This window comes from Tauraco erythrolophus, chromosome 10 (assembly GCF_009769465.1).
Source record: "Tauraco erythrolophus isolate bTauEry1 chromosome 10, bTauEry1.pri, whole genome shotgun sequence".
In the NCBI taxonomy this organism is placed as follows: Eukaryota; Metazoa; Chordata; class Aves; order Musophagiformes; family Musophagidae; genus Tauraco; species Tauraco erythrolophus.
The window spans coordinates 26,883,518-26,941,857 of record NC_141474.1 but is presented as its reverse complement, the minus strand read 5'-3'; the positions used below and the strand labels follow the sequence as shown (position 1 = coordinate 26,941,857).

Genomic DNA, 58,340 nt, shown 5'->3' with positions numbered 1-58,340 from the left:
GTTAGTCCATAAAGGAATAGTTTCTTTCTCTTTGCTGCTCAGGAAAGTAGGTGTATTCAAACGGATCCTAAATAGGCAGGGAACATTCTGAGAGATACTTTACAAGCTTTTGGTTTAAAATCAATATAGTGAAATATGAAGGTTGCTGCAGTTTCCTGTATGTGTTCGAGCCATAAGATTCAGTGTTCTTCTCATGGTAGCCCATGGTTTTGATTCAATAGTCTCTGTGTTTTCCCTCCCCAGTGTCATAGTTTAGTAAAAGTTATAGTCTTAAGGTTGGCTGCTCCCCTTTGGCCTAATGTGGTTCTGTGACATACAAGCACTGTTTGATTTTTTTCCCTCTCAGGCAATCCAGTGTTGCAGATCTTAATCCCTGTTTGTTCAGTGTGTAAGAAGGCCTGGATGCTGAGGCTTTGGGTATTTTGTATGGATGAGTAAGGACCCAAGTTGCTGTGAATTCAAGACACAAGGAGGGGATGAGGAAGGTTGGAGAACACTGTAGAAAAACAGGGTAAAGTTTTCTAGGAGTCCGGAGGAACGGCTGGGGCATATCTGTTTAATCCTCAAGCTAAAGAAAGGAAGCACATGGTCATATGGCAACCTTCAGTTTTTCATCAAAGGTGAAAACTGGATAGGAGGAAAAGAAAAAAGTGTCATATATTGAATTTTGACCATCACGAATGTTCTCACTGCAGCCTTCGTATGCGGCATAACAACAAATGAAGCAGGCAGACTATGAGTGTCTTTGGCCGTGCTCCAGCTGCAGGGGGAGATGGTGTGTATGATGTCTTTCTGAATCAGCTGCTGCAGGATATGTGTTTCTCTCTTGGGTCAGAGTCGTTCCACAGCTTATATGCTGCAATATAGCAAAGAGTGTTCTCTTCTAAGCACTATGCTGGAAATACGTTTTGGTAAATGGAAAACTTTTATCTGAAATGTGATTTAAGACCCAAATTACTCCGATCTGTCCATAAAATCTGTAAGCCACTTCGTTTTCAGAAGCTTTTGGCCCCTTCCCTGTTTGCTCAGCTAACCCTCCTATTAGTATGCATCCAGCTCAAGTGCACTGAGCACTGCTGCTCCTTTGCTACTGCAGTATGTGATAAGTATAGGTTCAGGCAGTGAACCAACGTAGTAATAAACTGTAATTGTTTAGTGCACCTTGCCTTCTAATACAATTTAAATCCCTTCTATCAAATGCAAATTTCTAGGTTCCTGAGTGGAGCTTTAAATAGCGTTTTCTATGCTCGTTCCTTATCTTTTGCCATCCACAAAGTGGTCTGTTAGTGACAGTGGAATGGCATAATTCCACCTCCGTCATTTTTACCTCCTAAAGGAAAGCTGCCTACTCAAATCTAGAAATAATGGGCTAGATTAAGAGTGAATTAGTGTTTTTCTGTAGAGTCTGTCTCTTTCTCTTGCCCTCCCCACGTTATTATAACCCATGAGTATTCTCACCAAATGCTATTCAGCATCCAGTGTTGCTTGCAGTATGCAATCAGTGCAATATTTTAATCACTTTCATATTAATAAGTCAGACCCTGCTTCCCACTTGCTCCCTTTCCTCTTTCCGACAAATAACTTGGTATAGTTTAGGATCTTGGGGTGGCTTTGGAGAAACTACTTGCCTGTATTCAGTAGAAATGCAAATCCTTTGCTGAGTAGTAGTTGCTTTGGAAATCACAAAGTCATTGACCTGTTGTGGATTAAAAGCAAAAATGTCCAAGTCTTTAATGATTTACCTTCTCTAAGTTTACAACTAGAAAAAAGAGAAGCTTAAACTGGTCCACTGAGGACAAGAGGCATAGGGATGGCTAAAGTAATGGGAACAGGTGGGAGCAACTTTGTAAGGTAGATGGGCAGCAGTGTTTATACCTCAAATCAGAGCAGCTTGGAAGATGATGAGGGCTGTTCTTTAGATTGTGCATCACATGTTTAAATTTTACTGCTACTTAGGAGGCTGCCAAAACAGTGAGGGGAGAAAGAGATCTACTTATAGATGCTGGGAATCTATTTTTTGGGTAAAAGAACATTTAGCTCTGCTCTGTGTTGAATAGCCTGTTCCATACTCCCTCTCATTATTACCTCAGCTGTAAAATGGGGAGTTTGTGCTCTGTTGAAGCTTAATTAAATGACTGTGAAGCGCTTTGGGATCCTGAGATGAATGTTACAGAAATTATTTTGTGGAAGCCTGGCTGAAAAGTCCCATCTCATCCCCAGGTTACTAAAAAGGCTTTATTTTAATTTTCCCAGATTTATTATGTTTTAATCAGACAATTATTAAGCAAGTCTTAATCTTATCAAGGTAGAAACCTATTAAATCTAAGAGACGGCTGAAAAAGATAATGAACTGCTTTACTACATGTGCTTTTAGGAGCTAATCTTTACAGTGGGTATCCTACTCAGTTGCTGTCTCCTGCATGATCCAAGTTCATCATACTCACACTGATTGCTCTCATGATAGCTTTTTTTTTAATGTAAATTGTTTTTTTGTCATCCTCATGTCTTAGTGCTTTCTGCTATGTGTACTAATCAGCACTATTAACATCTGTCACATGATTTGTTCTCATCCTCTTCCCCAGGAGCAAGGGGTGCAACTTCACAGTGGAAGGGTTTGTGTGGTGTGCCGTAGGTTTGTCAGAGAAAGTAAGTTGGAAGGAATCTCTGCCTTTTCAGTCCGTGTGCAAGGAATAGCTTATTAAGGAATTCTGATCGTCCTAATATTTAAGCTTGAAAGTGTTTTCTAAAACACTGAACTACACAACAAAATTCTTAGTCTTTCAGCAGAGGTCACTTAACTGTATAAGTCTTGTAATGTGGCATCTGTGAGTCATAGGAAAGTCTGCCATGATGTTAATTACGTCAGTGGTTATTGAGTGATTATTATCAGGATGCTGAGAGTATCTCGAGATTTGTTCTGTAGTCAAGGAATTCAGGGGAACTTACAACGATGAAACAGCTGCTTAGTTCCAGTGAAAACAATTGAAGCCAAGAGAGAAGAGCACTTCTTTGGATGATCTTAATGAGCTACCTCACTGGCAGAAATGATGTCTGGTTTCAGTGATGCTCTCTGGTAGCAGCAGAGAACTGGTCTTTGCCCAGTTCCTTTTGAGTTTCAACAAAGAAACCAGTATTTTGGGAAGTGATCAAGAACACCTAATATTCCTGTTTCTATTACACAGTGAACTAATAAGCACAAGCCCCATTGATTGCTTTGGTTTCTACTGCTTTGTCTATGGAATTCAAAGCACTATCAACCAAAACACTTAAAAGATGAGGCTGTAGCCCTTTTGTTAACAATGTTGGCTTGCCAAAGACATGCAGTTTGTTCCCTTTTTGTCTTCAGTGAGAAATTCTCTGAAATGCAGTGCTAATTTGTCTGGATGACAACGTGGAGAAACTGGAATCTTTCCCTTTTGCTTGATCAATGTGGAGATTGTACTTTTCCTTCTTGTGTATTTCCGTTCAGTTCTGGGTGATTGCTTCTGACCTAGCAGAGAACTCTCTGCAGTCTGAGAAGCAGTGATCTGAGACTTCTCACCTCTTCGGGGAAAAGAGTTTGCTGTTGCAAAACAACATTCCTCTTGGTTCATAAGAATTCACTGATCCTGAGGAAACAGGACAAAAATTTTGTTCTATGGTCAGACGTTTGTGTAAGCCTGCAGAGCTGATACCGCGAATGAAGAGGGCTTCACACGAAGTGGAGGTGGGAGGCTGAAAGCAGAGGTGGACTTTGAGAGTGGTTTGATGCATGGCATGCCATGAATTATGCATTTCCATACCATGAATTACCAGTGTATAAAATAACCTGTGAAACTTACCAGTAACAAAAGCACCGTTTACATCGCTGAACGGTGGTGAATTCTGATGCTTATATTCGTGTTGTTAGACTGACTTGAATTTTTGATTGTTTAGCTGATTATGTTGTTACTAAGTTGTATGACCTGTTTCACTCAGTACTCCCATAGTAAACATTTGCTAAGAGGTTGCTTTCCCCGCCTGCCTTATTTCCACCACAATCATCTAGTGTTTACATACATTTTAGCCTCTGTGCCATTTTTGAAGGCTTTATTTGTCTCATTTATGTTTTTGGTTTGGATAATACTTAAATATGAAATCCATCTGGGAAACATATTGTATATTCACGTTGAGGGGTAAAACCAGTTTTTAATTAAAATTTTATACAGCGCTTGTATTTCACTTTGTCCTGTTTTATTATGAAACACTTCAATCTTCTTCCTAAAACACATATGTCTTGTGCGTTTCAAGATGTTCCTTGTTGCTCATGCAGAACCAGTTTCTGAGCTCTGTCAGCAGAGTGCCATATGTTCTGGGGTTCATTTAGCTTCTCTGGCGGTTGTGTAGGCAGCATATTGGATGTAATGCAGCTAAGCTCTGCTCCATTCTTTTCTTTGTAAACTTGTCAAGATAAAAAAAGCAGGGAGAAGGAAACACCGAATAATACTCGAGTGATTTGAATTATCAATAAGTTACGGTAACTCAGCCAATCAAAACTGAGGTTTCTCGTGTACTTGAGGATTTTCCTTAATTGCAGCTTATGTATAGCCTGTAAAGTGATGCATCCCTCAGTGCTACCCGCTATTACACTCAATTGAGAAGACTGAGATATAAGTAAAGTGATTTGGAAATGACAAGCATTAAGTGCTCTTAATTTTGCATTGATCTGCTATTTTAATTTTTTTTTTTAAAGAGTAATAGAAGATAGGCATGTGAAGGAATTGTTGTCTTCTTTGTTGTCTTCTAGTTTTGTGGAAAATAACTCTCCACTGTTTAAATGCCTGGTACTGGAAAGAGAAAACCCAAGACTGATGGTCCCCTCCTGTTTAAAAAAAAAAAAAATTAATTTTTCTTACCAATCCATTTCTGTTTCTTCCCTGCCCCCCGTAATCTTGACCATGAACCAGTAGGTACCATCAGTCTTTAATATGCTGCTGACATGTAGGAACACAGCCCCGATTGTTTATTGATAGTAGCCATATATTGTCAGATACTGATCTGATCTGCCAAAAGCTTTTCAGAACCGTCGCGGTGACTGACAGGACCAAAGTATTTCTGTGATTCTGTAACTAGAGCTTTAAAACAACAAAAAGGAAAAGGAGGTATAAGAAACTAGCAAAAAAAGGAATATATATGAAACTGTTTCCCCTTTGCTGAGGTATGAGGCCAGAGGGAAAGGGCTTGAGTGGCTGCTGGATAGGAGCGTGTGGAGGAGCGGGGAGGGAAACTTCTGCAGTCCTGACCTGAGGTCGGTCAGAAATAACCAGCTGGAATGACATGAGTGTAAACCTGGTTGAAGTGACAGGCAGCTCAGCTCCTGGGACTCTATTTACATATGTTTAAAACAAACAAAAAAAAAGCTGCCTTTGTTCCTCAGGAAAATCTATTTACTTGGCATTCAGCTCGTGTATAAGCTGGAACTTCTTTCATGGAAAATGTAGAAACAAAGCAACTGACATTTCTGCTTTGATGTGAGGCTGAAGCTAAGATTTGATTTTGAAATATGAAAGTAAACTGAAACTACCTCCAATTTAAAGGTGGGGTTTTTTTAATGACCTTAAAAGTTTCGAGAAGTTTGTGGGGGTTTTTTTTCCCTCCCCTTAGGGACCAGAAGAAATTATAACAGTAATCTTACTTATAGCTGTAAGTCTACAGAGACAGTGGCTGTAGGTTAATGAAAAATTGACACTGCTACTTGCCTGTGCTTCCAGCAGAATTTTTTTTTCTTCAAACCGATGTGAACTGTTGCACTGCATGAGTTGGTTATGAGTCTCACATATTAAATTGAATGCTTCTTTTGTGGAAGCTACAGGAGCGAGTCACAGCTGAATGTTCTGAACAACATTCCTGTTTTGAACAAATGCAGCAAAAATTATGGATTTCTGAAAACAGTTACTCTGGTCCTTCACTCCTCACACACACACTCAGAAATAAAGCCTGCTTTGTCAGTCTGAACTAGACAGTGGGCAGAGGAATTGTCCCAATGGTCTTCATCCCAGTATTGAATCCAGAGTGCTGTCACCCGAACCTGATAGTAGTCTAGTAGAGAAGCCAAACCATGGAGCAGCACCCGAGCGTTGCAAGTGCAGTTGCCCTGTTTTGCCCATGTGCACATGCTGTTCGGCACCATTCCGAGCACGCCCTCCGGTGTGGCACTGGGACTCCTCGGGGGACACCCTATGCCTCACAGAGCCCCCTTCAAGTGCCCTCTCCAGGGGCGTTTCTGCAGCATCTTTTGGGGCAGCTTGTTTCTCATTCCTGGGAATCGTGCTCAGAAATGCCATGAACTCAGCAGCTGAGGCTGACTTTGGTTCGTACTCTGACAACTTAATATCTCTGTTTGTTGTCCTGGGCATGGTGGTGCCATCTGGTCTTCCTTGGACAGCTTATCCATAATAGTGCACTGCATGATATTTCAGGTTTTGCTTATGAAATCTTGAGCTGTGCTCGAATGGCACACCGACACCTCGATGCCAGCCTTCGTCCAGATGGCACATGCTTAAATAACATCCCCCATGTGCTGTGGAGGGGATGGATACGCAGAGATACTGGAAACTGCATTGAAGATAAGGGGAGGGAAGGCATGAAGATGGCTTCAGGCATTATATGGGATCTCAGGTTAGGAATATACGAGATCTCAGGTTAGGAATGAAAGTGCCATTGGATGTCCACAGTCTTCCCTGCTCCCCTTGAAGGACTTGAAACCTATAACAGACTCTGAAGAGTGCACAGTTCTTGGGTTGAGGGGCTCTTCTGGGGCAGAAACATTCTCTGTCTCTCCTGTAGGAGTTCCAAGAATCATTGGGTCACAGAAAGGCGGAGAAAATGTATGGCTTTGAGGGTCAGGGTATGCTTGGGGAAAGGCAGCATTGCGTGCAGTGGAATTTGGGACAATTATGTGCAACATCAAGAAAGATGCCTCCTTGAGCATTTCTGCAACAATGCTATCTGTATTTTGGTGTTCCCAGTAGATTTTCCATCTCCACTAGGGAGAAGGTTACCTTTGGGTGATGAGGCAGTCGTCATCTTTCACTTCTCTGAAGACCAGGCAGTGACATTTCCTTGTGGTCAGCAGCAACGCTTTGTTGGAGCAGCAGCTCAGCAACTGGCTTTGTCGTTCACATTCACCTGCTTCAGAGGAGGTTGTACAAAAATCTCAAATTGTTGTGACACCAACATTTTACTTATGCTAAAAAAAATCACTTGCATTTACTGCTCCCTGTGGCACCTTCACAATACCCTGTACATCGCTCATGCTGCTCAAGGCAAACAAACGAAAACCCGTTCATCCCCGGCTTTGGGGAATCACTAAGGTTGGATGACACCTCTCACATTATGCTTGCATTAGTCTGAAATGGGGAAAATAAAGGTACCCCATTAAATACACATGGCTAAGCTGGCAGTTTGATAAAGAAACAGGCAGGGATGTTCTGCCAGGTGCGTTGTGGTTATTACTCAGTTAAAGATCCCAAATCCTGCCAGTAAATGCTAGGTCAAAGTAGAAAATTAGACCTTTTAGAAGCTCGGAGTATGGTCTTACTTCAGTATGCATGGTGTGGACATGTGCAGCCTGAGCTCTCGCTACTTCCTACAGCCATGTCCCCAGCGTAACCGGAGATACAGCTCCAGCTTAAACAGGGGCCCAGCTTGCTTCTGTTTTTAACTCATTACCTTTTAAGCTGCAGACAAGTTGAATCCTGCTTTGGGATGTATTCAGGCTTCCCTTATTTGTTGTAAATTTTTTAAGACCTTTGCTATATTGATAACTTTCCTTTTTAATTTTAAAAAAAGATAAATCCGGAAGACTTTGTTGTGTAGCAACAAAATGCATGGTTTAACACCAGCCAGTTCAGCGAGTATTCTTGTGCTGCTCCTCAGAGATACCCAGATGCACACTTGGAAATCCTCTTGCTGGTATGTCAGCATTTTGAACCTGCTACAGCTCGAGGTTAGCAGGGTTATTTTCTTTAGTTGGGGTTTAAGACATGGCTCCTAACCTGGTATCTGGGTAAGATAAGATGAATCCACTGAAGGTAAGACGTTGACTTTTACTATCCACAGGAGAAACACTTCTTGACTACATAATTCGAAGTTATTTGAAGCAACCTTCTCCTTTTTTCCCCAGCAAGGAAGAGGAGTAATTTGCTGGTGTTGGAAGCACTGGGCACTGAGAAACAGTTAAGTGATCTGCAGTATTGGGAGCTGCAGTTTTGGGAGGGGAACATCTTTCAGGTACAAGGCTGTGGAGAGGAGTGGTGGGGTTCCCATTGCCAGAGATGTCACAGCTCAGAGCCAGGCACGCGGGGAAAGTCCTGTGGAGACACAGCAGTGGGTACCTGCACCAAAACGGGGCTTGAAGGATAAGTTGATGGGTATGAGCAAAGCAATGCAAAGGCAAAGTCGATATTAAGTTTTTGCATTACTATTTGCAATAAAAGTAGGAGGAGGTTCTGATGTGGTTTTTGGTGTACGTTTATTATTATTTTCCTCAAGGGAAGGGAAAGTAAGAGATTGCAGAAGAAAGGAAGCTAGCCCATGTAAATTTACTGAATTTATTTCTTTTCCTCGTAGGGACCAAAAGTGCAGATGGGTGCTGGGATTCTGTCAGCCCACGTCCTCTCCTCTCCCTCAGATCCCCCCGGGCTTTACCTCGGTGACGTTTCCCTCTATAGGACTGCAGGGAGGGCAACGCTCCCTGCGGAGATGGGACCTTGTGGTCCCACGTAAGATCCACTTTAACTCAGCAGCTGTGACTTCCAGCTATGATTCACCTACACACATATTCATTTGCACACACCAAGGTGGCTGAGTGCGCTGCTCCCTCCTTCTCCCAGAAAACAAGTGCAAGGAACCAGAGAAAACACGGTGCCCTGTTTGCTGACTTACTCTCCACCCTGCTAAAACACATGCGGTTTCATTTCTTTCCTTCGTAAAAACTGTGCCCGCCATAGCGTATATTCTTTTAAACAACATTTTAAAATATTTTCCAGTAAATTAAAGTGATGACATGTTTGTAGGGTTCATTGTTAATTTCATTTCCTTTGGCTCAGCCAGCCAGATAAAATGCAGTGTTATTAATCTTTGTTTAAAAGAAGATCCTTTGCTGAACAGTAATAAATGATCTTGATAGATTTGTCAGGAAAATGAATGATAATCATTTGCAGATAGACACAAGCCTAGTATGGAAGATTAATACGAAAATATGTATTGGCATCATTAATAACATCTGCTGCCAATGGACTTGTATATTGGTTACAGCTCTGAAAGCGACGTGTGCTTGTGAGGATATTGCAATTCATCACGCGCTGTGAGGACCGAGGCTGTGCCGGGCTCCCGCGCCGATGACAAGCTGCTCCCCAGGAAAGGCTCGCGAGGAACCCAGCGCCAAGGCCGTGCTGCATCCGCCATTGGATGAGCCTGTCATCGCCGAAGCCCCGGTTCTGCTGGGCTCCGACTTTCCACGTGCATTTCCCCGTGTCACTGCCGAAAACTCTGCCGGACCCCATGAATTTGCTTCATTCCTTGCTTTTGAGGCTATGGCTGGCTGGATTCCCAGGTAATCCTCGTTCCCGTGGGAGCTCTGCCCTCGTGGTGTGGGCTGAGCGACACTGGTGGAGAAGCTGCTCCCGGCGCAGAGCAGCTTGGGCTGCAGCAGCTGCAGCACCTGGGATTTGACATACGCTTCCTTCTGCTCAGGGTCTGCGCTCATCCCACCTCATGTATCTCTAAAAAGGTTCCTCCAGTGCCTGCCACAGGCATTCAAGCTCTTGTATGTCTTCAACTGACAGAGCTTTGGAAAGCACCCCTGCTTCATTGGATGCACAACGCGTTAGGAGAGGAGGTTTCTTCACAGATGCTGCATGTGACTGTCATGGGCCTTGGTTTTTCAGCCTTGATCATCCCCATTAGGAAAAGAGCATTTTATTTCAAGCTTTTAATCACTCCACCTGCAGAGCCTCTGTTGGGGTTTCCCTCTTAAAACACCCAAAGCATATCTGAGATGGTGCCAAGAGCTGCCCGCTCACAGCAGCGTTCTGCCACAGCATCACCCCTGCAGCGGCAGGGATCCGAGAACCGTCCCATCCCGTCCTTGTCCGTATCCCTGTCCCCATGGCTCCTTGGGACGCAGGGATGAGACTGATGGGGAGCTGCCGAGGCAAGCAGGGTCCTGCTTGCTGCAGGGAGAAGAGAGAGCGCTGGGGCTGGAGGGACTCTGCATACTCGTGTGACCTGTGGGGTATCCCATGTATGGGGATACTGCATAAACTGGAAATAATCAAGGCTGGGAAGGAGGGGCTGGGAGATGCAGAGGGGAAGAGCTGAACATGGGTGTAGGCAGAAGGAATGGGTGTAGGAGACGAGAAGGAAGGAGGAGAGGGACTGAAATGAGGAATAACATGAAAAAGAAATTCCTCCCACCCCCAATCTTGAACCAGGAGGAAAAATATAATTTTTTTTGGATTGGTTTTAATTTTTTTTCAGCTAAATATGTTTTCCTAGAAAAGACAAGGAAAGGTCAAGATGTTTTGAGACAACTTTAGTTTATTTCAATAAAACACTTCAGATTCCCCCTCCCCAATGATCTTTTTTCTTTTGTTTTGCTGTAGTGGTTCAAAGCAGAGTGGTAAGTCAAATAAATTTACCAATGAAACATGCTTCTCCTGTGGGGCACTGGCTGGATCTGGCGGTGCTGATGTCTCCATTCCTTCTGTGGGCCAAGCTCAGGGATGCAGTCACATCTCTCAAAGCTTATCATTACTTCAACTGACATAGACATCATCATATTAAAGGAAACCTCATCTTCCAGGGTCCAAGGGGTGAGATGGAGAGGGGAAGAGGTCAGCATCATATATCCAAAGATTAAAACTATTTGTGTCATTTAAAAAAAAAAAAAAGTAAATTTCACTTCTGTTCTCTGTAAAGCTGAAATTTTCTTAGGGAAAAGAGTAATCTCAAATGTTTAAAAAAACTGCCCCAGCATTCCTCATCTCTTTCCCCCTGGCTTTAGCGGATGTGCAGTCCGAAAAAGCCAATAAAGCCATTGAGCTGAGTGCTGCTGAGGGGCTCTGCGGCTCTGGAGCACTCAGCACCTCGCTGCTCTAAGCGAGGAGAGAGCCCTGGTATTTCTCACTGCATTAGAAATGTGTCTGTTATTATTAGACATTTAACAGCTATTAATCACAGATGGGAACTTGATTTCCTCTAAATGTTTTGACACACCCTCTGATCTGGGCACCACCTGCTCGAAATGGAGCAGTGGAAAGGCAAGACAAGCTCTGCGCCTTGTGTCTCTTCCCGTTGGGATGGATGGGCAACTGATGGGGCTGAGATCTCCTTATTCAAAAAAAATCCACTTTTTCCTCTTAGAAAAAGCAAGTGCCTGTATTGACCTGCATGAGCACAGCGCAGAGCCCGTCCTGCACAGCTGATCCAGTCTCCTCCATCCAAACTGAGCGGGGAAACTGAGACTGCGGCTCCCTGTGCAGGTGGGCACAGAGCCTCATTTCTCCTCTCCTTGCTGGGTCGTGACTCATTTTCTTCATCTTTATGATGTTGTGCTTCACCGCATGCCCTCACGTCCCCGCACAGCCCATGCCTGGTGCCTTGGACATGCCCCTTGGATGCTGCAGTGGAGGATTACATCCTCATGGGCATTTTCAGACTTCTCCAGGTGAGCATCCTAATCACCAGACAAAGATATGAACAGTGAGTACTGCCATCTCTTCCTCTGGAGGTGGTTTAAAAGGTTATGGCCAAGCCACAGTACATGATGGTACCAAGATGGGTCAGAGAGGCTGGGACTTGCCTAAGAAAGCACAGTCCAGCCTTGGAGCTGGCCCAAGGAGGGCTATTTCCTTTTCCTACCACAGCCAGGTCACCGTGGTCCCAGGGAGACCTTTGTGTGTCAGTGCAGGATATATAACCACAATAACCCAAGTCAGAACTGGCTTTGTTACTAAGGCACCTTTATTGCTAGTAATGCTGTTACGGGGCAGGACTGGCCTGATGAGGAAACAGGCTCAGGCTGCCGTAAGACCCACCATCACGTGGCAGAGTGGGGGGCTTGGGGAGGGCAGGGAAGCCTCTGTCCCCACTGCTGATGCAAATGGGGGATGAAGGAGTGGAGGGGGTCCAATACAGGTCCTGGGGTGGCTGTGGGAGCCAAGGTTGTCACTGCTGAGCTAATCCAGTGGTCTCACACTAACCCCATCTGAATTTTGGCCATATAAAAATACTGCAGGTAGTGCTTAGGTCTCCTGCTCCACACCAGTGTAAACCAGAAGTCCTTCCACTAAGAGCAGTGGTGGAGTCAGCCCTGAGCTGGTGCATGAGAGGACCAAGGTCCCGGCCATGCCACAGCCAGGCTTTTCCAAGCCTTTTCTCCTTGCTGGGCTTGGCTCTGCACTGTTAAAGGTGACACCACGCCCCCTGACTTTACCCACATGCTGTCCCACGTCTCCTGCATCCTGGATGTGACCAGTTTTGAGTCTTGGCCACACCTTATCTTATGGAGAGGCTGAGCCCCACAGTCATTTCCAGCAAGCAGTGCCTCCAGGGAAGGGTTCTGCCAAGGTGTGCAGGTGCCTCCAGGGACCATCACCAGGGTCTCTGTCACCCAGCACCTCTGGCTTAGACATGAAGATGAGGATCCCTGAGAGAAACCAAAGCCACATGCTGCCTGACCCCACCTCAGCTGAAATACGCCCACAGAAAGACATTAATGGTCAGCAGGAGAATCGCATTAACGTCGCAAACAGTCTTCCAGAGAGGCTTTTCCTCGATGCTGGTGAGTCTCTGCTCAAGGGCAGCTCTCTCTTCCTGGGACAGGGTGGGTGCAGGGCCGGTGGAGAGACCGCAGAACCACAAGTACAGCATTTTCCAGCAGGGAGGCTTGGCTGCTGTAAGAGACGGGCCAAAAAATTAGTGTTATCATCTAGCCAGGACTCTTGCCTCTTTCCTTCAGCTAGTTTGGAGGGGCATTGATCAATCTGGAGTGGGGCTTGAGCTGCACCTTGGATGGGAGATGAAAGGCGATGATGGAAGATGGGAAGGGAAAGGAAAAGAGAAAGCTCTCCCTCAACCATGTACAGCACAGCCTGATTAGAGTTGGTTGATTGCAACACAATTGTTCATTAGTTAATTAACAGACCTCTTCCCCCTCCTCCCTGAACCAGCTTCCACTCACTTTCACAAATTCCTGACAGCGTGATGGTCCATGTAGAGATATCCTGGCTTATTTTGTACACATGACATGCCGGGTGAAGTATGGGTTTTAATTTTCAGCCCTGTGCCATGTGTATTTCTCTGGCTGTTCTTTCCAAATAAAACCTTTTTTTGAAATGCAAAATGTCATAAGGCCTTGAAAAAGGTGTTGCCCGAAAAAAAGCCTCATTAAGCTGTCAACTGCTGTGTTTCGCATTTCCTTTCCATCGTTACTAATTACCAAAATACCAAGACATTTTTTTGTAACAATCTGAGCTAGTTAAGTGAACTAGGAATTGATAAGAAATTCTAAATAATGCTGAATGGCTGCATTCACCTTAAACCCAAACTCACTCTGTGGGGGAGAAAAAAAAAAAAAAAGAGATTTCTTGAGTTGTTCACTTCTGTTTAGCGTGGCTGTAATTGGCACCGGTGTCCTTTGGCCTGATCGGCAAAAGGAAGGAGTGAAGAAATCTTGCCTATCTGCTTTCTTCCGAGTTTTTCTGCTCTGTAACCTTGGAAGGTGAGGCTCAGAATCAGAAAGCTGCATTTTTTAAATGAATTTGCAGAATAAACCTCTGTCTACTCTGAAAAGAACTTGCCTATGCAGTATCTCCTGCTACTGCTCTGCCTCCTGACAACTCTTTAAGTTCATTTGACTCTTTGCCTTCCTTCTTATTAAATACCCTTGCTAGGACACACAGCTATTTAAGCAATTTGAGTCTTTTAACCATGGCTCATATCCTAAGGGTAGACAAAAGACACTATTTGCATAGAATTATATCATAGAATCACAGAATGGTTTGGGTTGAAAGGGACTTTAAAGATCACCTAGTTCCAACTCCCTGCCATGGGCAGGGACACCTTCCACTAGATCAGGTTGCTCAAAGCCTCATCCAATCTGGCCTTGAACACCTCCAGGAATAGGACATCCACAGCTTCTCTGGGCAACTTGTTCCAGTGTCTCATCACTCTCAGAGTGAAGAATTTCTTCCTTATATCTGATCGGAATCTACCCTCTTTCAGTTTAAATCCCTTGCCCCTTGTTCTATCACTATATGCCCTCGTAAAAAGTCCTTTTCCAGCTTTCTTGTAGGCCCCCTTTAGGTACTGGAAGACGGCTATAAGGTCTCCCTAGAGCCTTCTCCTCTCCAGGTGTAATATAAATGAGAAAACTAAGGCTTGTAGATTTAACCCAGGACATCTGCTAAGTGCACACATCTGCCCCCAGTGTCTCATGGTCCCTTCGGACCGTGATGCTATTTTGATGCAGTATGTTAGAGTAGCCCTAGGCGAGGTCACGTAGGAGTGAGAAGAAGGCATCTGTAGCACATGCACAGGAGTTTATCTCCTAACAATGATGAGGACAGGAAAGGATGCTGCTTTTATGTGATGAAAGTTGCAATTACAGAGCCTGGCACGACTTTCATAGTGCTAGGGGTAGCTGCTGCTTTAGTTATGACTGCAGTAGTGCTATGGATGTCCTCTAGAGCATCTTGGTGAGACAGACAAGTAGACGCAGTGTCATGGCACAAAGCCCCGGTGTCAGTGGGGCGAGAAGCAGTGTCCCAGCAGCACAGACCTCCACCCTGCCAAGGGATGTTCATAACCGGCCGTTGACTCCCTCATTTAAGGAGTTCAGCACACCATAAAGTATCCAGGCCTGAAGTGCTAAAATAACACCGTGACTTGGGCAGAACTGGACTGGAGTAGTTTGCATAGCTAAATAACTTGTTCTATGGAGGAGAAAAATGTTTTACTGAATGATGGGTTTGAATTTTTTCAGGAATGGCAGCTATTCTGAGCCATTCAGAGGATTGTGACATGAAGGTAAAAGCTAGAAGATGTGTTGGGAGGACCAAGAACAGCAACACTTTCCATTTGTCACGTCGTTATAGCTGGTATACACATAAACACAAACCCCAGCTCCAGTGAACGCTATAGATGGCCTCTCATGAGCTTTAGAGGGACTTGCATGAGATCTTGGCTGTGCAGTCACATGCACATGAGCATGTTTGTTCACAGAGAGCGACCCTACCTGCCTCCTCCTTGTTGCCTGAATCTGCACTTTCGACCATGTCACACTCTCCGTTGGCTGGGTTGATCTCTGCTTCTTTACTCTTGTGATTTTTCAAATCAACAGCAGGTGCTTTTCTGTGTCTTGTCCACCATGTCAGGCGAGCGAGCTGCAAAGTGGAACAGGGAACGAACATATTATTGCCTGTAAGTCCCAAACTGGCATGCCAGTCATCTCCCTCTTTGAGGGGGACAGATCCAAGACAGCGGAGAGACCTATTCTGGGGTGACAGTTGTTCCCCAAATTTCTCTCCCCTCCCTTCTGTACAGGTGCCCACACTCTGGAAAAGAAGGCTGGTACCATCCAGTTGGAGCGGAAAAGCTGATAAAAACTGTGAATTAATCTAGTTTCCTCCCCTTTTTCTTAATTAACCTGTTCCATCCTTGTGTCTACCAGGAGTAACCCTTAGTAGACATTGAAGAAGCAGCTTCCTATTTGTTAGGCTCACTTGATTGACATGAAATAATGATGATCTGTGTCCAGAATGGCAGCCCTCCAACAGAGAAGGGTAATAAAGTCAATTAAAAAAAAAAAAAGAAGACATCAAGATAACCTCTCTGGATACAGTCAATCACAGACAGCAATTGTACCCTCAGCAGAGAAAGATCAGTTGGGTGCTGGCATGCAGATATATAGCCATAGGGGTACAACACAGACATACGACCATGGGAACACTGGTATTTGAGCAGCTCCTTCTCTGGGACATGGGGAGAGACTGGAGGATCTTCAGTTTTATAGGATAAGAAAACTCAATGTGAACATTAAACCTCACAACTGAAGCAAGCTCACATCAAAGCAGCAACCTGCAATTCCAAATGAGCTTATCTCAGGGCTCTTAGTGGGAAAAGCAGCAGTACTGTGTCTCTGCCCTGCAATTGCAAGCAGGTGTTCAAGAAGCGCAGCTGTGGGGACAGGCAGAGCCATGATGGTGAACATCAAGTCGTAATTCACAGGGAGGATTATACCATACACTAGACCAACAGGTGTAGTTACAAGTAGAAAAAAATGAGCTTGGTCATACACTGTAAGACTTGCCCATCCAAACACCTTTTCTCTTTTTTGTTTGTTTGTTGGTTTGGCTTTTTATTCCTTTGTTTTTTAATTCCAGTTTTCTCTATCGGACCAATACAAGACATTACCTCTCTCTGCGGTCGTTCAGTGAAAGAACCATTGAAAGCCATGAAAGCCCATCAGTCCTGGGCAAGGCTGCTGTGGCTGCAATATGCCCTGCTTTACAAAACCAGGAGGTCTGAAACTCTTATCCTAGGGTAAGTCTGAAAGTCTTCTCCTCCCTGGGACACAATGGGTGCACAGGAAGCGTTAATCTTGCAAACCTCACAGAGGTCCTTTTGCAGCTGTGAGGTGGGGTTCACCATCCCAGGGGCTCAGGTCTTTGGATTTAAGCCAGGCCTGCTGCTGCTTTGGCTGACCATGGCACACCAAGCAACTCACTCAGTGGCATCGTCACTTCCTAACCTCTGTGTGCTTTGGCCAAGCCAGGCAGCAAGGACCACACTCATCAATCCCACTCAAATGCAGCTGCCCAGGTCCACGGTCTGCCCTCCCGCTCCAGCCTGTCGGCTGCTCTGTGGAGGAGCCGCAGGATGGGACCGGGGCAGCGAAGCTGTGGTGGTGACAACAGGTCAGGCAAAGTCACACACTTGCCAGACAAGCGGCTGCCTCCCTGCTCTGCCCGTATGGAAATGAACGGCTCAAATGGGTCACTTCTGCAAAGTAACGTGAGTTTAATTTTTGAATTTAACACACACAAATCTAGGCAGGAGTTTCCAGCTGACACCAAATGTTGCATAATTTCCAGAAGATTTATAGCTTTATTTAAATCATTTTCAACCAAGATGAGCATTGGGCAGGGCTAATCTTTCTTGTCACGATGTGCTAAATTGCTTTGATTTGATGATCCTCATCTTTGTCAAGGATTCTTTTTTTTTTTTTTAATCACTTACGAAATGTCATTGGAACATAGCAAAGTTTCAGGGTACTAAAGGATTTCAGAAACTTTTTTTCTTTTCCCTTCTCCTCCCATGTTTCACTGAATGACTGTCTCTTCACATTGCAGCAAAACCTGCAAGGGCTGGAGTTTACCTGAGACTCAAACTCTGCCAGACAGGAACAATTCCCAGATGAAAGCAGCATATACAGACAGGTAACCTCATCGCATATCATCCCACCAACCCAGCCAGGAGCTGGTGCTTTGACCACAGCCAATCTGTTTGATAAAGCAAACCACCACCCTGAAGGGCTCCTCAGTGAAGCATCACACCCATGCTTCAACTTCAAGCTCCCCTGCGGTGGATTTTGTCTGAATTCCTTGAGGTTCCCCTTTCTCCTCTTTGCCATCACCGGGAAGAGATGTGCTGGGACAGACCAACTGCATTGTGCAGTCATGGAGATCACCATGGGGCTGGCTATGCTTCCTTGACATTGTGTGGGAGAAGAAGCCCTGTGCCCTCACCCCAGTTTGCTGCTTTATGGCTGTCTGGTTCCCACAGGATCTGAGCACGTTTTGCTCTCAGTGACACCAGGTGATGCTGTGGGAGTTTCAGTCGCAGTGTCTCGGCATGCACAGTGTTGGTTCAGGCCAGCCAAAGCAGGCTTGGTGCTCCTCCTAGGCTATGCACCATAGGAGCCACTGAATCCAGATCTCAGGACACAGGGAAACCATCCCCGACCCCAGAGCACATCAGGTAGAATTGCCAATCCACCAACCTGTCTAGGTGAGCCCTGAGGAGGTGCCCTGCTCATGCAGCACTCATGCTTTGTGAGCTGTTTGCCTCCCTTTTCACCCTCACATTCTCCTTGGACAAAGGAGTTTGCAAGAACTCGGCAAAGTTTTTCTTTTGTTGTTTGTAAACTAGAATAAATCTTTCTGTTCCAAAATGCCATCTGGCACCTGACAGTTGTGTTTCAGCTTCACAGTCTCAAATTTAATTGTAAGCTCTTTTGCAGGGTTTTCAAGGACGGCGTGACACAATATGGACTACCTACAATGAAGACATATGAACTCGGGAGCATACCAAACAAATTCCTTGCATACTTGTTTTCCGGCACAGCATCAATCACCACAGGGATGGGAGAGTGTCCAAAACAGCAGGAGAAAATGCTACAGCTTGCAGTTCTTGGATTGTAATTCATTTAAAGCCAGACACATTAGCTGTACCACTCTAACATCAGATACAAATCTCTCTTCTCCTTTTGCTCATTTACTATCTCAAAAGCATTGAGATTCAATATTTAAAGTTGTCCAGTGTAGATCCTCAGCTGGTGTAAAGTGGCATAACTGTGCTCAACAGCTGTTCCTGGTCTTTGAAGGCAATGGAGCTATGCTGATTTACATCTTCTGAAGTATGATCTATCACTATATTTCCTTGGCTTTTTCTTTGGTGGCTTGTTTTTCTTTTCCTTTTGCTTGACAAAATAAATGGCGTAATTCCTAGCTCTTACACGGTGTCTTTCATCATTACATCTCAAAGCTCTGCACAGTTAAGGGCTAGCAGAACTAGCCCTGTGCAATTTTTATGGGGCAAATATCTGAGGCTCATAAAGTGAATTGACCAACACATGGGACTGGGAAGCACCAGAGCTTCTGATATCCTCAGCCAGGACACCTGCTGACAGCCTTCCCCTCTCAGCCACTATCACACGGTCATACAGGCTCTTCACCACAGGTCTGCCCACTTGCGTGCCAAACCCCAGCAACCCGAGGTCACTAACGGCCAAACACCAAGTTCAGGCATTAGTTTCCACCCAGAGGGTTAGAGCTCAGAACATCTATGCTGATTTCTTCCTCCTGCCCTTCCTTCCCAAAACCCTTCTGCCTTTGAGCCATCTCAGCACAGCCACAGACTAACTAAACAAGCCCTGTTTGCCGGACACCATGAGAAACTATGCCACCAGGAGTGATGGTCCAAAAACCTGCCCCTGTGCTCATGTCCAGGGCAAAAGTTGGGGTGAGTCTGACCAAGAGAAAAAGAAAAAGCCCAGCCTAAGTTTGTTCATGGCCAGCACTGCCCTCCCTCCCTCCTGGGCTCTCCAGATGTACCTGGGGAGTCCACCACCACCCCTCATCCTTTGTTCTTCTGGGATAACTGCACACAGCTGTTTCAGACAAAATGCTCACCTTCCTGACCATCCCATTGGCTTTCCTCCCTGGTCCGCTTCCAGTCTGAATCCACCTTTTCTGAGCATTGGCTCTTTGAAGAGTATGTCAGATAAGGTCTCTTAAGTCCAGCACTTACAAACTCACCTATTTCTACTGAAAATCTCTTCTAAGGAATCTCTTATGATCACAACCTCTCTTTCCCCAATGCTATTATAGTAGGTCTTCATCCTGAACTCCCATCCTTAAAACGTGCTTTACACGTTTTTATACCTCTGAGGTCAGACTGAAAAGCCTGTAGGTGCTGTGGCCAGTTTCTTCATTTCCCAAACCATTGGCGTGATGCTCACTATTTGCCAAGGCTGTGTTAATACATCTTATCTTGCTATTGCTGTGGGCAGGGAGCACTGCACATATTTAGTTATCACAGGTCAGATGATGAGTGGGAACTCATTAAACCACAGTAATTAATTGCTGGCAACCATCTGGCCACCCCTGAGCAGTAGTGAACAAAGTAAGCAGCAGAACTAATTGTGCCTCCTTGCCAGTATTTCTCTCTCCCATGTGGATCCTCTGATAGCTAATAAAAGCTTAGACTTTATCTCAAAGCAGACACAAAGATAGTCTCTCCCCCCTCTCGCCTTTATCTAAGCACCTGCTTTCATGGGATCTTTAGGAGCTGGGTGTCTTTGAGACCACTAATATTCAATCAAACATTGATGGAACTGGTTAATGCTTTACAAGTTATGAGGAAGCAACAGATAGAAAATGCTATGATGGCATCACTCTCATTTCCTCATGCAGTCAGACAGAAACAAATGGGTCTTTTAAGTCTATCCAGTAACCTTTGTTTGGAGGTTGATGGCAGGTTTTTTATATTGACAGCTGCTTTAAAACTTAGGACAGGGAAGAATTGCTTTAAGGTTTTATTATATAAAGCCTCCCAACTCGGCACCATTTTAATGTGTTAAGTAAAAGAAAGTTGTGCCTGACTCAAAGTTATTAAATACAATTGAGATCACATTGGGACAAAATGTTATTTTCCTAAATGGCCATGTTGCAAAAGATATTAATCTTGTTTGCCTGCAAGATTGATGCTGGCTCTGCTGAAACAGAGTAGATGCTACAATTAGATATCTTTAATTCCTCCTCAGCAGTGCTCTATAATAGGATTTAATCTCCTTCCCTTTCTTCTTTTCTTTCTGTTCCAGTTACGAGGGGCTGTGGTGCCTGCCCAGTCTAGGCACAGCATGGGAGCTCACACTCAATTTGAAGCACTCAGTGCCTCAGGAAGCATTAACACTATGCGACCTGGGGAATAGAAAGCTGAGGAGCAGGGGCTTCTTTGCAGCATATGCATTACATGCAATTTCTTAACCATGGGAGGAAAAGAAAAGGACAGATTTCAGAGATTTTTGGAAACCAAAGGGGGGCTGTGAGAAAAGGGTGCCACTGCAAGTCACTTACCTTTTCTTCAGGGATCGGTGGGGTGCAGAGACTGACAAGGACAATGACAATCACAGTGAGGACGCAGAGGATGATGGCAAAGTAGAGGTAGTGCAAGTCCTTTAGCACAGCTGGTCTTCTGTCCTCCTCACCACAAGACGGTGTGCTATAAATAAACTCCATGATCATCCGAACGAGACCAACAGCTAGCCCAACCATGAGGCCCCAGAAAGCACCCTAAGAAAAGGCAAACATAAAGAAAGGTCACTTCATCTTACCTTTTGTTACAGTTTTCTTTTCTTTTTCCTTTTCCTTTCCTTTTCCTTTCCTTTTCTTTTCTTTCTTTTCTTTTCTCTTTTCTTTTCTCTTTTCTTTCTTTTTTCTTTTCTTTCTTTTCTTTTCTTTTCTTTTCTTTTCTTTTCTTTCTTTTCTTTTCTTTTCTTTTCTTTTCTTTTCTTTTCTTTTCTTTTCTTTTCTTTTCTTTTCTTTTCTTTTCTCTTTTATCTTTTCTTTTCTCTTTTATCTTTTCTCTTTTATCTTTTCTTTTCTCTTTTATCTTTTCTTTTCTCTTTTATCTTTTCTTTTCTTCCCAAGACCTTTTATGCCTGATGGAAACCCACACTGACATGCATCAAAGGAGGATGTTTTGAGTTAAAAATCCTCATTTCTCTTTCTGCCCTTGAACATGGAACAGCTACAGCCCAGATAATCCAAGAATCTCTTCTCAGCAACATGCCTCCAACTAGACTTTGACACATCATCCCTAAAGTGTAGAACGTCTTTGCCTTTCATACTTTTAAATGAGACTGCCAAGAAGTATCACTTGCAGTGGATTCTTGGAAGCAACACACATACTCTAGAGACTGGGCTAAGACCCATTGATGCGTGCCAAGGGAAGGCTGCTAGTTGTCACACTTTAGCTGGACTGGCTTTAAGTTTAAAGAGTCTCAAAGGTTAGATAGTGAGGGCAGAGTTATTTATTTTATCAAATTAAGTATGTGTATCAATTGGTTGTTGACACTCCACTTACGGGTTCAGTAATCCTCTTGCAGAAGACTGCCAAGATGAAGAGAGCCGTGATTGGTGGGGCTAGATAGCTGGTTATGGACTGGATGTAGTCAAGAGCTTGCCACTGTTGGCTGACTGAATGATCGGGATCCAGAGAATACTGATGACTACAAGGATGAGGATAAGATTCTGGAAGATTAGGATAAAATTGTATTAGCTCTGCAGGTGGTGGAGTCCACGTGAAAATGAAGTTTTGAGGGCAAAACACATTTCCAATTGCTCTCAGAATTTCCTAAGAAAAAATCCACGGATCACTCTGAAGAAGAACCTTTCCTTGTGTACACTGGAAAAAATTGTTCTCTTTTAGAAGGTAAATTCAACCAATTCCCAGAGCTAACTTCACAGATTTCAGAGTGAGCTGAGCTAGGGCTTGCCAGTCAACATGCATGAGAGATCCAGAAGGGCATGGTGGCTCCACCAAGAGCTGGATCAGGATAAGCTCTTCAACCTGGTGTGTCCTAGAGAGTGATATGTCCTTCAGAGGACTAGCTCTTGGGATACGACAGAGAGAGGGAGCTGGAAGCTTGTAGAAACAATCTTTCTGCCACCTTTCCAAGCAGATAACATGCTCAACCTCATGCCCTTGCCAAATTCCATTTAATTTGCTGCTTATTAAAATTGCTTCTGGGGTCTCAGTTGCATATGATAACCCTCCTTCATCTTTGTACTGTATATTATAGAGGTTCCTCCTTATTGCTGAACAAAAGGCACTTTCCCTCTCACTACTCTACAGTGGTGGAGTATGAGATCACCTGCAGCCTTCACTCACCCCACAATAAAGTTTAGAAACTTAATGCTCCTGACCGGAGAGGAAAAGAACCATAAACAGGCAGAATGCAGCTTAAATTCTGCCATCAGGAGGAGAACTTTATGTGCTCCTGATATAATGCAGTACTAAAGCTTGCTCGCAAAGGGCACTATAACTTATCAGAGCCTCCCAGCTCTTTGCACTTTTCCCTGAAAAAAGGAGTAATTGCAAGGTATCACTCCTGTCTGATGCAAAAATAACATGTTCTTAAAGACCTCTGGTGACAGGGACTCCAGAGCACCTTTGGCTTTTCTGAAAGTTACATTTGAGGCAGTATTTATGTTAAATTTAGAGGAGAGAGAGGTAATGATCTACCTAGCTCAGTGGTACACTCAGTGTTCCTCTTTGACCAGTTCTATCTGACATGAAGCTGGAAAATGCAACGCTCTTTTCCAGGCTGCATTTCTGTTCTGTATTTTAGGCACCAGGTTTTTCTCATTGAGTCCAGACTGAAGGATGTAAATGCTGCACTCAAAACAGATGATGAGAGCAACAAGACATAAAGAAATGTAAGAACCTGCCCACAATCATCAGCTCCTGCTCCGACGCCTTTCTTCGGATCCGCTGCCAGATGTCTATAACAAAGAGAGTGCTGCTGCTGTTGAAAATGGAGGTAAGGGAACTCATCAAGGCTGCCATCATCACGGCAATCATCAAACCCCGGAGCCCTGGGGGAGCAAAAAAGGGAAGGAAAATCAGGACTAGACCTTTGAACTCTCAGCTGTGTTATTCATCTCAATGTCTGGTAACCAGAGTAAGATTTCTTCATTCTTAGGATGGATAAAGGCAGCTGGATCGTCCCATGCAGAGCATGGCTCAAGCCCACCTCCACAAGTGTAAAGGTTTCTCACCATCAGGCATGAGTTCTACTACGAGTTTGGGGTAGGCAATGTTGGAACAACCCACTGCAGCTCCACAGACCCTTTTACAGACGTCCGGGTCCACGCAGCCCACTTCATCTGTAAGAGACAGGAAAATGACAAGAAATCAGTGTAAACCCTGTTAAGCCATAGGTTGTTAATTCAAGGGAATAAATCTTGATGCTTTGTGTGCATTCATATAAATCCAGAGGTGCAGCTGGAATATAGCTAGGATAAGTGGAGCTGAAGAACATTTTACATCATAAAATAAAGGTGAAACTTCAAAATGACATTTTGCAATTCTGTTCAGGGTACAGATATAACTCTCTTGGATGTTGCATAACCGTAATCCTTCATGATTTGTTGTTTGTGGGAACTGGACTGTTTCCATGAACCTGTCAGCTGGGTTACCAAGGATGTTGCAGGTTGATTTACCCCTATTTGAGGAAATCTGGGAGAGAGGCACTCAAGACACATTTTCCTCCAGGAGTGGTTCTCCTAACCGGGGTATTCTTCCCAGGAAGTGACATGCTCTGGAGAAACCAGCAATGAGAGCTCCTTGGGAGATAGCATGAGGAGAACTCTTGCTCTTTCACAAAGGAGGGCTGTTTTGCATAATCCACCAGGAACTTCATGACTCTGTGTGGCAGATTGCTAAGACTTTCACCAAATAACTAATGAAAGTAATCCATAGCATCTAAAGGACAACCATAGTGCTTTCTGTATTTCATCTCACTGATTTCCTCCAGACAGATGCATACAATGTCCACAGCATGGAGCTACATGATCCTGATGGCAAAACATATCCCATATGGCTACTCCCAGTGACTTCTGCCACTGTGGGAGCACTGGAGGTGGAGGAAGGGCATGAGAACACCATTGTACAACAGGAATCTATACAAGTATAAAGCCCTGCGGCAAGGAACATGAGAAGGCTTACCTGGGTAAAGACTTCTGCTGATCATTCCTGGCATGACAATGAAAAACATGGGGAAGATTTTCAGATATCCTCCCAGCACTGAGCCACCTTTGGCATGGGAGAGGTTCTTGGCAGAGAGAGACCTCTGGACTATCACCTGCAATGAGTGCAAAAGAGAGCAGAGAGCAAAACAGAAGCACTACAGAGAGAGCAGGACCCATCCTCTCTCTGTCTCTTATCCTCATGGATGACTTTCATCCAGCAGGATCCCAGGGTGTTTTGCATGCCAATGGCAACTTTCCCGCCTTGGCTGACTGCAGCCTGCTGCCACTGCTCAGAGCTCAGTGCACAGGCTATAGGAGAGGGCAGCGTGGAAATTTCCTTTACAGGAATCATTTTACCCTTGACTGAAATGAAACCACCTTGAGGACTGGAGACAGCAGACGTACCGCAGCAAGAGACAAGGAACGAAGCAAACTATATGTGCTTTGGTAAAAGTTCAGCAGTGGGTTTTCACAATTAATGCATCTTAGAGCACAAAAGCACCATGTCTTGAGAAACAGATACAGTTTTCCTTGTTTCTAACTTGGAGAGGAATAAGAAATGTGAGACCTCTGGGAATATGAATGGCTTGTCTGGAGGTCTGCACAAGGTCACTGCAGAGCCAGTTCCCGATCCATGTTTTCATATCCTTGTCATGCCAACTGCATGAAGACCCCCCGAATACTCACCAGCCCACAGTGCGATAAAGGTGGAAGAAAATAACCTTCTCTCTGCACTAAGAAGGGCACAAAATTAGCCGCTTACTGAGAAGGTGGAAGGAGTGAGATATTCTGGTCTAGACCAGGAAAAAGGTATTAACTCCTGCACAGAGAGACACAGTCATGTTTCAGCTCACAGACCCACAAAGTGAGGAGTGGACTGGAAATAACAGTGCGGTCATTTGCCTGGAGAGGGGAAGACTTTATTTACCTGGTCAGTGCACCAGCACCAAAGAGCCAGCACAGAGAGGCCAAATATAAGGCCAGGCCAAGGGATGTCTCCTGTGACTGGATCCCTGAACAAATGAAAGGCATCCGCACGTGGGAGGTGACAGGTCGTGTTTGGGACTATGATCTTTGGTATTGCTGTGCTGTATTTCTCCTGAAGCCCTTCATACCAGCCAACTTTTTCAAATCCTGAAAAGAAAATGCCAGTGATTTAAAGTCTGGTGCATCATGCCAAAGTTATTTCCTTATCTGAGTCTCATGATTACTTTTATTTTCTACTATCTTCTTCTCATCTCATTTCTTTTCATTTCACCCTCACTTTTGGCAGTCAAGGTTTCCACAGGAGTCTGTTGGATTTTGCCCAGAGTCCTTGTGGTTTTAACAGTGCATCCTGGAAGAGGATCAGTGCAGGAAAATCTCCATGATCCTAATCCCCATGATGTCCTCAGTATCTGGTCTTTGCTCATACACCTTCCACAAGCTGGAGCAGGAAGGTATGACATGAAACAAGATATTTCTGTTTGCCAAGAAGGCTTAAAGCAAAGACTGATGGTCAGTTTCATGTTGATCTTTAATTTTTTTTATAACGCTCAGTTACGCCCAGTAGAATTCACAGTAACTCAACAGGGAAAGCCAGCAGAATTACTCTGAATTTACACGAGCATAGTGAGAGCTGATGTTGGCTCTGAGCATGCAGCTTTGCAAGCTCTTTGCAAACTCCAGGTGAAGCCAAACTGTTGAGGTGAAGTTATCCACAACCTCACCTCCATACGGTTTGTGCAAAGGAGGAAGCAAGTCTGATGACTTGGTGAAGGAGAGTTGCACTGGCACCGCTTTCAGTGAGTGGTTAAAACTCATTTCTGCACCATACATGAAACGGTGAGGGACCCTGCTAAGGTCTAATGGCCTTGGGACTGTTCAACTAGTGTATGGTGCCACTGCAGGTTCCCCTTACCTATGAACATGAGGCACAAAGCTCCAGCCACCATGATCAGGGTCTGTAGCGCATCTGTGTATATCACAGCTGTTAAACCGCCTGTCAGGAGAACCAGAGACAACGGGCAGAGTGCATCACCATGTACAATGAAACGGGTACCTCACCTGGAAAAAGGTTTTCCTTGTCCCCAGCCCTGTGATTTCAGGACAGACCCATTGGAAGAAGCTGGCACAGAGATGGTCTCCAGGACCCTGTAGCTGTCACAAGCCCTTGCGTGAGGAATGGCCTTAACGGCTTGTCCACGTTCATGAAAGGACTTGGAGGCAGTTGAACATCTTAATATCTAAAGATGTTAATGTTACAAAAGAGGAAAAAAAAAGAGCACATATGGGCAGTGGTAGCTATCTGCACAGAGGGAGATGGGAGCTTTTTGTAGTATTAGAAAATTCTCTGGAAAACAGTGATGTTCCCCCCATACCAGCTACCCTTGGGCCAGGAGGGGAGAGTGGAATAGCCAGAGGTCTCCAACAGCTCGGAGTGACACGGCAGGTACTACCAGCAATCCAGACTGGGAAACTTATATCCTGGGCTCCAGTTTACAGTGTTTGTTTTAAAATCAGCTATTTACCAGCTATGGTGTAGACAGCAGTCACTGCTAGCAAGACTAGAGTGGACAAGTAGAGGTTCCAGCCCAAAGAGACTTGGATGAACAATGCTCCGGAAAAAATGTCTGTCTGGAACAAAAAAAAAAAAACAAGGACAGTCTGGTATTAGTAGTGCTTCGTGCAAGTGAAATTTAATAAAGCAGCCTGCAGCCCTCTGCAGCTGAAAGCATTGATGAGGGAGGACACCACGAAGGTGAAGTGGAAAAGGAGGAGAGAGCATGGGGCTGTTAGCTATGAACCTTCTTCTTCTCAGTGTAAGGAAAATCTTTCCTCCAGGTCAGAGCTCTCAGCATCTGGGAGCTGGGGCAGCAAGAGGATGAAGATCAAGGAGACTACAACGCAACCCAAAGACTATCCTACAGGCAGCCTTCATGGCATGTAATCCTCACTGGCACAGACGGATATTGGTGGAAACTTCCACTCCTTGTGCTGACTGTGAAGACATTCGTGGGGAGCAGGAGCCCATGTATTCACAGGCAGACACAGGAGGGAAAGGTGGGCAAATAGCAGAGAGCAGGTTCTTCCCAAGACTACGTCTTGGTGGTCTAGTGTCCAGGAGACACTCCTGCTTGAAAGACCCCTGAAGAATCACTGTTGTCTTGTGCCATGATTTATTTATCTGAAAAGGTCAACAGCTTGCCTTTCTATTCATGCAGTTCAGCATACTAGAACGACTCCAGAAAAACAGGTTATACCTGCTGAGGACCTCACTAGAAATACAGAAAGAAACCCCTGTTGGCTTTGTTTTGTTTGTATCTACCAGCAGAGAGAGTGAAACCAGAAACTGGGCGAAACCTGGAATTATAGAGATAACATCATTCAGATGCAGAAGGTAATATGGGAGATGTGTATGTTGGGAAATCCATCTGAAGGACACCTGCAAATCTGGTATGGGGTGAGATACAGGTAAAGACATTTGCAAAGAGAGACAGGAGGGATGGGGCAAGACTTCCATCATTTGCTCTATCTGAAATAAGCACCTTAAAAGCCAGCACCCAGTACGACTCCTGACCTCTGCAACCCTGAGAAAGGACAACCACTGACAGGTCACCGCAGGAGCCACTCTGTCTTCTGGTTTTTGACTTCCCAGCAGGAAATACAAAGACCTCTGTAGCCATGCAAGATAAGTCCTTTGACCATACTGTTTACTGAGATCTCCGTTTTTCTTTGTGAGCCAGGAAGACTCTGCAATGCCCTAGTTGCTAACCTATGTTTGGGCAAAAAGCACAGGGAGAAAAATCCTTCTTGTAACCAACTGCCTGCTGTCCAGCCAGCCGCTAAATGAGCTCTCTACAAACAATAGCACTGCTTAATAGAAAGCACCTGTCATGCCCATAAACTCCACCAGCCACATCCGTCAGCCACGCGTGGATTAGCTGCACAGAGGAGAAACCACTGAGATGAAACAGCAATGACTGAGGCCAGAGTCCTGCTCTGAAAGGCATTGGAAAATACTGCTCTGCTGAAGGTCATTCTGAAAAACTGGTCTGTTTTCACCACATACATTGACTGTGTAGCTGTGCACATGTGGTGCTGTTGCAGGAGAGATCTTCCATTTAACCCTCATGTGCCCAGTTCTGCTCCAAATGCCTCTTTCCAAGATGTCACCCTGGGCAATGCTTCAATCTTACACAGTAAAGCTCCTGGAGAGGGTGGTGGCTGCAATGGGTGACATGACCAAGAGATGGCCATTAGAGGAGGAAATCTATCCCATCCTCCCAGCCTGGAACTCCTCTTAATGCACTTCCCAGGATCTGAGACATAATAAGGTTTGGAGAAAGACCCTGGAGCCAGCTGAAAAAGGCACATGGGTGCATCATCTCCAGGCAGTATCTTCCAAGGCAACTGGACATCTAAATACTTCAGTTGGGTCTAGTGAATGCTGACTTGTACTGCCATGGGACAATCAGCTGGAGACAAAGGACCAACATTTTCAGTCCCTGTAATGGACTCTCAAATTCAGTCCTCTGCTTCCAAGGGCACAAGTAGTTCCTAGCAAATCTCCGAACATGAAGTTCTGTCTATCAGCCGCATTTAAATGAAAGAAAATACCCAACAGCTTATATTGCATTTTGGCTACCAGCAGGGTACAGTGCTATAGGCAATCCAGGAAGGATGCAGTTTTGCCTTAAGCCAGAACCTACCTCCCTTTCACCATACCCTTTTTAAACAACACAACTGGCACAAAGAGAGAGGAATAACCATCACATACCTACTGCTGAAAACTCAGCTACAAGAACAGCAGCAGATTTATGATAATTTAAGAGGATTTCACATCTACAAGATGCAGCCAGCCAGATCCTCAGATGGGGTAATGCTGAGGTTTCCCTGTCTATATTGCCTAAGGTTTGATCTGATAGAAGAGGAAAAGCAGGCAGACAGCTTATGGTACTTACACTGTTTAGTAATTGGCTGCCATCTCCCTGTAAAGTTCTCACTGTGCATTGCCATTTAATGAGGACTCTCTCTCTTAGGGTCAGTCTCCATGATCAATACAGAGGCAGGTGTTTACTTGAGCAAAGCAGCACACTAACACACTGCTGCTGTTTCTGGTAGCTGAGCTGGTCCTTTCAAGGACATCTGAGTTATCTCTGAGCAGCCTTGCATGGTACCAGGATGACCTACCCCTGCCCTAGACACAAGGGTTGTGTTCAGTTGGATACATACAGATATCTTGGTGAATATATACAGAATGAGGGACAGAACGGACATGTAGATTTGTATCCTCTGTCCTCCAAATCTCTTCTGCAGGTACTCAGGCATGGTGACCACTCCTGCTGCGATGTAAACAGGCACAAAGATCCAGCCGAGAGCCAGAAGTGCCCAGGTAGCCTGTAAAGGAAACAGAAAAAATAAAGGTACATGATTCAACATGTGGGAACGTTCTTCTCTGCTCTTTCAGTGGATGTCCTAAGAAATCAGAGGAGTACAGTGCCATGCAATATATTTGGGAAGCAGTCAAAGTTTTTCTCCCTGCTCAGAAGATGACAAATGGAGGAATTATTAGAATCTAATTAGAAGCTTTTGAAGTTATTCTCCTAAGCCCTGTGTCTCTCTGTCATGGGTGGCACATCCTGTTCCATCCCCTGGTCTTTTGGGCAAGATGGTGTATTCTGTTGCTCCGGATCTCCAAAAGAGGGTGGTGTATTTGGTGGCCTTTGAAACCACTGAAGCAGTGGCAGTGAAGAGTTAAGTGATTCAGAGAAGAGTGGGAGGGGAGCATCTGTTTGTTGCTTGATTAGTAAGTGATGAGGCTCAGGCAGCAGACTGTCCCTGCGGAGCATAAAAATAAGCAACAGCAAGCCTCTGCCGGGATGTTCTTCTTGCAGGCTAAAGCAGATGTGCTGCTGTTGCTGGTAGATAGAGAGGCAGTTCCGTTGCTTTGCCACAGGTGAAGGGTCTTTTGGAAGGTGTAAAGGCATCTCCCATCGTATATTTCTCCTCTGAAATCCAGCAAAAGCCCAAACTTAGGAAATCTTGAACATGAATAAAAGTCATTGAACTATCAGACCTCACTTCCTGGCTGTCTCAGGCCATTACCTTTCATCCAAGTACCTTACATTAGTCCAGATTTTATTTTGATCAGTTGTTTAAGTTATCAGGAATGAAACTGAGCTCTATGAGCAGAGATTGTGAGTGATCGAGGACAGCAGCCATGGCTCCTGCAGTGGCAGAGACTGGCTTAGGTAAAAAGTGCTGAGATGATCCCTGCAGCTGAGGGATGGCCCATGACAAAGGAGGAGATAATGGCATATCTAAGGTCCTTTTCCAATCTGAAAGAAACAAATCTAAACTCACGAAGTTAGATTTGCCCTGACATACAATCTTGTCTTCATAGGCTCCTAAAATGATTTGAATAGATTTACTTAAAGTACAGCAATATTGGTATGTCCTACAGGCACATAGGTTTCTTCACAAAGGACTTAGATGTGATCTTAATGGTTTAGAAGGAAAAAAAAAAAAAAAAAAAAAAAAAAAAAAAAAAAAAAAACCAAAACAAAACAACAGTGCAGTGAATAAATATTCCAGGAAAGAGCTTTTGGTGGGCCCTGCCTGTGCTTGGCAAGTATCCATCACTATCAGCAGCCTCCGCTGACAGAGACAAGAGAGTCAGAGTTAGGTGAGTTTTGTTTATTGTGAGGCTGGCACTAATCTCACTCCTCATCACTGCAGCTGAGAAATTTCATTAGCATCACACACAAAGAGCCCAGTTTTCATGTTCTATGTGGTGTCAGTGGCAATTTTCCAGGCCACTTCAGTAGGGCAGAATGAGACCTGCCTTCGCACCCAGATGTTCACCCCAGAAATGTCACATTTTGGCAGCTATCAGGTGAATGCAGTGTTGCCGATCCTCATGAATTTACACTGATTTTATGAGCACATGCTGCTTTTTTTCAAACTCCCCGTACCCAGAATCCTGTGATTATCCAAGTACCTTTTCAACATTCATTATCTTTTATTTTAATCTGGATGGGTGCAGGCTACGGCTTAAAAATATTGCTATGTGCTCCTGGAAAGGTCAAAGAGCTAATAATTTTAGTGGATTCCACTCAAACTAAAATCTCATGTTTTTAACGCTGTCTCAATGTCTGGAGGCTTCTCTCCTGAGGCTTGAGAACTTGGAGCTGCTGATATCGTCAGCATCTGATTATGGAGACACACCTCCAGTCCCTTTATAAACAGTGAAATCTTAGTTGATGACATAACCGACTCTTACGTTCCACTCGAAGCCCCCAACAGCAAGGCCCCCATCTGCTCCAGTGCCTGCCAGGCCAACCAATAAGCCACTGCCCACGTTGCTTGACATCAGGGATGCTCCAATCTGAAACACATGGCATAGGCACAAAACCCTGAAAGTCACTTTGAGGACCTTCTGTATCAGCCCAAGCATTTCCTCCCATCACTCTTTCCCAGGGGCCTCATCTCCTTGTGGGTAGGTAGTTGGGTGCTAATGGAGAGTTGGGTTTTCCTTTTCCTTTTAAAGAAAACAATGTTTTTGTATCTTAAAGTGGATGTGCCCGCTCCCTTCCACTGCAAAGCTTAATCTCAGAATCAGGGTTCACTTTGTCAGTGGTTCTCCTGAGATACACGCCTGTTATGGGGACTACAGCAGGGTGAGGGAAGTCTGGTGGCAGCCACAGATACCTCAGTGTCCCTGAAACATGATGATTTCTCCCCTCCCTTGTTACTCAGCCAGCAACATGCCTTCTCCAACCTTGCTGACCCTTGCTCTACCTCTCCATGTCTTGCTGATAGCCTAGCCTCTAAGTCTTGCACTGAACATGCATGTGGTGGTTGACATAGCCAGGGTGACAGGAGTGCTCTCTTGGAGCTCCTTTTAAGGGAGAAGATTCCTGAACCATAGCAGGGACGATGTGAGAAACACACAGACCTTTTATGTTTAACGTCTACACATAGGTTCAAAGATACTCAGCTCTGCTGGGAAATTCTAATGCCTCAGGTTAACTTTAACCATAGGCTGTAGGCATGGTAGGCTACCTACTCTACCATGGTTCACTGACACCCTAACTGCAAGAATGCAAGTTCCAAGACACTTCGAATAGGGCAAAGACTATCTGCCTTAATTACTACTTTCACTTGAAATAAAGCCTCGCCTCCTTTCTGTATGTCAACTCCAAATCTCTCTCAGGGTTAAATAAGAAGTTACCCAAAGGACAAGTCTGGCCCCTTTGTTTCCAGAGAAAGTTGGCTTTTTGCCACATCGCCTTCAAGAAGCTTTTCTTTCCTTAGTACTGCTACATGTGAAATAAGGATTGATGGAATTTGATCTGCTTCTCACCTTTGAGCAAGGTAAAACATTAATATGGCATCAACACCCACAGTGATTCCTGTCAACAGCTCTGCCTTCTTGTCTGTCTAAGAAAACTCTTGATTAGAGAGCTGGTTGCTGCAACATGAATTTGCAACTGAGGTGGGGACAGGTGCTCTCAAGAAATGTAAACAGTTTTCCTGATATCTGTATCAAATACAGAAGACACATTGCACAGGAGCAGGAATGTAATATCAGGGTTTAGCTGAAGCTATCTAACACACAGCAGAAATCTGTCACCTCTGTAAAAAAAAAAAAAAAACCAAACAAAATATATGTAAGTCAGTCATGTACTCAAGGTGAAGGCCATGAGGAGCTGAGCCTGCAGAAGTGCTGCAGAGGTGGAATCAGCTCTCTGACAAACAAAACTGAAAAGTGAACAGCATTAGAGGTTGCTTTGAGCCTAGAATGGTAAGTCAGGACAGCTGAGAACCAACCTGTAACAAAACAGGCTCTGTGGCCACCTGTGGCTGGAGACAAAAGCAATGAGAATGTTTTTGGGTTTGTGGGCTTTGTTTTTGTTTGGTTTGTGTTGTTTGGGGTTTTTTTTTAAAAAAGAACAATATTTGGGGAAAAATGTTCCATTTTAGTATCTTATGATTTTTCCCCTCCTAATTAGAGAAAACCATCAAGCTGAGCTTTTCCATTAGATGTCACTTGGCTGAGACAGAATTATAAGGCACATTTAAGAAATAACAGGTTTTAGAGAGGTGTATGTGTCTCTAATGGAAGAAGTTGAAAGTCTAGCCTAGTAAATTATGGGCAATGTACATCCAAAGGAAAAAAAAAGAAAAAAAATCCAGTGTTTTAGTTGAGAAGCGCATTCCATTACCCACGACTCACTGGAGAGATATATGGTGCTAGAGTCTGGCATTGGCTGAGAAGGATCTTATTCATGTGGTGTTTTATTCCTTTCAAACTTTAAATTATCTTCATATGTACCTTTCACTCCCAAGAAAAGGCGCCTTCAATAGATTTTTTTTCTTCCTTCATAGTGAAGATTTATACTTTGGTGGTTTGAAGTTTATGTCCTTTATATCGTTAGTCAATAATCTCAACTTTACTCTAAATAGCAAGCGCTCAGAAAGTCCTGGGCTTTGAGATTATTTTCATTTCAGCCTATAAATGCTTTTTTACTGGATAGCTCATTTCTAGATTACCTAATGCTCTCTTGGCTTGGGGACAAGGATATCTTTGGTGAGTTGGGGCCAACGAGTTCCAAGCCCAGCTACACAGTCAGTGCTCCCTCACTTCCACCAATGTAACACTTCTATTGCTGACTTCAGCAGAGAAATGGAGTGTTGAAAAAAACCTGAAGATGTCGAACTATCCTTTTGGCCAGGCAGCTCCACACCGTAGCCCATTAGCAAAGCTGCATGGGATGATTCCTGGCAGATCCTCTTAATCTCAAGACTACTGTCAAAACATGTATTGACTGGGTCCCCTCACTAGGCCTGCCCTCCTCACATCTGGAATTGCTTTCAAACCATGACAGAGAGAGATGCATTTCACTCACAGGCCACCAAGTCATAGATCGTCCAGCCAGGAAATAGCCTCCAATGGTCCCCCGGCTTGCTCGTATTGATGACTGGAAGCACAAGAAAAAGGAAAGTGTTTTTCTCCATTCACCCACCCTCACGTCAGACCCAATTCCCATTCCGGTAGCTTTGAAGCATCCTGTCAGCAACCTCTTGCACTACCCTAGTCCTACTCCCTTGAGCATCACTGCAGTCAACTGGCTCACGCTGGTCAGGGCAGCACAGATGGGTGGTGCGGGGCTCTGACGCAGGCAGAAGCAGGGCCTCTGTGAAAAGGCATCTAATTTTGAGAAATCTAGGGGTCTGGCTGCTTTCAGTCGTGTGAAGATACATGTTTGCAGCTCCAATAAAGGCTGCCCACCTTCTGACAATGGTATGTGTTAAAAGGAAGCATTTCCCTCCTCACTGTCCAACACCCCAGCAAATGCCTTCAGAGCCAAACAAGGGACAACACGGCCCAGGGGTGAGAATCAGAGGACAACCTTGCATCCCACGAGATGCCATCAAGGACTGCATTTGGGTATGACACACAGGTGCACTCCAGGATGGCTAGCAATGTCCTGCTGAAGCTCCTGCTGCCTTGCTTCTTCCACTGCTGTGGATGCAGGGTCCCCAGCAGCCCTACGCTTGTATGGCCACATCACACAGTCCTGTCTAGGAACTGCATGAGAACTGCAGGGATTTCAAGAGCAATAGGGTGCCACAGGCCAGTAGGCCCCTCCAGTGTGACTGAGGCTGACCGTGCTTGCTGTTTGCAGCAACCAGGAACTTGCAGTCAGGTACCATAATAAAATGGTTTGCTGCAAAATGCCCATGCACATGGCAGCACCCAGACTGGTGAGCAGCACTGCCACCCAGCCAGGAGAAGCCTCCACCAGAAGCCAGCATCAGCTCCAAAAATAGTTTTGTGTATCTGTTAAGTATGTCAGGCTTCACCCATTGCTTATGCCTCTCTTTGTGCAGGTATCTGGTAGTCCAGCTTTGGAAAGAAGCTGCCTGTACCTATTTAATGTATGAATGTACCCATTAGGAATGAGAAAAAAATCTTCAACCAAACTGTAGGTCTTTATGAAAGAGGCCTTCGCAAAGCAATGTGAGCAAATAATTAGTAACAATCTTTCCAAAGCTTTTTAAAGTCTCATTTCAGTCTTCTACCCCCTCAAACGCCACTTGCTTCTGCCCCCTGCCTGGGGTAAAAGTAGTCTCACCTCAGCGTGAGACTACTTTGCAGCATGGAAAGTAGACATCATCCCCAGACAACCTCCAGGGAATGACCCCTTGGTTGCCCCCGTTTGATGTGGGTGAGAGCTCACAAGAAGGTCACTGTCACCCCACAAACCTGCTCAATAGGCCATAGTATAGCAGTATGTGCAGAGGATGCCCTTTGCAGGCAAATGCTTTTGTACCTAGGAGGGGTCCAGGGAGGATCAAAGGCTCTACACCTCAGGCAGACCTAAACCCAGTCACCTCAGGGACTCACCCATATCCCAACGATGAGGACAAAGACGAAGTAAGAAACCACAACGACGATGTCTGCCACCCCGAAGGCCACTGTTGTGTCTCCCGGCAGCGTGGGCAGCTCTGTGGTTGTTGGGGTCGGCTGGCTCATGGCTGCGAGCAAACTGCTGATTTTCACTCTCACACTGGACTTTGGCGCACGGTGGCCTTCATCACTTCCCTTGTAATAATTAACAGGGTGGAGAAGGTGTGAGTGGGGAGCGGGAGCCAGGCAGGACTTTGGCTAATGTTTCCCAGCAGGAGCTTTGGCTCCATGGTTCATCAGTGAGGACTTCCCCATAGCTCCGTGGTGTGAGCATCCCTCCTGCCAGTTCCTGTGTCCTTTTAGCAGCGGTATCCTCTCCTGCCCATGTACCCATTGGTGACAGCCACTGAGATGGCAAGTGGATAAACATCTAATTGCCTTGTTCCCTCCCTCTTTCACATCACTCTCTCTGCAGCATCCTAGAGGGGAAAGTTCCTCCTAAGAGGAGCTGCCATAGAGGTGAGCTGGTCTTTCCTCCTGGTGCAGGTGCTGAGGATACTGATCTGTGCAGTATCCTCATTCAGTCCCACCATGTGCTTCCTCCATCCCAGTCCAGTGGTGCAGCTCAGGGAGATTCCATGCTGCAGAGAGACCCACAGTCCCAACAATGGTTGGCAGGCAGGGAGCACGTGTTAAGACATACATCCATTTTGCAGGTAGCAGCAGGGGCAAGTGCAGGGAGGAGGCAGCTGAGTTTTTCCAGCAGGCTCTCCAGCACGCGTGTGGCAGTGGCAAAGGAGTTAAGCTGCTTGTGTGACGAGCAGAGCAAACGCCACATCACCCACATGAGCTGGGAAAGCTGCAGTGGCAGCAGGATCAGCAGCTGTCTTGGGCCATGAGCAGATAGGAGGGGGCTGTTCCCTGCCACAGCAGCAAACTGCACACTGAAGGTCCTCCTCCCCATCCCACTGGCTGCCTGGTGCAGCAGAGTCATTTCCCAGCTGCGTGGGATACCTCGCCCTTCTCCACCTTCTAACCCTGAGGCCAGGCAGGACCTGTGTCACCACCTGTCTGCTCCAGGGCCCCGCTCAGAGGCACCAGGAGAATTCCAGAACAGTCCTTGCGGGTGCTTCAGTTGATGATCATAACCCAAGGCAGATGGGCAGAGACCTGGCTTTTCAGCTTGATTCCTAATGATGTTAAAAAATGTTCGCCTCCCACAGATTTTGGCTCTCGACACCACCCTCAAAGCCACAGGGGCTTGTGGCATCCATTTCCTCCTTAATGTATAAATACGAACATCTCCAGACCATGGCTGACCCTGTTCACCCTCTGGAGATCTCTCTCCACTAGTCAAGGAAAAGTTACTTTTCCCCTTTCCACTGAGTGCCCACAGTCCTGTGAATGCCCCTCCAAGGCAGCATCAGTCCCCTGCCTGCAGCAGCATCAGGGAAATCACAAGCATGCTGGCGATGTTTCCTGAGCACTCCTATGGAGGGGATGCTGCTGTAGGAGAAGACAGGGCAGTGGGCTGGGCTAGCAGGCAAAGGCAGGGGCTACAACTGATGTCCTTTGGAAAGGTTTGGTTTGGAGGTACCACCCTAGCAGGCTCAGAGGGGGTTACTCTGGGGACTGTCAGAAAAGAAATCATGAAAGGCTCTAGCTGGGTGCTAAAAGAAAGAGGAGAACACTTGGAACACGCATAGGGTGGTCTTGACTGTGCCACCAGCCACTGACTCTCAAGCTCTGGCATGGTTGCAAAGGTTCCTCCATTACCTGTCTGCAGCTGTCTCATACCTGCCGACGGGTACGGGACACCCCAGCTGAGGGCACCAGCCTGGTCTGGAGACAAGCTGGAGACCCTCCAGCACCAGCCCAGCTCTCCGTGACACCACCAGGCTTCTGAATCAGGGCACAGGTATGGGTCACACCACCCCTCCGCTCCTTTGTTGGGACAGCTTTGGGAGGGTTGCCCAAGACTCCTTACCGGGTTTGCAGAGCCCTTACAGAGCTGGCTGCAGGGCACAAGCCTTCTCCAAGCCCTCCCCTGGTCTTCAAAGCAGAACCATCTCCTACCTTCCCCACTCTCTGCCATCCATGGTTCTCCCACCACAAGAAATACCAGGTGGGATGTTTTAAATTCAGGCAAGCTTCATCTGCTCTTGGTTTCAAGGAAGGTAGCAAAACCTCTCTCTCATTTTGTTTTATCCTCCTCTCTCCCAGTGTTTTCTTGCAAATGCTGGCTACCGACTCGCTCATTAATTGTGTTGCCACCTCTGTTCCCCAGTCTGAGGCTCTCTGGGAGCGGCACCTCCTCATAGTCTCATTATCCACAAGATAATTTCAAGACTGAAACGTTTCAACAAGCTGAAGTATAGTTACCATAAATTAAATATCTGGAATCCCGAATCCCCCGGTGTAAACCGGCAGCTCTCCCTGCGCAGAGCTGATTTACACTCACCCACACACTGTTTCCTCTTAACACCGCAGCATTCGCGAGCAAAAAGACAGTTGTCTAATCTTGAAATGCATCAGATTCCTGCCCAAGAAGCAGAGCCAGTATCTCCAGTCTTCCCAAACCAGGAATCCTGCTCCCCATGGGGACTCCAACCCGAAGAACTTGCCCAACCCAGCCCTTCACCCCACCTTCCCAAGGTGCTGTACCAGCAACAATTCACACCTGCAAACACTTGAAAGCCTACACCCCTGAAAAGTAAATACATCTAATGAGCCATTCCCAGCAGCTGTGAGCTATCATGAGTCTGGTGGACCCATTAGAATGACTTAAGGTGGCAGGACCCTGTCAAGTGTTACTACACCGGCTGGATCACCCCAAGCCATAGTGGCCAACCCCATTGCTGGTGCAGTTGGGTATGATTACAGCGGCTGCACCTCGAACGTGGACGATACCTCCAGTGCGTCTGCGGTGGTGACCTTCTTCGCTGCTCGGTGGTCTTGTGGTTCTCCTGCCCTCAGTCCCGTTCAGGCAGGAGCTGCTCTGCTCACCACTTCTCAGGGCTGGTCGTGGAGGTGTGCTCCTCCGAGGACGTGGCCACCGTCCCTGCCCACAGCCGAGGGGATGACGCATGCTCGTGTTGCGTGACACTCGCTCTGGCTCCCGGCCCCACGGCAGGAGCCCCGGCCGAGAAGCACGGTGCACAGTGTGAGGTGCACGGCTCCGCCAGGCCTCGGCAGCAGGCCAGCGCTTGTTTCCTGCTCCATGTGCTCTGAAGTCAACATCGGTGGCTATGAACCCCTGGGAGACATGGTGATCCTTGTCCTGGGAACAGATGGGGGAATTCATGTGCCCGGGAAACAACAAAAATTCAACACAGCTGACAAACAAACAAGCGAGTGAAAGAGTGAGCCATTGGAGTGAGAGGTATTATAGCCACATAAGCCCAGCAGGTGCAAGCAAGTAGCTCTCTATTGGTTTTGGGGAGGTACACTCCTTTGCTCTCACTTATCCCCAGGGCACCTGGCAAGGCACCTCGGATGCTCTGGTTAACTGCTACAGCAAACCCATCTTCCCCAGCAGGCAGAGCACCTCAAAGCCTCTTGGTCATGTAAGCAAAGCTGGACTTTGCTTCCTTAAAGCTAAGGGGCAGGTGGGCTTATTTCATCTGCATTGGTGGCAGTGGTGGTAGTGGCAAAGGAAGAGCTGGGCATGGTGGGCAGAGGTGAGCAGGTGAGCATGGGGGACAAAGCTGTTGCAGAGTGTCACCCATGGCATGAACAGGCACCGATGGAGGTGTTGGCTGTACTCAAGGGGGTAATGGGCACAGAGAGCTGAGCTGAGGAATCCAGATCTCCATCCTCTCCTCATTCCCCTCCTGAGACATTGCTCCTCTGCCTCCCAAAGAGCCTTTCCTTCTCCCTCCAGGACTCACTCCCTGGTGGATGCCTGACTTCATGCGGTCTTTCTTTTGCCTCTGTGAGGGCTGAGTGCAGGGCTAGTGAATGGAGGGCAGAAGACAGCCTCTGGAGCTCAGATAGTGGTGCTGGGGCTACCTCATGTGCCTCATCTCCTTGGCCAGAGATGGGCGCGTTAGCATCAAGCCCTGCAGCCACAGCCTCTCCCAGCTCCGTCGGGATGCCTAGCAGAGGTGTGGGGCAGGCTGTGGAGGGGCAGCAGCTTCATAAATCCCACAATTTAAGCAGCACCTCGGAGCTGCAACCTGCCTGCCAGGAACCTCTTGCAGCACCATTAATACGCTCTCCTCTCCTTGCAGCAAAAGCGACAGGACGTTTAGTGTCCTCTTGTGGAGTGTGCTCCCTCCCACACGTCACAGCGCCTGAGAATGAGCCCTTCAGGGACTGGAATTATAAGTGGTGTTTCAAAGTGTGCAGATCAAAAAAGAAAAAAAAAAAAAAAAAGAGTGCTGAAGAGCAAGCGTTCGGTTAAGTGACAGGCAATTATTTTCGCAAATGTTAACGAATAAAAGGACTTCCTCTTCATTACGAAGCTACTTCAGAGTCATCAGCAAATAGCTCCAATGACAATTAGTGAATTTCTAAACGGATTGGGAAATTGGCTTATATGCAGATAACAACGTGGCGTTGTTATCCCACCTTATCTCCTGGGGGGACTTATTCCTGTGCGCTGGCTGGGTGAGGCATTCAGCTCACCATTATTTTCCTCTCAGCCCTTCCTCAGGGGGAACGGCTCTTGAACAAAATCCAGCAGTTTAATTTTGGTTCGATACGAACGGGCATTAAAGGAATGCGATGTTTAAAGGGAAGCCATCCGGCCGAGAGCCCGCTCCGGAGGAGGGGCGCGGTGGGGAGCCGGCCCGGGCGGCGGGAAGTGGGAAGCGGAGCGGAGCCCCGGGGAGCGGCGGCAGCGCTACCGCGGCTCTTGCCTTCCCTCTGCAGGCCACGCTCTGCTTTTCACTCCCGGACTGGCCCACAAACCTGGAGCGAGTCCATCCTTTCAAGTTTTCTCCTACTTTTTTGTTGTGGTTTTCTTTTTTTTTGACCCTCGGGTGGGTCAGGGATACCTGTGCTGGCGGCAGCGTACGAATGCTGCACCGAGGAGCCAGGGAAGGAGCCAGTTTCAGCAGGAACGTCAGTGCCTTGGCAGGCTCCTTCGTGCACCTGTCATCCAACAACGGAGGAGTTAAATTTGGTGAAAGAATTGAATGAAGGGTTTAGTAGGCTGTTTGCATGTCCCTACAGACAGACACGCACATGACGTCTGAGATCAGGATGACCGTCCTTGACGTTATAAAGAGCAATTAATTGAAAAACTCCCTACCAAGAGTTTGCCATCCTTGAAGGGGGAACATCCCGGAAAACATATAAACTTTGTTACCGTGTTTTGGATCCTCAGGACGTGCAGCAGGAACTGGGGGAAAGGTAATTCTGGCAGGGGGAGATGGTGACCACCAACTCATGGACCACATTCCCTAAATGTACCCCAGACTCAAAAGAAAGGGCGGAAGCAAAGGACTGAGCATGCCAACTAATTTGCATGTGAAGCAAGAGAAAATGAACTAATTGTTTAAGAGAATAACACTGAATATGCACAATTTCTGGCAAATGTTATGAATATGTATGATTACAATATATAACTAAGTTTCTGTCCCACAGCCACCTGAAAAATCCCCCGTGCACCCAGCGCTGCAATAAACCAATGTTGGCTTTTTAAACTACTACTAGTTTGGAGAGTTTTCTTGGTTACAGTTTTCGGTAACACACCCATCACGCTGGGGGGAATCATAGAATCGTTAGGGCTGGAAGGGACCTTCAAAGGTCATCTAGTCCAACCCCCCTGCAAGGAACAGGGATATCTCCAACTAGATCAGGCTGCTCAGGGCCTCATCCAACCGGGCCTTGAACGTCTCCAGGGACGGAGCATCCACCACCTCTCTGGGCAACCTGTTCCAGTGTTCTACAACTCTCATGGTAAAAAATTTTTTCCTAATATCCAACCTGAATCTACCTCCCTCTATTTTAAAACCATTACCCCTTGTCCTATCACAACAGGCCCTCCTGAACAGCCTCTCCCCATCTTTCTTGTAGGCCCCCTTGAGGTACTGGAAGACCGCTATAAGGTCACCCCGGAGCCTCCTCTTCTCCAGGCTGAACAGCTGCGTGTGCTGGAGGCTACTCCTGTCTGCTCCTGGGGTGGGAGAGAGCCCTGTGGAGGATGCGTTTGCTCAGCCTCAGCCGTGCAATGTCAGTGCAGAGGCAGGTGGGCTCGCACGGGATGTGCTTTGTTTGGGCTTTCCCCTTGGCAGGGAGCTGCAAGCACAGTCTTCTCACAGCAAGCGGCACTGGCCATTGCTTATCCCCTCCTCACTCTATCCCAAAGATCATCTGTAGCTCCTGCCTGAGCACTGTGGACCCATGACCCTGTCATCTGTGTGTAGATTAAGGATAGCCTTGGCATACAAGGCAGTTTCAAGTTAGCATATAGTTTTTGCTGCACTTAACTGGGACAGTCGCTGAGAGGAGATGTCCTGGGCTAAGCACGGTGTTACCAACCAGTCAGTCTAGGCTGAAGCGAATGTTACTGAGAGTGGGGTCTCATCCCATCCGCCTCTATCCAGATGACCCATCTACCACCCTGAGCAAGGGTTTGCACCTCTCCGTTCAGCTGAGCTGCCATGACTCTTCTGGTTGCCCCTTCCATCCTCATGCATCTTGCAGGGAAACTTCAGATAGTGCTGGGAAGCTAAGGTGAGAAGGCACAGGAGGAGTTTCAAGTCACACTTCCAGCCGTAGCTGCCTAGAAAAATCATTCTAGGACTGAACAGACTTAGACTGGATAAAATATGTCACATTTACTGAGTGACTTTTCTGACTAACAGCCAGACTTTGAAAGATATTAGCAAGGGTAAAACACAAAGTGACAGAACAAGGACACTTTAGATGAAGGATGTTGTTCTCCCTTTAATTTACTCCCCTGTACAGCCTTGCAAAGATCTCAGCAGAGTAAGTGTCCTTATTGATGGATACGCTATCCCTGTTAAGATGGGACAATATACTTATTTACAGCTTTCATCATTGTCATGACTGCACAAAGCAAACAGATATAACTAATGAAGATTTAGCTATTACATAATGTCTTTGCCAGCTCCATGCAACTTCTGTCTGGATAAAAGCCCTGGAAATAAATCTTTTTATAAGAGCACTTTTAATCAATTTAAGACATGAAGAGATATACTTGTAGTTTGTATTAGGACTCTGGGTATTGCTTTCCTGGGAAGACATTTCAGGTTTGCAGCACAATGACATGATGGTCTGAGAAACACCAAGGAAGAAGTGAAAGCCACATCAGCCCTACGATCTGAGCCATGAATTACTGTGTTCATGGGGACATTGCACAATGAGGCTGTTGTGAGTTGTGACCATTAGCTCCCACCAGCAAGATGAATATTCAATAATAATGAATCAACAAGCAAAAGAGTTGGAGGAGTTGTAGTAAGAATGTGTCCACCTAATTTCCTCCTCTCTGGATGACAGCCAGCCAAGGGAGGAGGTGAGTCAGTAATGCTCCACAGCAAAGCACATAAGGTAATGCTTCACAGCCTCTGCAAAGGGCATGTTTGGTAGGTGCTACAAGAACAGCCAGTTTCCTTTGATGTTCTCCTGCATTCCGTTGTCTGAGAATCACAAGGAACATAGACCAAGACAGTAAAACTGGAGATGGTGCTCGATCACCTGGAAAGCTCACATGGGGAAGGGGTGGGATCATACCCATCTCTTTCCTCATATGATCTTGCACAACCCTTTTAGAGATCACACAGTGGGGAAGAAAACGGTCTTTTCTGAATTATTTTGGTCAGCTAAAACATGATCCAATGCGTTCAAACATGCACTGTGTGGCCCATTTCAAGAGAAAAGGTTCCATGACAAAACCACAGATGTCAACAGCCTGAACGTTTTGGAACTGCAGATTCAGACAGGTATTGGCAGCTTTAATCCACCTCCTCCCAGTGACTATCGAGAAAATCCTTCTTCTTCATGTTAGGGAAAAAAAAAAAAATCACATGGAAGAATTAGGTCCTTCATTTTAGAGTTAGGAGCTGGGGTAAGGACGTTCTCCCTTTTGATAGATTAGCCAATATTTGGAGGTTTGGAGGTTGTTCTCCCCAGGAGGTGAAGTCTGGTACAAACTTACTTGTTTAGAAATACTCAAGTCCAACAGAAGGAATCAAGGAAAAGTTTCTACCCAGCTAGCATTTTGTCCCAGAGCTCTGCAAGGCTTTTATTAAAGTTACGAGGTCTTCCCTATGATCTTCTGTGCTCCTTCTTCCCTTCCCTCATATTCAGCTTCCTCATTCAGTGTCTGTTCCCCATGTCTGACAGCATGACTTTCCCAAGGAAAATATCTCTGCCAGCATGATTTGGCTGCTGACCCTCCCTTGAATGCAGTCTTGAGAGTCCATGGAGCAGCTCCTCTTGCTCCAATGAGCTGTCTCTGAACACGCCTAATTTCTTTTCACATCCAGGCTCAATGAAAGACAATTATATTTCAGTGTCACTTTCCCTGTGGTCACTGTGTCACAGACTCTCGTGGAACTGGAAATGAAATCCACATCTTTTGAGTCAAACTCTATAGCTGCAAGACCCTCTTTTTAGCTTCAGCAAGAGCTTTCTACAAAGCCTGTCGATTCATTTCTAGTTGGAACACTTTTCAAAGCAAACTGGACAGATAAGATACAACTTTTTTTTTTTTGAGACAGGAGAATTCTTGAAGGATGCTGCCTGTCCTTTGACTAGTTGATAAAATAGATGTTGAAAAGCTCTAAGGATGATGGATATATATGTAGTGAGTACAGTTTTCGGAGTTACTATCCCTGAGGAAAAGAACCAGAAAGGAAGGCTGAGCCAAAATGGTTGCTGAAAGAATGAAGAGGGGGGAAGGGAAAAAAAATAAAATCAAACTTAATGGTTTGTTACAGTTTGTGGGGACTGAGGAAACAAAGTCTGGAACTGAAGGAGTTGTCAGTCAGGGAGATAGGGTTACACTTCCTCCACACAGAGCCTGCAGTGTTGGCTTGATTAGGTGAAAGAACTTGGGATCAGTACAGAGAAAGCCGCCTTGCTCCCTGTCAACTTGCAAAAGCTAATCAGCATCCCAAAATGACAGCTCCCTCCAGGGCTGAGATTTCTTAAACCAAAACTAAAATAAAAATAAAAAGTCTCCTTGGTCCAGTTTCAAACCTAGCTGCACTACAAGAAAAAAATCAGAATGAGATAGAAAGACTATGACATTCTCCATCAACACCCCCAATGCTAATCTTCACCGTGATAAAAATAATAACAACCTATATGACTCCTGTACCTTAGTTGAGCAGCTTGTATCCTGAGGAATACATCAGACTTGATAAACTACTGCCATCAAGTTGCGCAGTGTGATGAGACTCAGCGTGGGAGGATGCTGCTGTTTCGTGATGCCCTGGAGAAGCTGGGGACAAAACGTGATAAAGAGCCCCATGTGGAGGTGGATTTCCAGGGGAGAGTTTTGAGTACATGGAAAGGGAATCATCTGGTTTGGAACACTGGCCAGGACACAAGAAATAAATGCCCTTATTCTTGGCCAAAGCATCACTGGAGTTTTGTTACTGCCAACTCCAAGCCTTAAAAATTCTCAAGTTAGGGGCCAAAATTGAATGATATTGGCTTAGATATCATGAGGATTTTTTTTTTTCCTCCTTTTTAGCAATAAAGCTTTTTTGTTCTTTCTGGTTTCTGATCCCTAAGGGTGCACTTTTATACTTTTCTCTACCACAAGAAGTTCTAGCAGCGAGTCTCATATTTGCATGAAATTTGGGATGCTTACTGCAGTCCCATGACTCCAGAAACTAGGAATTTATGGAAAACAATAAACCTCACTGGCTCCGCAGGACAATTGCCAATGCTGGTGCTCAGCTGAGAGCCTGCTCTTACACTGCCACACTCTCCTAAGCACAGTCTGTGCTCTTCAATCTGTAGGCTTCCAAGATGCAGCTCCAAGGGCAGGTCTCCAAGAAGACTCTAAGAAACAAGCTCTTCCGTGAGCAATTATACTGATGAAACCTGCTTTATTTTAGATGTACATCCTAGGATAGAAAGAGCTGGTGTTGGAGGAAGGTCTGAGGTCTTGCACAGCTGTTCTAGTAGTCAGAGTATATCATTGCTGCCAATTCTCTCATGGCTAATAAGAGTTAAAGCTCACACTGAAATTTTTCCTTTGCCGATGGGGTCTCTCCTCTGCTCTATCATGTATTTTCATGAACTTTGTAAGGACATCGTATACACAAAACTATTCTCTACCACATTTAGTTGGTGTTAATCAATGCATCTACCAGGATGTGATGCTCACAAAGACCAATGCACCCCTGCCACCTCCTCCCTGTGATCACCCCAGAAAATCCCCCTTCCAAATCCAGGGAAATAAATTACTCTGTGTGGTAATGTGGCAGTATCTGCGACTTTTCGCCTCCCACCTACAAGAGTCCTGCACGCAGGGAAGGCAGGAACGGTGTCACAGGGCCTGGTGCTGTCTGGGACATTCCCACACCTATTAGCTTTACACCATAACCCAAAGCAGAAGGGGTGACGTGTCGGGCTGTATGGGGAGGGGACAGATGCCTGCTGGCAGGTCAAACACCAGGCTGTGCCTGGCCACCGTGTTACGTGACGTACCTGACAAGGTCCAAGATAAGAGGGGCAACTACAGCGTGGGGCTGCAGGCAGGGCGAGGGTGTTCCCAGCCCAGCCGGAGGTGCAGACAGCTCTGAAACCACTGTTGGCGCGGTGAGGGACAGTCAGTGTTCATGCGATAGACCCTGGACCCACCTGACTCCTATCTTCTTCGGCAAACATGCAGCAGAACAGCTCTGAAGTTGCACAATTCGATTAAAAATAAAACCAAACCCCACTAGTCAAAGACCTAAGCTCTAAGTTACCGAGTTACCGCTTCACTTTTTGCTAACTTGCTTTTCTGTGCCTAAGTGACCAGAAAACAGCAGAAACATATTTTAACAGATTGTTTCCCACCTCTTCCCCACCTCCCCAAGGCAAGTTTAATATCTCTTCAGAAAAAAAAAAAAAAAAAGCCTCCAATAAATCATCGAGTTCACTGCAGCGCTCAAACCCTGCTTGTCCCTCCGTGCTCTGCTACGAGAGGATCGAGTCACCCCCACCGCTCAAAACAAGGTCCCTTTAGTGCAGGCGGCTCTTTGCCATCATTCGTGCCATCACTCGTGCCCTGCTCGGCCCCGAGGGCGGCAGCTCCGGGTCCCGCGGGCTGCCCGGCCCCGCGGCCGCCGGGGCAGGGTCCGGCGCCGGGCGGCGGCTGCCCGCTCCGGCCGGGCGCCCTTACCAGCAGGTGGCAGCTGGAGATCGCGGAGGTGCCGCTCCACGGCGGCGCGGAGGGAAATCTGGGGTTTCTCTGGGCTTACGAGGGCAGCTGGTAAACACTGGGTGACCTTGACACGGGCACGGCCTCACCGCCCAGGGGGGATGTCACCTCCCTGCTTCTCATCCCAAGCAGGGGGTGAGCATACCAGGAGACCAGCAAGGACAGAGGGAAAAGGCTAGGAAAGGCACAGGGAAGAGGCTGGGAAGGACACAGTAGGAAAAAAAGGGGGGGGGGGGGGGGGGGGGGGGGGGGAAGGAAAAAAAGAAGAAATCAACCAAGTCACAGGCCACATCTCTCCTCCTCCACCCCAAGCTTGACCTCTCACACTACAGACGCATTTACATCTCATTTTCTAACCTGATCCCACCTCAGAGATGCTCATGCAGGTCCCAGTGAATCTACAAATGCATTTTGGGCAGAGTAACTCAGAGTATGGGAGCAATCCCTGCTCCCCCTCTGCACCAAGCCTCACCCACAGAACATCACACTGCTGGGCTGCAGCAGTTCCCCACATCATCAGGCCCAGAAACAAGTGTTAGCCCGTCATTATCACTTACTCCTTTCATTTTCAGGCCTCACTGCTCAGAAAGGTCCCTCCCTCCATCCCAGTCAGTCCTGCAACAGGAACATTCCACTGCACCACAGCACAACTCCTGCTCCAGATCCATATCCTCTTCTGAGATGTCCTTGTTCTTCTTCTTTTCTCCTTCCTTCTCTTCCTCCTCCCAGCTGATGCCCCAGGTAGGCTGTCTCACAAAAGGGAGAGACACAAATCCCAGCTCACACAGGGCAGCTGTGGGAAGTGATCAGTCCCACCTGCTAATCCAGAGGAGCTTGTTTTGAGGAGCTGCAAAAGTGAGAGGATCCACCCATTCCCTGATGTATTGATTGAATAATTGATCCTCTGTCAAGAGGCCATGATGGGCTCTGCTAATACAACTGCTTGGGTTATCCTCCGTGGCCAGGCAATAGGAATGCTTTATATTGACTATAGGAAATTCCCAGAGATACTCAGCTTACAGAAGTCCTGTGTTGCCCAAGGGTGAGATCCACACCTGATTCCAGGGTGTAAGGAAGCACTGTGCATCAGCTCAGCCCCCCCGCACAAACATGTTAGATAAAGAGCAGGTAGTGTGTCCCACCAGGGTGACATCTGGGAAGCCTGCAGCACAGCTGAATCTGGGTCCACTGTCCCCCTGAGCAGCGGTTTACCCTCAGGAGGATCTTTTGTGTCCCAGCTCCTTGCAGCCTTCCAGAGGCAGCACAGAGATGACTCACACACAGAAGCTTTTCTTAGCTAGGACAAAAAAAATGGAAATCTCATTTTTCCTCCCCCTCTTCTCCCCAACCCCCAAAGTTTCAGTTCTGCAGAAACCAATGGGGCTGAAAAAAGGGACTAGACAACACATCAAGCACTGCCAGTTTAATCCAGCCCCGGTTCCTCATTTACCAACGTCAGCCTCCTGTCCTAGCTTTCTTTGGCTTTCATCTCTTCTTTTATCTGTGTGCTGTCTCTGGTTTGCCCCTCTGATTGCTACTGCTTTGATCTCCTGAACCTCTGTAATCCAGAGCTGAATCCACGATAGCTTATGCAGAAGAGTTTGCACGTTTTCCTGTTGCTACACTCTTAAAAATTTTTTTCTTCTTTTCTGCCCTGAAACTTCAGGCAGATTCCTTCTGTGCAGCAAACAGGCATTTCAGATGTTCAGCCTGGGCAAGTGACCCTTTTATGGTTCCCCAGAGCCTCGGACCTTTGCATTCCTGTGCTGCTGGTTTTTGGGTTCTTCGTTCATAACGTAGTAGCAGTTCCCCCTGTGGAAGCTATGGGCTGTACCCAGCTTGTGGAGGTCTGCAAGAGCTCCAGGATTAATCACCAAAGTTTGCCTATGCCGTGTTATCCAGTTCCTAAGTGGCACGGGGAGTGTCTACTATTTCATGAATAGTTTCAATGGACAAGCATGAGAGACACTTTAGGAACTCAGTCTGAGAGCAAACTCATTTGATTTCAGCTATTTTCTTATCTAAAGGTGGATGATGACTCTCTATTTCACCATGAGTACAGTGGGAAGAGGAAAAAAAGACAACAGTAGAAGGATGAGCAGGAGCTTTTAAGAAAGTTTTGCTATTCCCAGGTAGGGACGTAGCCATCAAGTAGTTTTGGGAGCACTCACCTTTCCCATCCTGGAGAGCACAGGAGCACGACGGTAGAGCCAGGGCACTGCAGTAACCATGCAGATTCCACTCCTAGCTTGCTTGCTCAAAAGGCAGCCCCCATGTTGTTCTCCAGTAGTTTTAGAATAGCTATGTGCAAAGAAAGTGCCCTCATTTTTAATTAAAAATGTGGAAGAAGGGAAACATGAGAAAATACAGTTGAGCTTTGAACTTCTTAATTCTGCACTGTAAGGGACAGTGTCAGGGCAGAGCCTGTCCAAGCTCTCCCTTGGGACCCCTGGCTGACACGGACTCAGTCAAAAAGGAGCACGGAGCCACTGCACTGAACTTTCTGCCCCAGTATTCTGGGGTACAGACCAGCCGCTTCCCCTCGTTCCCAGAGCCACTGTGGGTGGGGGCTCTTCTGCCTCAGCCCCTGCACTGCTGCAGGGATGCAAACTGCTGCTCGGCTTCGGCTCGGCATCAGGGCGGTAGCTGATGCAGCCAGATCTGCCTCTCCCTTACAACCAGCCATCCCGAGCCGAGGGCCCTGCTGCCTCTCCTCAGGCTGATTCCTTTTGAAAGCAAAGCAAATAACATCAGGCCTGTGTTTATTTTCCCCTCAAATTAGAGTGGCTTGATTTTAATTGAGAGATCTTCCAGAATAAGGCACGTTTGTGCAGCTGTCATCAGCAATGCATACTTGCTTTTTTTTGTCTTTTTTTTTTTTCTTTTTTTTTCTTTTTCTTTTTCTTTTTCTTTTTCTTTTTCTTTTTCTTTTTCTTTTTCTTTTTCTTTTTCTTTTTCTTTTTCCTTTTTCTTTTTCTTTTTTCAAATGTTTTTATTTTTCTTCTTCCTTCCTTCCTTCCTTCCTTCCTTCCTTCCTTCCTTCCTTCCTTCCTTCCTTCCTTCCTTCCTTCCTTCCTTCCTTCCTTCCTTCCTTCCTTCCTTCCTTCCTTCCTTCCTTCCTTCCTTCCTTCCTCCCTTCCCTTCTTCCCTTCATGTATCAACTTGCTGGATGCAAACCTTTCCAGTCTAAGCTGCCCCACTTACAGACAATAAACAGGATAAAAGGGAAATAATTGTCAGGGGAACTCTGGGGACTCAGCTGAAGTGGAGGTGTCACCTTCCTCTAAGGCCAACTCTGTCCCCCATATCTGATGTGCAAAAAGGACGCTGTGCTTCTCCTTCCCATCTTCACGGTGATCTGGTTCATTGTGCTCATTTACTGGATTGTACGCTGGTGGGGCTGGGCAACCTGTGCATGGTCCCCTCCAGAGAGAGGGCTGCAGGAGACGGTCTGACGCAACCCATGTTGCTCACAAGAAGTTTCCACTGCTGTGGCCCAGACTTCCCTATAATACGTGGAGTTTGGGAAGCTAGATTCTGAAGGAAGGCTCCAGGTCCATTCCCAGACCCAGCACTGAATGGCACAGCTCTGTTTCGGCACTCTGACAGACAGTGGTCCTGGATATATGACGCTGGAAATGGCTCTGAAAAGAGCAGTTGTCCAACAGGGAGAGGGGTCTTGCTGGTGTCCTGTATGGCACTGCAACCTCAGCATCCTCTAACCTCTCTAGCCCTTTGTTTATATCAAAAAAGTCTGCATTGTGCTGTGGAAAGCAACCAGGGAGATACAGCCCCACCTGATCATTTTTCTCATCTGGAACAGCTGGAAAAAGACAGTAGCCTGAGAAATTGGCTGACCTTCTTGATGCATTCAGCTGTCTAGCCTTATATTTTTCCTTTAAATAACTTGCCAAAAACCAAACAAGCCCAAAACAACCAATCAGCAGGAAAAAAGAGCCCAAACAAACCAGGAGAGACTTCCGTTTCCAGCCTTGCCCTTCTGCAGTGGCTGGTCTGAAGTAGATTAATCTAAACCAGGCTTCGGCAATTGCTGGAGAAAGCAATGTCCGTGGTGGGTATTTACAGACTGGGGCTTGCCTGCCGTACACTATCCAGAGGTTTATTACCTGCTGAAAAAGCTTAATGTGCTTCAGGTGCTACATGATGTCCAGATGTCGTGACAGAAGCAGCTTGGAGAGTGCTGGTGATAGAAATGCTGCTGGGTGAATTCAGAGACATTAGTGCTGAATGTGATATTCAGTCCCAGCTCATCTATTAATACAAAAACACAGGAATGACCAAACTGGTTAGGACCAAAGGTCCATCCAACCCAATACCAGCTAGCAGTAGTAGGTAGTTAAGGAAGGATATCAGAACAGGGCACACAGATTGTGGCTCAGAGCCAGTGATTTGTGGTGGTGGGATTTCCGGAGCCAGACATAGTGTCTTTGTATTTAATAGCCCCTGGTGAATTTTGCTTCCAGGAATTTATCCAGCTACTTCTAAATCTCTTTGTATCCACAGTTTCCTGTGGCAAGAAGTTTTCACAGCTTAACAACACGTATTGTTTAGTGTTGCCCGTTCTTTCATAGCCTAAGGCTGGGTGAGTTTTCTCTGTTGGATACCACTCAAGATTAGCCCTGGATCCAGCTCCCACACGAGGGATGGATGAGTGGGTGGATGGAGTCTGAAATAACGTGGCTGTTATGATCAGATATGCAATTCTCAGTAGGCCACAAGCAGGTTGTGTTTTAGGAGCTGAGACACAGCTCCTCACTTGCCTGGTTGTTAACAGGTCGCATGTTGCTGTCTGCATTATGGAAAAAGTGAGTTTTCAAGAGTGAACAGGAGAAGATGGGCACAGTCTGGGTAGTGGAGGAAGGACAGCATGGGAGAAAATGTGTTTGTCGGATCAGTAGAGAACAGTGTGACTGAGGGCAGCATCCCTCGTCAGGAAAGTGGAAATCATGTTCAAACAGCTTTATGCCCAGTTTAGGTAAGTAAAAGAGAGTTGCAGGCAGTGGTTTGTATGCAAAGACTTGGAAGCAAGACCTTAAAGTGGGAAATCCTTCAGGGAGAAAGCATACAGCACCCACTGTTGCAGCATAGAGAAGGCTGATTTCTCTGCGGAGGTCAGTGAGACTGACCTGGCAAACACTGTTGTCTCTTTCATTTGAGAACAGCCTTCTGGCTAAACCCCACCACGTGGCTACGCATTTGCGAGGCAGAATAGCTGTGCTTAAATCAGGTCACCCAAGAAGTTCATCTTATCAAAGTCACCTGCATCATTTCCTCCCTAATCAGGAACAGTAGTCGATGGGAATTGTTCAGCAAGCTAAGGCTCAGGCATGGGGGTTTAGAAATTATTCTGAAATCCACATATGGTAAAAGCGTCACAGTGCTTTATTTCCCCACCAACACAACTGACAGAGCAGAAGTGGGAATGTTTTCTACTCAGAGTCCAATTTCCAGAATTGCTCAGCTCCCATTTAGGCAAGAAAGTGGTTGGCCAGATGTGGAAAAGAGCCAGTTGAAGCGTTGGTGCTGAGCAATTGTATGTGACTCCTTCCTTGAGTGAGAAATTCAAAGCCTTCTCAGCTGTCTGGCAGCCTTGTCCAAGGGCTATTTATGGATCCAGAGTCAGTTTAAAAGCTACACGGTTGACCTCAGGCACACGATAGATGGTCAGCACATTCTTCTGGGAAAGAGGAGTGCAATTCAAGATTTCTTGTAACTTTTTTTGTTCACCTGACACACGTGCTCCAAAGACAGTGAAAGATGAGAAAATAATATGGGCTTGATAAATGACCAAAAGAAAGTTTCCGATCTGTAGCGGTTCCCATTATTCTTCTTATTCTTGGCATCAGCAGAGTTATGGCAATATTCCCCCTGCCCCCCGACAAGCTCTACTCCCCCTTAACATTTTTTTTTTTCCTGTCAAATTCACAGGGGTGGCACCTGGGAGCATTTCGACCAAAGGGAAATTGATTGAGCAAAGTTGCCCCTTTTCAAATACATTTTCTTAAGGGGTTGGAATGAACGAGAATCATAGTCATAACACGGCTAAACAGTCTTTGTTTAACTTAATGCAATATAATAACCTAAGTGTTGCAACACAGCTCCTTGCTGTGACATCCTTTTTCCATTTGCTTAATTTTCACCCCAAACACGCGCTGTTAATAAGCTGCTGAGAAAATACAGGTCTTGTGACAGAATCCAGAAACCGAGACCCTGTATGGTGTGTTAGATACACAGCTCTTATTTGGACTGGCAAGTGGCACTGAAATTGGGACTGCAAAATAGATCCATTTTTCTTGCTGCCAAATGTGATGGACAGATGAAAAGGGAGGGTTGGAGAAGTGGATGGCAATAAGCAGAGGACGAATAAAATAAAATCTCTGACAGAAAGTAACGTGTGAGTTAGAATAGACATGCGATTGCCAGCAGGGAAATGTGGGATGCAGGGTGCTTTGTCAACAGCCAAAGTTAAAATAAACGTCACACTGGCACTGAAAACTGCAAGAGTAAACTCCTCCTAGTGATTTATAATTCAAGAGAGAAAAAGGCAGACAGACACCCAGTGACTGAGCTCAAAAGAAAAACTCCTATTGACTTTAGTGGGTTTTGGAGCAGGTCCAGCGCAGTAAAGGTTCAAATCTGGAGTCAGAGAGTGTTTGGCCACTGATTTTAATCAGCAGAATCAGGCTCTTAATCAAAGTTTGTTTTACATTTCCTGCTTTTTTACTTGCTTTGTAGCAAATCTGGAAGTCATACTTGTTTTTTGGGGGCTAAGTGAAAGTAAATAAAGACTGCCATAAAATTTGTGACATCTTTAAATTAAAACAGAGTTTCATGACTAAACCTTTCCCTTTCATTTTCCCAAACAAGCCCAACGCTTTAGCAAAGCCTGAAATAAACTGGTTTTGTACAAACAACAGTATTTTGAAAGTTTCATAAATTGTCCTAAAGATTATTGGTGAAGGGGGTTTTCCTCCTCCCCAAAAATAAGCAAAAGACTAAGTGAAAGCTGCAAAATGCTATATTTTATGCAATTTATATAAAACAATTTATACCAAAATGACATGAGACCATGTGGAAAACAGGAAGTAAGATACAAAGACATCGGTTCCAGGTCTTTATCCTTCCCATACCTACAGCATTCTGTGCCTTTTTCACCAGGGATTTCCAAAATGCAGTTGGGTGTATTTGCTAGGCACAGAATACAGAGGTTGAATCTGCAAAAGCAAGGACAGAATGAAAAACCATAAAAAATTTCAGCTCTGGCCACCCAAACCCTTTCTAAGAGTCTCAAGCATGCTTTAAACAAGAAGATCAGTGTTCACCTCTGTAAGAGTGGATGGTTCATAAGCATACAGAAAAGAAAACAGATCAATACTGTTGAGGCTTTCCACATTCTGGAAGTAACTGTTCTTCAAGAGGGAGTGGAGGCTCTGATGCTCCCCAAGTTGCTCTAATAGCCCTGGACACTTTGGCATTGGCATTCAAGCCAAAGCCAAGATTGTTCGTTTGACATGCTTCCTTTGGGAATACCTGGCAAGTGAGAGAATGGGAGGGAGCCAAAGGTAGACTTCAGCCTTACTCAAGTGATCTACCAAGGGTGGTGAATTCAAGCAGCTTTTATCTGGTTATTGATGGTTTTACTCATTTATTTATTGGATGAGTATGTTTTACTTTCAGTTTGATACTCTGAAAGCTGAAGCTTCAGCAGGTGAAACCCAAGCTATTTTTAAAAGGACACACAGGAGACTTTGGTCACCAAGTCATGGCAATGCTACACAGAGATGGGATCTTCCTTCCTCATCTCCACCCCACTTCTAGCCAGCTATGCACAATTTTGTGACACTTGTGAGTCTTTGGTACAAGTTTAGGAGAAGGGGAAGTAGAACTGCTTCCATATCTCAAATTTATTTTAAGTCCAATGAACAAGCTTAACACTTCAGTGCTAAGGAGAAACTGCCATCCACAGAGAGAAATGGACTTTACTGAGTTTCTTTAAAAAGTCTCTAAAACCAGGCAGATTTCAAATCTCAAAAGTGTATGACTTATCAAAAGAAGAAACACGCTGATTTTTGTTTCATATTATAACTCAATGTATTATTTATTGTTTAAATTTTTATTATAACAATTATTAATTGTTACTACGAACAACATGATTTGTTCATAATAACAAAATTACTTGGTTTGTGATTAGTTTTCTGTAGCCTGACTGTAGATTTCTGCAGAATCTCTTATTTCTATCTGCTAAAAATGAATAAAACAGATGATTAAAAGTTTCCAGTGTTTCAGAAGTTATATCAGGCTTTGTCAAAGAGCTCCTGGGCAGTTCAAAGGGCTGTCTGAAGCAATTACAGCTTTTTCTCGTTAGTGAGATCCTCTGCATAGAGACCTAGCTCAACAAAGCTGAGTCAGAGTCATGGTTTTGTGAGCAGAGTCCTTTCTAAGAGTCAGGGGAAAATCCTTCTCCATACCGTGTTCCCTCGTGGTTCTGACTCTTGCGTAGAACTATAGACGAAAGTCTCTGGAGCAGAATTTTCTGGCGGACAAGAGGCAACACATGGCGCAGGTATTATTCTGGCCCAGAGACCATGGCTGTGACCATCAAGGAGAGGAATGACTAACTCAGTGGGATAGCTAGAAATCACATAGCTGAGACGGGAAGATGCCTTTACACCAATGCTAGGAAAAGAAGGTAAGAAGTTTTCCCTGCAATTAAAAAAAAAACCCAACAGTTCTTGCAGAAGTTGCTCTAATGCATGAACATTAGCAAAAACCTCTAGGAAAGATCTCTACCTTGAAGAAGTGAGACATCTTCATCATTTGAAGAAGGAGTTTGTTGCTGCTGCAGATGAGAAGTCAGCACAGAGGCAATGTCTTACAGGCCTTTGGTTCAAAGGACAAAATTCCTCAGGAGAGCATGGGCAAGATTGCCCACATAAGCTACAAGTGGAGACAAACATGAATCACATAGACAAATAAAAACTCCAAGAAGCAATACCCAGAAAGCTAGTGATATCTGTCTCTGTGAGACTGGGATTAGATCCCACATTAACTGCGATTTTTGTTTGACATTAAAAATACCTTTGGAGCAGGCTTTGTGTAACAGCAGCCTTGCTGGAAAGAAAAGGTCCTGAAAAATGTCTTCATACTTTTCTATATATGTGTATAAATATTAAACTGCCTTCCTTTCAGACACGCCACTGAACTCTGTGCTTGTTTGGATGTTGAACCTGGAAACTTCTCAAAAGTTTTGCCTACGGATAATTCATGAGTTAAAGCCCAAACTGAAATGCCATGTTACAACTTGTAGAAATGTTAGACAAATATAATGACCATATTTTCCAGTTACCTAATACCCACTCAAAATATAAAACCCAAAAGAACAGAATTGTTTTCATTGCTGTTAACCAGACAATATCACTCCAACTAAATATAGTATGTGATGAAACCAATTTAAATATTGTCCAAGTATTTAACACTGTAAATATTAGACTTAACACTCCATAAAAGCAGGCTTTGATGAAGCAGGCTGACAAAAGGAGACTAGTTAATTGCAGATTACATCATGGCTAGGACAGCATCACTGCTAGGACAGCCACGATAAATGTGAGGTGCAAAGTAAATCTAATAAAACAAAAATAGTCTCTGTGTAGTGTTCACCTTTATCAGTTTTGCCAAACTTTCTCAGCAAAGATGGGGGAAACATGTAGCCCCAGGTAAAGGAGTATCCGAGCTTCAATGCACTCATGAAACTTGCATTTGGGGCCAGATTCAGTAAAAGATCCAAACCTGAATTTGACTTCTAGGATGTATTTATGTCCTTTTCACCACAACAGGACTCATATGTAATTCTGACATTTTCCTATGGCGAGAAGCTTTCCTCAGTCAGGGTCTGAAGTCTGTTAAATCTACTGTAGGTTTTGTGAGGGATAACCACACGTTATTGCAAAGCACAGCACAGCTCCATCAGAAGTGAGGAAACAAAGGTCTAAAGCTTTTAGTTATTGATAACTTAAACAGATCTCTTAAACTTCTGAGCCCAGGTAACTATGCTGAAAATGGGGACAATTTCCTGGCATTGCAGATCTGACTTTCTTCTCATAGCAAACGTGCATCCTTGTGTGTCTATCAACTTGAGTTAATCTTCATTGATACTTGCCCAGATATTAATGTCAAGATGGATTCTGCCCTATGTTTTAAGAAGGCAGGTCAGAGCTGGCACCAGGATGTCCCCAAACCCTGGAGGTGGGATATTGCCCAGAGAAGTTGTGAATGCCCCATCCCTGGAAGTGTTCAAGGGCAGGTTAGATGAGGCTTTGAGCAATCTGATCTAGTGGAAGGTGTCCCTGCCCGTGGCAGGGGGTTTGGAACTAGATGATCTTTAAGGTCCCTTCCAACCCAAACCATCCAATGATTCTATGATTCTACATGGGGTTACCTTCAGATCCATATCAGTAGGAGATACAGCTTCCATGTGAAGCCTGGCTTCTCACTTGCACTCCTGAATGATACAGAGGCACCCACTTGATCACCCTGTCCTCTCTACTGAGGGCTCCAAAATGTGCCATATGGAGGCTTACATTCTCACTTGCCCAAGAAAACAGAAGTGCAGTTTAATGGACTACAAAAAATGTATTGATTTCACTGAAAGGGTAGTGAATAACTCCTTGTACGGTGGCAGCTGCTGCAGCAGTGAGCTGACAAAGTATCTAGGGAGGGGGCTCTTTTATTGTTGAAACCACTGAAGGTGCTTCTGGCGACTGATGCTACCAACGAGCAGTTGCCACCATATTTTGGACATAAAGCTCATGTACCCCCCAGAGTGCTGTTTCCCTCTCTTATTTCATGGTTCTCTCTTTTTCTCCTTCTACTCTATGAAAGCTGAGTTCCTGCATTTTCTGCAACATCCTTCAGTGCCTAGAAAAACAACTAGAAAAACTGATGCTGGAAAGAGCCTCATGCTAACAAAAGGTCTGGTCCCAAAGTGGCTAGTGAGGCCTCTTCACAT

General features: G+C 45.7%; 1 protein-coding gene across 1 annotated transcript; it reads right to left on the bottom strand.

Annotated features, from left to right (window-relative positions):
- Positions 1 to 12,708: 12,708 nt before the first annotated feature.
- On the bottom strand, positions 12,709 to 36,006 carry SLC5A9 (solute carrier family 5 member 9). Its single transcript, XM_086617759.1, is given in 15 exon segments — positions 12,709 to 12,917; positions 15,260 to 15,407; positions 20,883 to 21,098; positions 21,892 to 21,983; positions 21,986 to 22,054; positions 23,250 to 23,405; positions 23,589 to 23,696; positions 24,538 to 24,673; positions 25,489 to 25,694; positions 26,461 to 26,541; positions 27,071 to 27,176; positions 29,775 to 29,939; positions 31,825 to 31,929; positions 34,454 to 34,525; positions 35,956 to 36,006. Coding segments are annotated over 14 exon segments (1,812 nt in total). The 5' UTR covers positions 34,469 to 34,525; positions 35,956 to 36,006.
- Positions 36,007 to 58,340: the final 22,334 nt, after the last annotated feature.